Here is a 71106-nt window from a genome sequence, read left to right on the forward strand (position 1 = left end):
GGTCCTGCCACCAAGAAGATATGGTTGTCCTAAATGTGTATGCAGCAAACAAGAGACTTGCAAAATATGTAAAGCAGAAGCTGATAACTAGAAGGAGAAATAGATAAACCCACAACTATAGTAAGAGACTTTAACACCCTTCTAGGCCTAGGAGGGCAGATCACCTGAGGTCAGGAGTTCAAGACCAGCCTGACCAACATGGTGAAACCCTGTCTCTACTAAAAATACAAAAATTAGCTGGGCATGGTGGCGCATTCCTGTAATCCCAGTTATTTGGGAGGCTGAGGCAGGAGAATCACTTGAACCGGGGAGGTGGAGGTTGCAGTCAGCCGAGATTGTGCCATTGTACTCTAGCCTGGGCAACAAGAGGGAAACTCATCTGAAAAAAAAAAAAAAAAAAAAAAAAGGTTGATAGAAGAACACATCAGAAAATCAGCAAAGACATAAAACTCAAAAATACTATCAGTGAACAGGATCTAATTGGCATATATAGAATAATCCACCTAACAATAGCAGAACACACATTCTTTTCAAGTAACCATGGAATATATACCAAGATAGACCACATCCTAAACCTCAAAAAATTTGAAAGTGAATTCACATGCAGGATGTTCTCTGACCATGTGGATTTAAACTAGAAACCAATAATAATAATTTAAAAACCAAGAGGAATATCGGCAAACACTTTGAAACTAAACAACACTTTTGAATAACTCATGGGTTCAAAAGGAAGTCTCAAGAATATTCAAAAATATATGAATAAAAATGAAAATACATTAAAATTTGTGCCACACAGCTAAAGCAGTGGCAAAAGAGCAATTTATGTCATTAACTGCTTGCATTAGAAAGAAGTAAAAATTTCATATCAGTAATCTAATCTCCCACCTCAATATACTAGAAGCAAAAGACAAAAATAAACCTAAATTAAGAGGAAGGATAGAGTATTAAAGAGAATAAATCAATGAAATTGTAGACAAGAAAAAGAATAAATCTATAACACTAAAAGGTGTTTCTTTGAAAATATCAATAAAATTGACAAATCTGCAGCAAAGAAAAAAAGACACAAATTATTAATATAGGTTGTATCACTACAGATTCTGCAGATATCAAAATAATTAAAGGAATGCTACTGAATTAAGGGAGTACTACAAACAACTCTACATACATAACGTTAACTACTTACATGAAGTGGACCAATTACTTGAAAGGTACAAGTGACCATAGCTTACCAAAGGTGGAATAGATAATTTTAATAACAATATATTTTAAAAATTAAATTCATAATTTTAAACCTCCAAAACAGATATCCCCAGGCCCAAATGGTTTCTATGGAGAAATCTACCAAATTTCAAAGAGGAATAACACCAATTCTATACAATGTCTTCTAGAAAATAGTAGAGGAGAACACCTTCCAATTCATTCTATGAACACCTGATACCAAAGCCATACAACGAAAGTAGAAAAAAAGGAGACAATAAACCAGTATTCCTAATTAATATGGATGGGATGTAAACATTCTAAACAAAATGTTAGCAAATAGAACTCAGCAATATTCAAAAAGTTTTATATACGATAACCAAGTGGGGTTTATTACAAAGATAAGAGACTAGCTCAATATTTCAAAATCACTCAATGTAATTCATCATATTAGTAGGATAGATAAGAAAAAATCATATGTTCATATCAGTTTATGCATAAAAAGAATTTGAAAAAATTCAGTACACAATCATGATGTTTAAAAATGACAATAGAAAACCTCCCAGGGAAAAAAGAATCTCATTTCTTACCCCACATTATATAGAAAAAATAAACTCCACGTGGGTACTAAACCTAATTTAAGAGCCAAAACTATAAAATTCTTACAGGAAAGCACAGGCTAAAATTTCTGTTACCTTTGATTCAACAGGTATTTTCATTTTTAAAAAATCTTTTGAATCAGTTTGATTTACTTTATTTTTAAAATAATTTTAACTTTTATCTTAGATTCAGGAGGTACACGTGCAGGTTTGTCCCATGGGTGTATTACATGATGCTGAGGTTTAGGGTATGACTGATCCTATCACTCAGGTAGCAAGCATAATACCCAATAGCTAGTTTTTCAGCCCTCACCCTCGTCCTTCCCTCCCCCATCTAGTAGTCTCCGGTACCTATTGTTCCCATCTTTATGCCCACGTGTACCCAATATTTAGCTCCCACTTATAAGTGAGAGCATGCAGTATTTTGTTTTCTGTTCCTGTGTTAATTTGCTTAGGATAATGGCCTCCAGTTCCATCCATGTTGCTGCAAAGAACATGATTTTATTCTTTATGGCTGAATGGCATTCCATGGTGTATAGGTACCACATTTTCTTTATTCAACCCACTGTTGTTGGGCATCTAGGTTGACTCCATGTCTTTGCTATTGTAAACAGTGCTGTGACGAACATACAATTGTATTTGTCTTTTAAACAGAATGATTTATTTTCCTTTGTATATATATCAAGTAATGAGATTGCTGGATTAAATGGTAGTTCTGTTTTAAGTTATTCGAGAAATATTCAAACTGCTTTCCACAGTGGCTAAGTTAAGTTACATTCCCACTAACAGTGTATAAGCATTCCCTTTTCTCCACAGCCACTCCAGCAACTGTTGTTTTCTGATGTTTTAATAATAGTCATTCTGACTGGCATGAGATGGTGTCTCATTGCATTTTTTATTCGCATTTCTCTGATGATTTAATCAGAGTTTCACTCTTGTTGCCCAGGCTGGAGTCCAGTGGTGCGATCTTGGCTCACTGCAACTTCTGCCTCCTGGATTCAAGCACTTCTCTTGCCTCAGCTTCCCAAGTAGCTAGGGTTACAAGTATGCACTGCCACACCCAGCTAATTTTGTATTTTTAGTAGAGGCAGGCTTTCACCATGTTGGTCAGGCTGGCCTTGAATTCCTGACCTCAGACGATCCACCTGCCTAGGCCTCCCAAAGTGCTGGGATGTCTATGGCCATACTACACTGAATGTACCCAATCTCGTCTGATCTCCTGAAGCTAAGTAGGGTTAGGCCTGGTTAGTATTTGGAAGGGGAGACCAAAGTGTTGGGATTACAGGTGTGAGCCACTGTGCCCAGCCACTTGTTTTTAAATTAACAAATAAAACTGTATGTATTTATGGTATACAACATGATTTTTTGATATAGGTATACATTGTGTAATGGCTAAATCAAGTGAATTAACATATGCATAATCTCACATATTTATCTTCATTTGGTGGTTAGAACAGTTAGGATCTACTCTCTTAGCAATTCTTAAGTATATAATATATTGTTATTAATTATAGTCATCATGTTGTATAATACATCTCTTGAATATATTCCTCCTGTCTAACTGAAACTTTATGCCCATTGGTCAATATGTTCTCATTTCCCACAACCCCACCTCCTACCCCACATAACCACTCTTGTACTCTCTGCTTCTATAAGTTTGACTTTTTTACATTCCACATGTAAATGAGATTATGCAGTATTTGTTTTTCTGTGCCTGGTTTATTTCAGTTAACATGATATCCTCCAGGTTTATTCATGTAGTTATTAATAACAGGACTTTCTTCTTTTTAAGGCTGAATAGTTTTCCATCGTGTATATATACATCACTTTTTAAAACTAATTCATCTTACAATAGACATGGAGGTTGATTTTCTATCTTAGGTATTATGAGTAGTGCTGCAATGTACATGGGAGTGCCAATCAATTGAATAACCTAGAAGAAATGGACAAATTCCTAGAAACATATAATGTACTAAGTCTTAGTCATAAAGAAATAGAAAATATGAACCGGCCAATAGCAAGTGAGGAGATTAAGTCAGTAATAAGTCTACCATCAAAGACACAGAAAAGCCCAGAACCTGATGGCTTCACTGCCAGCTTCTACCAAATATTTAAAGAACTAATACCAATCCCTCTCAAGCCCTTCCAAAAAATTAAAGAGGAGAAACTACTTTCAAACTCATTTTATGAGGCCAACATTACTCTGATACCAAAGCCAGACAAAGACTCCACACACACACAAAGGAAACTACATGCCAATATCTCTGAAAAACATATATGCAAAAATCCTCAATGAAATACTAGCAAACCAGGCCAGGTGCAATGGTTCACACCTGTATTCTAAGCACTTTGGGAGGCCTAGGCAGGAGGATTGCTTGAGGCCAGGAGTTTGAGGCTAGCCTGGGCAACATAGTGAGATCCCGTCTCTACAAAAAAATTTAAAAATATAAGCCATATGTGGTGGCCTATGCTTGTAGTCCCAGCTAGTTGGGAGGCTGAGATGGGAAGATTGCTTGAGCCCAGGAGGTCAAGGCTGCCATGAGACATGTTTGTGCCACTGCACTTCAGCCTGAACAACAGAGCAAGATGCTGTCTCAAAAGAACAAAAAACCTGGCAAACCAAATTCAGAAACATATCAAAGATTACACACCACAACCAAGTTAGATCTATCCCTGGAATGCAAGATTAGTTTAACATGTGCAAGATAATCCATGTGATACACAACATTATAACCACATGATTATCTCAATTGATGCAGAAAAAGCACTGGACAAAATTCAACATCCATTAATGATTTTTTTTTTTTTTGAGGTGGAATTTCGCTCTTGTTGCCCAGGCTGGAGTGCAATGGCACCATCTCGGCTCAATCTCCACCTCCCAGGTTCAAGCGATTCTCCTGCCTCAGCCTCCCGAGTAGCTGGGATTATAGGCAGCCATCACCATGCCTGGCTAATTTTGTATTTTTGTAGAGATGGAGTTTCTCCATGTTGGTCAGGCTGGTCTCAAACTCCCAACCTCAGGTGATCCGCCCACCTTGGCCCCCCAAAGTGCTGGGATTACAGGCATGAGCCACTGCGCCTGGCCCATTCATGATTTTTTTTTTTTTAGGCTCTAAACAAAATAGATACAGAAGGGAATTTCCTAAACATGAAAAAGTCATTCATGAAAAGCCCATAGCAAATATAATAATCAATGAAGGAAAACTGAAATCTTTTCCTCTAAGATCTGGTACAAGGCAAGGATGCCCATTCTTGCCACTTCTATTTAACACAGTACTGAAAAGTACTAGTAGAAGCAATCAGAAAAGAAAAAGAAGTAAAAGTCATCCAAATTGGAAAAGAAGAATTAAATTATCCCTATTTGCCGAGGACATAATCCTATATGTAGAAAACCTTAAACATGCTACTAAAAAACTGTTAGAACAAATAAATGAATTCAGTAGAGTTGCAAGATACAAAATCAACATACAAAAATTGGTAGCATTTCTACACACTAACAACAATCTGAAAAATAAATCAAGAAAGAATCCCATTTGCAAAACCATCAAAAATAATAAAATACTTAGGAATACATTTAACCAAGGAAGTGAAAGAACTGTACACTGAAAATTCTCAAACCCTGATGAAATACACTGAAGAAGACACAAATAAATGGAAAGATATTCCATGCTCATGGATTGGAAGAATTAATTGTGTAAAAAATATTTTTTGTTTTGTTTTATACATGTTTTCTTTTTTTACCATCATCTACCCAACTAGATGAGGTAAAAATTTTTATACTACCAAAAGCAATCTACAGATTCAATGCAATTCCTATCAAAATTCCAATGGTGTTTTTCACACAAATAGAAAAAACAATTCTAAAATTTGTATGGGACCACAAAAGACCCTGAGTAGCCAAAACGATCTTGAGAAGGAAAAACAAAGTTGGAGGCATCATATTTCCTGATTTTCAATTACATCACAAAACAATAGTGATCAATACAGTATGGTACTAGCATTAAAAAAAATAAAAGACACATAAGCTAATGGAACAGGATAGAGATCCTGGAAATTAACCTAAGCATACGTGGTCAACTAATTTTTGACCAGGCCACCAAGAAGACACGGAGAAAAAAGGATAGTCTCTTCAATAAATGATGCTGGGAAAACTGAATATCCACATTCAAAACCATGAAATTGGACCCTTATCTTACACCATACACAAAGTCAACACAAAATGAATTAAATACGTAAACATAAGACTTGAAACCATCAAAATTCTGGAAGAAAATATAGGGGGAGAGCTCTTCTTATTGCCCTTGGCAAGAACTTTTTGATATCTCACCAAAAGCGTAGATGACAAAGACTAACATAAACAAGTTGGACTACACAAAATTACAAAGCTTCTGTACAGCAAAAGAAACCATCAACAAAATGAAAAGGCAGCCAGCAGATTGAGACGAAATGTTTAAAAGCCATACATTACATAAGGGGTTAATACATAAAATACATAAGAAGCTTAAACAACTCAATAGGAAGGAATCAAATAGCTTGATTAAAAATGGGCAGGGACCCATATAGACATTTCTCTAAAGAAGAAATAAAAATGGCTAAACAGTATATGAAAAGGTGGTCAACATTACAAATCATCAGAGAAATGCAAATGAAAACTACAATGCAACAACACCTTGCCCTTTTATGAAAAAGTCAAACAAGTGTTGGTAAGGGCATGGAGAAAAATGGACTGTTGTAGACTGTTGGTGAGGATGTAAATTGGTACAATCATTGTGAAAAACAGTTTGAAGGTTTTGTCTCTAAAAGATAAAAATAATAATAGGATGAGCATTAAAAATAATTTCTAACAAAGAAACATCAATATTGACATCTCATAGACATTTCTTTGACAGTTACTGCTTTTATTACACTGCTAAAATTAGAATGCCATTAGCCAATCAAAAAAATTAATTAGACTTACACATTAAAATAAAACAGAATGTCTCTATTTACACAAGGTAGTCTCCAAAATAAAAAGAAGGCATCAGTTCAGACTTCCTGGTAATTTATTTGTGAAAAGCTGACATTCTAAAAATACCTCTGCTGTCTTTAAAATCTTAAGGTATAAGCAACATAATTGTCCCTAATAGACTCTTCTTTTCCTACTGTGGGTCTCCAAAGTCCAAGTGGTGTTGATTTAGGCTGAGTCAAGGAGAAAAACGTTGAATAGAATGTGAAATCCAAGTTTTAATTTTCAATGATCTGGTCTTCAGAATACACAAATAAGCCTTGATCTTACCACTCAAAGTGACCAAAAAACTCTTAAATCTGCATGAGATACCATGAAAAGATGGAGAAAGAAGAATTAGGATATCATATTTAAAAACAGCGGTTGTATGGGTTGTTTCCTTGTTTGCACATGGTCAAGTTCATCCTGTAAAATACAATGATGTCAATAGAGGAGCTGTCACAAGGCCGTCATGTCTCCAAAGGTATAGATGATAGGTCTGCAGGGGTTCATGGGAGGCTGAGGTCACCATGGATTGAGTTTTGGAAGGAATTTTGAATGGAAAAGATGGGTTTAGTCATCTAAAAGACTTGAAACTTAAAAAATAAAAAAGATGGACTTGACTGGGTGCAGTGGCCCACGCCTGTAATCCCATCACTTTGGGAGGCCGAGGAGGACAGATCACCTAAGCCCAGGAGTTCAAGACCAGCCTGGGCAAAATCGCGAAACCCTGTCTCTACCAAAAATACAAAAATTAACCAGATGTGGTGGTGTGTGCCTGTGGTCTCAGCTACTTGGAAGGCTGCGGTGGGAGGATAGCTGGGGCCCAGAAGGTCAAGGTGACAGTGAAGTGTGATCGCGCCACTGCACTCCCGCCTGAGTGGCAGAGCGAGACCCTGTCTCAAATACAAAAACAAAAACAGGCCAGGCATGGTGGATCATGTAATCCCAGCACATTGGGAGGGGAGGCAGCCCAACTGCCAGAGCAGATGGCAGAGTTCCAGGGAACTTTCAATGCATTTGTGTATCCCTGTGCCTGATGGCGCTGTGGCCCCCTCCCTTCCTGTATTTCCTCACACTATTCCCAGTGGCCCTAGTACTAGTCCTGTTCCTGAGCTCTGTTTCTTTGAGGCTGAAGTCTGCGGTGTCCCCTGAGAGCTGAGGTCTGAAGTCAACTCCCCCTCCTCACACTGTGTCTGTGTTAAGTAGCCCTGTGGGCATTGGGAGGCAGTTGTGCCAGCACGAGCTCCTTCCCTGAGCCTGTTTCTCCCTCTGAGAGGAGGCTGTAGTCTGTGTGAGCCTCACTCTCCGAGCCTGAGGGGCCACCGGAGGTCGAGGGTGCCGTGGGCTCCACAGCCTGATGAGGAGTCGGTGGGGGCTGAGGAAGGAGGTTGGGGCTGGGGCTCCTCCTGTCCCTGGACCCAGTGGGAGCAAACACAGGAGGATGAGTGCATGGTTCTGATGCTAGGAACTCCTCCACAGGCGACTCTGCTGAGTTTGCTCCCCTGGAGGGGACCCACCCACAGGTGAGTGAGGGTCTTGTCCCGTCGCCCCCTCTCTCTTCCCTGCAGCTCCTGCTCCTGTTGCTGGTTCACGTCCCCATTTGTCTCGTTCATCAGCACTTGCTCTTCCTCCTACTGTCTGCCTCCATCAGGGTGTAACTGTTTTGTGTGGGTTTTTGGAGGGGCATCTGTCTTCTGGTGTGGTGTCTCTCCTCACTCTTTCTTCTCGTCCTCTTCCTTTGACCCACCTCTCTCTCTCCCTCTGTCTGGGTTGGAGACTGGGCTCTGGGTCTCTGGGGTGGAGGGTGGTCCACAACAGGAAGACAGGGACAGATGTGTGGGGAGTGCAAAGGTGAAGGAGCAGGAAGGAGGGGGCTGATGTGGGATGGGGTCCTCCTGTCCCAGGGAGAACATTGCAGACACGCTGGCTTCTTCTGTGTTGTGGTTTCTGGAAAGAAAAGTGAAGCCATTAACTAAACACCCAACGGAAAGGTCTGAAATTAGAGAGCAGAAAAATGAGCCAGTGAGATGCAAGAATAAATTCAGCTGTATTTCATAATACAATTTTTTTTTTCTGAGACAGGACCTTGCCGTCTGTGTCCTGAGAGGCACAAGTGGCTGGTGCCTCTGGACATGGTGGTAAGGCTGGGAGTCCGTTCTTCTGCTGGGGCATCTGGTGTATTTTGCTGGTTGGTGGAGCCTGTGGCTGATATGGCTGAGAGGGTGCTTGGTCGCTGTGGGAACAGATTTACTCCTGTAGAAATCCCCTCCAAATCACACAATGTCATAGCTCTGTCATTCAGGCTGGAGTGCAGTGGCGTGATCATAGCTCACTGCAGCCTCAAATTCCTAGGCTCAAGTGATCTTCCAAGTAACTGGAACTACAGGTGCACACCACCATGCCCAGCTAATGTTTTATTTTATTTTTATTTTGGAGAAAAAGTCTCACTCTGTCACCCAGGCTGGAGTACAGTGGCATGAACACAGATCGCTGCCAGCTTGAACTTTCAGGCTCAAATGATCCTTCCACCTCAGCCACCTGAGTAGCTGGCACTACAGATGTGTGCCACGATAGCCTGGCTAATTTTCTGTTTTTTGAATAGAGATGAGGTCTCGTTTATGTTGCCCAGGCTGGTCTCAAACTCCTACCTCAAGCTATCCTTCTGCCTCAGCCTTTCAAAGTTTTGGAATTACAGGTGTGAGCCAGGGTACCTGGCCAACAAAATTTTTATTCATTCAACAAATATTGACTGAGTGCATAACAGATGTGCCAGACACTCTTCCGGGAGCCAGGGATCCCACCACGAGCACCCGTGGCACTGGGGAACACGGGTTCTAGTTGGGAAAGCAGAGAACAGACACCCACGTGAGCAGCCTGGGGCCCGCCTTGCATATTTGCCTGCTGCGGGAACCAAGGCAGGGAAAGGAGGCAGAGGAAGAAGGATTTCAACTCTAAATGGGTGCTGAGGGAAGGCTTTGCTGAGAAGGCAAGGAGGAGGTGAGGGAGCAAGGCAGGGCCAGTCTGGGAAGAGCCTTCTGCACGGAGGTGAGAGAAAGTGTCCAGGCCCCCTGGAGCTGGCCTTGTCCTGCTGTGTGGGAGCAGCTCCAGGAGGCGGGGAGACCGGCATGGAGGGCATCCCGGGAGGGTGGAAGGAAAGGCGTGGGTGGTGGTGGAGGGCTGCTGATGAGTCTTGCATTTCCTCTGGAAGTACTTTGGCTTTATTCTTGCAGAGATGGGTCCGCCCCAGGGCTATGTGACAAATAGACCAGGTTGGGCTGGGGTGTGCCAGGGTAGACTGGGAGGCAAATGCAGTCAGGGCCGTTGCCATCCTCCAGGGACACTCTAGAGGTGGTGTGGCCAGGTGGGAGCTGGCAGGGATGCGTGCTGGCTGGAGGTATGTTTTGCAAGGGGAGCCAGCAGGGGTTTCTGATGTTTGGGACGTGTGTGTGGAGAGGACAGGGGTCCAGGATGACGCAAGTGTTGTGACCTGTGAATCTGGACAGATCTGCCAGTCACTGAGCTGAGAGGGGGAGAACAGGCGTTTCTCCAGGGAAGAGCAGGTGGTCTGTTTGGCCACTTCGGGTGGAACAAGCCCGTGAGACAGCTGAGGGAAGACGTTGAGTGCACAGTGGGTGTAAGAGTCTGAGTGCAAGGGAACCACGCAGGATGGAGGGAGAAATGGCATCAGTCAACCATGCTGTATCGTAGTTTAAGAGACTGGGCGGGGGGGAGTGGGGAGTGCATGTCCTGGGAGGTGCCTGTGGCTGGTGCCTCTGGACACGGTGGTAGGGCTGGCTGGGCATCCCTTCTTCTGCTGGGGGATCTGGGGGGACCTGCTTTGTTTCGCTGCTTGGTGGAACCTGCGGCTGGTATGGCTGAGATGGTGCTTGGTCGCTGTAGGAACAGATCTCTCCTGTAGAAATACCACCCACATCACTCCAGGGGTCATCAGTGGCAAGGACCCCTGGGCACGCCCTCCTGGGCACGAACCAGGACAAGTTCCCTGACCTAGGGACATAGATCAAGCAGCCAGCTCCAGGGTCCTGGACCTGGGCAGGCCCATCCAAGTTTAGGAAATTCCCCGGGGTCTTGGCACAGAGAGCGTGGTGTCCCGTGGAGCAGCCTCATTTAGCCTTGCAGTGAGGTAAGGTGGACATGAATGCACCAGCACGCAGAGGCCTCACAGATAAACGGCCGCCCGTGTGTGGAGCAGGTCCTCATCTTTGTAAGCATCTGAAGATGTTTCTTCCATTTTCACTCACTGTCCCTGGTAGAAACGAATCACACAGCAAACTCCTGTGACACTCAGACCAAGGCCAATGAAGCAGGAGCCTTTTTGCAGAAAACGGAAATTGCAGCCACATGTCACTCCATCACGTATTATTTTATTCAGTCACCACGTCTGGGTTGAGGTCCCGCTATGAGCCAGGCACCATTCTGGGGGCTGCCAACGTCACGGTGAACAGAAATATGCTTTCATTCTGGCGGATCTCACAGACAGGGACAGTCCAAATACGGGAGCCTGTGCGTGTCAGATGGCGCCAGTGCGTGGAGAAACAGCAGCAGGAAGGGGCCTGGGAGAGCGAGACATTCAGCTTTTTCATCCGGCTTCCACGGAACACCTCTCTGTGAAGACCGGCATTTGAGGAAAGACAGGAAGCAGGGAGGGAGGGAGACCTGGGGAAGAGCATTCCACCGAGGAAAACGAGCAAAGGACGGAGGTGCGGGCACCAGGCCCAGGAGACCCCCCAGAAGCTCTGTGAGCAAGGGAGGGGCCCGAGGGGACCTCAGAGGGACGTGTGGGGTGAGTGTGTATTTCCAGACGTGCGGGGTGTGTAAGTGTGTCTATGTGTGTCTGTGTATATGTCTGTATTTGTGTATGACTCTGTGTGTGTGTGTGTGTGTGTGTATGTCTCTGTGTTCCTGTATATGGATGTATGTGTGCTTATGTGTTTCTGTGTGTGTCTGTGCGTATATTTCCATGTCTGTATGTCTCTGGGTGTGCAAATGTGTGTGTGTCTTTGTTTATATGGCTGTGTGTGTGCCTCCGTGTATCTATGTGTTTCTGCATGTGTATTTTCATGTGTATGTGTGTGTGTCTGTGTGTGTATATTTCCATGTGTCTGTGTGTGTGTCTATATGTCTGTGTCTGTGTGTGTGTCTATGTGTGTGTATTAGTGTCTGTCTGTGTATGTCTCTGTGTCTATGTGTGTTAGTGTGTCTGTGTGTGTGAGTGTGTGTGTGTGATGTAGGGCTTTACTTTCCACTGTAAGCATTGGGCTTTATTTGGAGTAATTTGGGATGTCATTGACATACTTTCACTAGGAGGTTACACAAATGCCTTACATTTTAGCAGACTCTCTGCAAATGCTATGACAATAGACTCAAAGGTTCAAGGATAGAAGCTGGGAGACCAGGGAAGAGGCTACAAGAACCCATCAGAGAGAGGAGGGTGGCTGGGACCAGGGTAGTTTTGGTGGAGGTGGGAAGAGCGAATTAGATTCTGAGAAACACTGAGAGTACAGCCAAGGGGCTTTTCTGATGGTTTGGACCTAGGGAATTAAAGAAATAGAGAAGCTGAAAATGGTCCCAGGATTTTTGACCTGAACAAAGTAAAGACTGAAGAACATCTCACGTTGCCATGATCTTTCCTTTTTTTTCCTTTTTTTTTTTTTATTGAAATGGAGTTTCACTCTTGTTGCCCAAGCTGGAATGCAATGGCACAATCTCCACTCACCACAACCTCCACTTCTTGGGTTCAAGTGATTCTCCTGCCTCAGCCTCCCGAGTAGCTGGGATTACAGTCATGCGCCACCACGCCCGGCTAATTTTGTATTTTTAGTAGAGACAGGGTTTCTCCATGTTGGTCAGGCTGGTCTTGAACCCCCAACCTCAGGTGATCCACCCGCCTCAGCATCCCAAAGTGCTGGGATTACAGGCGTGAGCCACCGTGCCCAGCTTGATCTTTCCTTTTTGTAACACATGTAAATGATCTCTTGGGCATGAAATAGACCAAGGCCTGTTAGAGACAGTTGACCAAATCCATGTGACCCCAGCTAAGAGGCAGTGCCATGTGGAAAGCCTGGGCTTTGCTGGCCGAAGGAGAATTGTCCAACAGTCCTGGGGCACATGAAATGATCCTATTTCCACTCTCTGGGTATGGATATGTACGAATACAGATGTGTAGTCCAATTCCAGAGCTGGCAGAGGTCCTGTCATCTGTGTCATAGGAATACGAGAGTGTCCCCCTGCATGTCTCAGAGCATACGCTGTTGAACTGAAGAATCTGGAGCACAATAGAGACATGTCACTCAATCTTATAATTTCTCTTATGTTCTCAGGTGACAGTGAATGACTAAGCCATGGGAAGATGGATGAACCAGTCCTACACAGACGGCTTCTTCCTCTTGGGCATCTTTTCCCATAGCCAGACTGACCTTGTCCTCTTCTCCGTGGTTATGATGGTCTTCACAGTGGCCCTCTGTGGGAATGTCCTCCTCATCTTCCTCATCTACATGGACACTGGACTTCACACTCCCATGTACTTCTTCCTCAGCCAGCTCTCCCTCATGGACCTCATGTTAGTCTGTAACTTTGTGCCAAAGATGGCAGCCAACTTCCTGTCTGGCAGGAAGTCCATCTCCTTTGTGGGCTGTGGCATACAAATTGGCTTTTTTGTCTCTCTTGTGGGATCTGAGGGGCTCTTGCTGGGACTCATGGCTTATGACCGCTACGTGGCCATTAGCCACCCACTTCACTATCCCATCCTCATGAATCAGAAGGTCTGTCTCCAGATTACTGGGAGCTCCTGGGCCTTTGGGATAATAGATGGAGTGATTCAGATGGTGGCAGCCATGAGCTTACCTTACTGTGGCTCGAGGAGCGTGGATCACTTCTTCTGTGAGGTGCCAGCTTTATTGAAGCTGGCCTGTGCAGACACTTCTCTTTTTGACACCCTTCTCTTTACTTGCTGTGTCCTCATGCTTCTCCTTCCCTTCTCCATCATCGTGGCCTCCTATGCTTGCATCCTAGGGGCTGTGCTCCGAATACGCTCTGCTCAGGCCTGGAAAAAGGCTCTGGCCACCTGCTCCTCCCACCTGACAGCTGTCACCCTCTTCTATGGGGCAGCCATGTTCATCTACCTGAGGCCTAGGCGCTACCGGGCCCCCAGCCATGACAAGGTGGCCTCTATCTTCTACACGGTCCTTACTCCCATGCTGAACCCCCTCATTTACAGCTTGAGGAACCGGGAGGTGATGGGGGCACTGAGGAAGGGGCTGGACCGCTGCAGGATTGGCAGCCAGCACTGAACCCAGAGTGTGGTGCCTGCTGTGCCACTTCTTGTCTGTGTCACATTGGGAAGTCACTCAACCTTTGTGAGTGTCTGTTTCCATTCACCTGTTGATGGTCATTCGATGGTTTATAGGTTTTGGCCATTGTAAGAAAAGCCATTATGAACATTTCTGTACCAAAAAAAAAAAAAAGGAAAAAAGATAATCATGACACCTGTGCTCTGAGGGATTTTGTAAAGATCACAATGTGTCAATCCAAAGCTCCATGATGAAGCAATAGCTTGCTATTATTGTCCTTGTTGATTGTTTATAACATCCTTGGACTAAATTTACTCTATTTTTTATTTTCTTTATTTTATTTTTTGTGTTTTTCTGCTCTTTAATGCTATATTTCTTAATTCTTCTTGGTAATAGCTGTCTTTTATTGGATGCTTACTAAGTTCTAGGTTCCTGTTCCTTTTCTATTCTTTCTAAATTATTTAATTGACTTAGATTAACACGTGGATATCTTAAGTGGAAACTTTCTAAATGGCAGAAATTGAGTCCCTATAACTCTTCTTGGACAGTTCTTTGCCTTTTTCTATGTTCAGTTAGAGGCTTTATAAAACCTCCTTTAGGTAATAAAAATAAATCTCTGCAGTTTAGTAGTTATCCTTGCAGGGGGAATATCTTGTTTTTTTGTGTGTGTTATGAAAGGAAAATATCTTGGGCCCCAAATCACTAGGATAAAGGGAAAAGTCAAGCTGGGAACTGCTCAGGGCAAATCTACCTCCCATTCTATTCAAAGTCATCCCTCTGCTCACTGAGATAGATGCATCTTCTGATTGCCTCCTTTGGAAAGGCTCGTCAGAAACTCAAAAGACTGCAACCATTTGTCTCTCACCTACCTGTGACCTGGAAGCCCCCTCCCTGCTTCGAGTTGTCCCCGCCTTTCTGGACAGAAGCAGTGTATTTCTTACATATATTGATCGATGTCTCATGTATCCCTAAAATATATAAAACCAAGTGTGCCCTGACCACCTTGGGCACGTGTCATCAGGACCTCCGGAGGGCCGCGTCACGGGTGCGCGTCCTCAACCTTGAGAAAATAAACTTTCTAAATTAACTGATACCTGTCTCAAATGTTGGGGGTTCACAGTGTATTACCAGTACCAGACCCTGTGCCTTATAAATAGCAGTTGCTCAGTAAAACATTATTGAATGAATGCAAGAAGAGAGCATCAAGTGAGGTAATATAAATGGAAGCATTTTAAAAGCACTGTTCACATGTCAAATTTGCTGTGGCAGCTGTGATTCATTTTAGTACTTCAAGTTCTTTAACAGTTTAAAACTGTATCTCTCTTGGAGGATGAAGACTGGAAAAGAAATAAGGAGATAAACTGAGCCAATATTTTGAAACTTATATATCAGTCAGGGTCCATTTAGGAACAAAATCACATCAGTTATTTTAACAGAAATTTTAACGTAAAGAATTGCTGGCCAGGCACGGTGGCTCACACCTGTAATGCCAGCCCTTTGAGAGGCTGAGGCAGGGGGATCACTTGAGGCCAGGAGTGCAAGACCAGCCTGGTCCTAGCTACTGCAGTCTGAGCTACTTGGGAGGCTAAGGAGGGAGGACGGCTTGAGCCCAGGAGTTCAAGGCTACAGTAAAAGAACTGCACCACTGACTGCACTCTAGCCTGGGTGACAGAGGGAGACCCCATGTCTAAAAAAACACAAAAATTAAACAGAATTGCTAACCAGATATTAGAGAACTGAATGGCCAAAACAAGAACACTAGGGATCCTTGGAGCTCAAACATCTGGGGGCAGGCAGTGACCATGGCATTCCCAGCTCAGCCGAGGCCCTGGAGAGGCATCTCCCTGACTTTGGAGGGCTGCCTGGCCCTACCTTGTGGTACCTCCGGAGCATGGGGGCCGGCGGGGGAGAAGAAGCGGCGTCCAAAGCTGGGCCCAGGCTTCTGAGGAGCAGCTGCTGTGTGGTTGCTCCTGACACTCTAGGTGTTCAGAGGAGGGCCTCAGGTCCCGGCTGCTGATGTGTGGGGGCCAGTCAGCTGGTGCGTGTTTTTCTAAGGGCAGGATGAGACGAGTGCGGAAGTGTGAAAGTAAAATCTGCAGCGTGGAGCCAACTTCCAGGATGAAGAAACATTGCTGAGACGATTTTGACAGGAAAAAGCAGGAAGTCATGAGGATTGGTTTCTTTCTGCTCTTGCTGGCTGACAGCCTCCTTGTAGTGTCCTCCTGGCGGAGCCCGATGGGCCCTGACAGCAAATCAGCCCTAGCATCACAACTCAGAGGACAGGAGTGTGGGCTGCGGGCTGAGGCAACTGCTTAAAAGCGGGTGCAGGTCCCTCCTGTGGCCATTCAGTGCCCACACAGCATTTCACTCACATCTGAACTTCCACTAAACAGCAGGGACATTTTGCTTTTCCTAAGAATGTGTCCGCGTCCACACACGCTGCCCTTCAGCAGCCGTGGCACCGCCTGTGGGCACTGTCATCCCTCATGTACAGTCACGATCTTGACTGAATGGTAGCCTCCACTACCAGGGGTATGTAAAACAATAAGAGGAGGGGGGGAGGACAAATTAGCTTCCACACAGGGACACACGCACACACACCCCAACATGGTAATTGATCATGAAGACATCATTGGTATTTAGAACCTTCTTCTTCACTTTGGATTCCCTATGTCCTTTGCCCCCGTCTTTCCAGGGTCTTGTTTCTGAACTGACACTGTAAAAGAGTTGGTGTCATAATGAGAACACCTGCTTCTGGGCGATGGAATAATACAGGACCTGTCAGCTCCACAGACATAAGCCCATCACTGCCCTTCTTCTGCTAGAAAACAAGTTCCTTGATCAGAAGAGCTGCTGTGCAGAATACTCTGGGGTATCTGAGGCATTCTGCACATAGATGGCGGTGCTGTCAGATGTGCTTGGGCAGGGAAGGCAAATTCAAATCTAGAAAAGGCGTCTATTGCAGTGAAGTCAAATTGCTATGCCGTTCATGACAAAAGGGATCCAATCTAAAAACCTGCTTCTAGGAAGCTAGTAGCAAAAGGAAAGGTGCCATGTTAGGGCCCAGAATGAGTTTCTGCTGATGGAAGATTGGCCACTCAGTGGTGGTGGTAACCAGGTCAGCTTGGTAAGGACACATCCGTGCTGGTGCACCTATGCATAACCTCTGTTCCTACAACCGCAACCACTTTGTCCACAGTCCATTGAGCAAGCATCCGAGTTGTTCCACAAAACATGGTGTTCTATGGCATGTTAAGATGATTAAGACCTCTGTGGATTATATTATGCAGGAGGAGAAACGATGGAGTCCTGAGGCAAGATTGTTGAGATGCACTGTTGTGGCCTGGAATGTACACAGCTGCTTTTTGTGGGCCTTACAACTTGTTATAGAGGAAAAATACTTTTTCATGTCAATAAGTGCATATTAGGGCCAGATGCGGTGGCTCATGCCTATAATCCCAGCACTTTGGGAGACCAAAGCAGGTGAATCACTTAAGGTCAGGAGTTAAAGGCCAGCCTGGCCAATATGGTGAAACCCCATCTCTACCAAAAATACAAAAATTAGCCAGGCATGGTGGCGGGTGCCTGTAATCCCAGCTATTCCGGAGGCTGAGGCAGGAGAATTGCTTGAACCCGGGAGGCAGAGGTTGCAGTGAGCAGAGTGCACCATTGCACTCCAGCCTGGGCAACAGAGAGATTGTATCTCAAAAAAACCAAAAAATCTGAATATTAGGTATAAAAGGCTATGCTGATTTGTTCCACTAAGGATGACCACATCTGTAACAGCCACTGTGGTTAGAGTCACCGTCTGATTAACTGCACAATAATGAACAGTAATTTTCCATCTGGGTCATGGGTGATAATTGATTTTAGAATTATTTTTAAATGAATATATACAGTAAGTCTTCTCAACCTTCACCCAAATGCATCTGTGATCATCTACTAGAGCAACCATGCATAGGAGAAGAAAAAATATTCAAAGCTTTTAGGAATTAAAATTATTCTCTATTGACTTTTTCAAAAAAAAACCACCTGGAAAACCTGCTGATCAAACAAGACCAAGTTTATTCCTTACGCAGTAAAGGTAAACACCACCATGACCACATTCTGCAGTATTTCAGAAGTGGAAGACCAAGGGTAGATGTGTATGAGTGTTAGGATCTGGACTTGAGAACTTGGAAGTGGCTTGGTGGGCATGAGATGTGAAGAGTCTTAATGAGAAAACAGTTGTCTGATAAGCAGTATTCTGGTTTTGTGCCACTGCACTCCAGCCTGGGTAACAAAGCGGGACCCTGTCTCAAAAACAGACAAACAAACAAATTACAGGATTACAAGTGTGAGCCATCCTCCCCGGCTGAAATTTAAAATATTTTAATTTTTACAGATTGGGTCTTTCTCTGTTGCCCAGGCTGGAATGCAGTGGTGCAGTCATAGCTCTCAGCAGCATCAAACTCCTGGGCTCAAGTGATCCTCCCACCTCCACCTTCTAAGTAGCTGGGATTACAGGCATGAGCCACCATGCCCGGCTTAAAGCAATTTTTCATATTCACACAGGCAGGAAACACTGACCACCTGATTGGAATGAAGATTTGTCACATGTATGATGCAAAATCTCCCCATAAATTGAATGAACAATTTGATGGGAAAGGATTTGGTAAGGAAGTTGGAAAAAAAAAAAAAACTTGCCTGTGAATATTTTAAACCATTATTATAGAAAATTTCAAGCATACACAAAAGGGAAGCAAGTATTACAAAGTCCCATGTCGCCTCACACACAAAAGGTTCCTGTTTCAAAACCAGATAGAAACGGCTCCTTCCGCTTTTTCCTTCATTACTTCGCATTTATGACATTAGGGACTGGAACATCCCACTGCTCTCTCCACCTGGTTACAGAGGCGCAAGGAGAAAAAGGCATCTACACCGTTGCCTTCCCACATCAACCATCAGCACCTTTGAAGAGCTGAGCCCACCTCACTTGCTGTGGACACTGCACGGATGACCTCGGCACAGAGCCCGCCCACTCCACAGCTGCACGCTGCCAGATGGAATGCCAGACCTGCTCTGCGACTGCAGGTGAGCAGGGACCTTAGAGATCATCTCATTCACCCTCTCATTTTGTTGATGTGAAACAGGCTAGAGATGGGAGTGGCTGGCCTGTGGTCACAGAGCAGGTCCCTAAACTGTGCCCAGGACCCACGTTGGCACAGCCTCCAGGCCCATGCAACACTGGAACTGAATCCAAATGGATTGCCAAAGGGCAAAGGCAAAGCTAACCTGGTGGCTTCTCCTGGATTCATTGGAACAACCAGCCAAGCAGCCCCAGAAGATCACTTCCTTCCACCTTTCGCCTAAAGTGCCACAGGATGGTCCCACTTGTGAAAGCCTCCAGAGCCTCCCTTTGCAGTCTGGACTCTGCCTTGCTGCTCAGCTGGAGTCCTGAGGCCTGAAAGACCTTGCTAGCGCTGGATTGCATCCCCCTCAAAATTCACATCTTAGAGCTCCAACCCCTAGGACCTCAAAATGTGACTATATTTGGAGATAGGGTCTTTAAAGAGGTGATCATACCAAAATGAGGTCACTAGGGTGGGCCCAAATGCAATTTGACTGATGTCCTTATAAGAGGAAATTTGGACACAGCCATTCTACAGGAGGAGCCAGGACCTCCAGGACTTGTGAAACTCAAACCCTGAGAGCCAGCAGAGCAGCTGACCTGCCCAGGCGGCCCCTGCAGAAAGCCAGCACACTCAACACCACAACCCTCCTGCAGCCACATGTGCTCATCAACAGAAGCTTTCCTCTCCTTAGATTATAAAAGACAGCTGTAGAAAATAAAAATGAGCCCCCATCTCCTCAAACACCAGTACTTTGCACATCACACACAAAACACAGCAGCACACATTGGCGCCTCCTGCGGACACACACTATTGGGTGGACGTGCCCGTGTTGACCGTAAAGTGGATCCTATGACGGATCTTCATTTTTTTTCTGTAAAGTGCGCTTTTCGTTTTTTAAACCCATCTATTGACAAGGTCTCCATTGGATTGGATGACTTCCATCACGCCCCTCCCAGCTTCAGTCTCGCGGTGGCTGCTCACCTCCTTCATTTACGTAGCATCTCCTTAAATTTACTCATATCTTTATTATTTATACAACTACTTTAGCTTAATTACAAGCAACACTAGCAAGAACTTCAAGTTTTAAGATGCAAGTTACCTATCCTTTAAGGCTGCATTAAAGCATTATGTAAACATTAACGATGCTCTGGGCCACAGGGGTCACTTTGCACACTGCAACTGTCACTCAGCTGATCCCTGGGAAACACTACCTGCCTTGTTGCTGTGTTTGGGGGTTTGTTTTTATGTTTTAGCATTCCATAACAGCTTTATCGGGGCACAATTCAATACAATAAAATCCACTCATTGTAAGTTTACAGCTCAATGATTTTTAGTCACTGTATACAGTTCTGCAACCATCACCACCACCCACTTTTAAAACAGTTCCTTTGCCAGAAAAATTTCCTGCATCCCCATCTGCAGCCAACCCTGGCTCTCAGCCTCCAACCTAGACAACCAGTGATCTGGTTTCTGTCTGTATTGATCTGCCTTTCCTGTAAATTTCATATAAATTCCATTCATATAAACGATATGAGTGGAATTGCTATGTTGTAAGTTTCACTTTGCTACACCAAAAGGTTAAGCATAGGGTTACTACACAACCCATCAACTCCAGTCCTCGGTATATACACAAGAGAACTGAAAACATGTTTATGTAAAGAACTGTACTCAAATGTTTATGGTATCATTGTTCATGATAGCCAAAAAGTGGAAACAACATAAATGTCCATCAATTGATGAATGGATAAACCAAATGTGTATTGAAGCAGCCTCACTGTCTGGGATAATACTCAAGGTTCGTTGTCTCATGGTCATGGAGATCAAGGATGTGAACACACAAAGAGTGAGATTAAAAGCAGAAGTTTTGTTTTGTTTTGTTTTTGAGATGGAGTCTCACCCTGTCGTGCAGGCTGGAATGCAGTGGTGCCATCTCAGCTCACTGCAACCTCTGCCTCCCAGGTTCAAGCAATTCTCCTGCCTCAGCCTCCCAAGTAACTGGGATTACAGGCATGTGCCACCACCCCCGGCTAGTTTTTGTATTTCTAGTAGAGATGGAGTTTCACCATGTTGCTCAGGCTGGTCTCGAACTCCTGACCTCCTGCCCGCCTTGGCCTCCCAAAGTGCTGGGATTTCAAGTTTGAGCCACCACACCTGGCCAAGAGCAGAAGTTTAATAGGTGAAAGAAAGATAACCACTCTCTGCTACAGAGAGGGGTCTCAGAAAAATGGGCTGCTGGATCCACAGTGAAATGCAGGGGTGGTTACTGATGAGCTGGTGAGGAAGTGGTGTCTGATAAACATCGGGCAAGAAAAACTGGGTGGACCAGGCGTGCCATTTGCATAGGCCACGAATCTCTGGTAGTCCCCACCCTAATCTTTTATTACGCAGATGGGTTCTCTGCCTGAGCTGCGCCATATTGCCCATTTCTTTTTTTTTTCTTTTTGCTAGTTTGTGTAATAATTTTACTGCATAAGAAATTACAGAGATTGCATAAATCATTAGGTCAACAGCATACAGAGAAGAACAAACAAAACATTGTTTGGATCAAATAAAAAACAGCAGGAACAACTCAATTCTTAAAAATACCATAAATGTGGCTCCATTTGAGAGAAAATTTTGCATTTTCTGGATAGAGTAATTTCTATAGTTTCATTAAGCAAAACGGAAAACAGCTTTTCAGTTAAAAACACTCAAAAGCAACTTACACAGATGTGTTGCCCTCTTCACCTTGGATGTAACAAACATAAAGATGTGAGGCTGCCTGCCCTTGCCTAAAGCATGGCTTGAACTTTCTATTGATAGTAATCGATTATGTAAAATATTACATTACATAACCTCCTATGTATTGAAATTGCACAAGTCAGAGCATCCAAAACTACTGCAAGAGCCCATTTCTTCCTGTGGGGAAGAGCATGTAGATGTACTACACATTAAAATTTCCATTCCTCATTCGATTATTTGCCCTACTCCAAACATAAAAATACAAATAAATATTTTCTTACAAACGAAGCTCATAGTATATTGTTTTAAAAAAAGAGATTAAAAAAACAAGAATCTTAGTTTGCTTTGTCATTAAATAAGAATGCTAACATATAGACACGTTCAATATTGTAGGAGTCAGTCTATCCTTTCTTGGTCATAACTGAAGTTTAATAGTGCTAGTCCATACAGGACAAGGCTCAGATCCCAAATGTACATTCAATTCTACTAAAAGTTGCTCGAGATAATTTTTTCTCTTTTTCTGTTTAATTTAAAAAGACAGTTTTGGAATTTTAGAATTACCTTTGAGTTGTCTGAAAAAATACAGTTTCAATGAAAAATCATATCAAGCATTCAAGAGTATATTACTGGTGCTATCATCTTTTGCATGTCTTTGTTTTCATTGAAAAAATCAATAAAATAACATGTCTAAGACTTTTAAATGGTTAAATGTAACCACATACTATTAAAGATATGCCTTATGCACACACACACTCAAACTCAAAACATGAAGGAAAAAGGATCAGCGTCTTTCTTTTGCATTTGCGCTGGCTTTCTTCTTAGCAGGCCGTAATTCTCCTTAGTTCCTGATGCCGTGGGGTCAAGCTGCAAGGAGATTTCATAGCGTTTCTTGGCCGAGTCTAGATGTCCCCAGCGATGATAAAGCACAGCCAAATTACCACGGTAACCTGCAGCATTTGGATTTGCTTTAATTGCCTTGAGGAGTAAGGCTTCCGATTCCTTGTATTTCTGGGATTTCCCCAGCACGTTTGCCAACAAGAACATGAGAGAGTGATCATTAGGTATTAATTCCAGTGCCTCTCTTCCACCTGCTTCGGCTTGGGCTACATTACCTGTGTCGTCGAGCAGAACAATCACGTTGTTTCAGGCCAGGCTGAGCGCTGGTTGCAGCTCCGTGGCATTTTCCACGCATTCAAGGCATCCACGTGGCGATTGAGATCAGCATGCAGACGCCCGAGGTTGTAGTAACAATCTGGGTATTTCCTTCTGTTTAATCGCCGTCGGGTAACTTTGCTCGGCCGCTTCAAAGCGTTTCAGGCTCTTCTGCACTATGCCTAGATTCACCCACGCAGCAGCAAAGTCTGGCTGTATTTGAACAGCCAAAGACAGCAGCTCCTCAGCTTCCTGTAACTCATTCCTTTCTTTTAAGATATTTCCAAGATTATTCACGGCATGAACATACTTGGGATTTAAGCTTACAGCTTCCCGGTAGTATCTGATGGCGGCTGTCTGGTTGCCTTTACCAGCCAGGTTTTTGCCGATGTTGTAGTGAACCTCAGCATTGAGGCGACACACAGACACAGCGCCTCTGAAAAGCTGTCCCTCGCTCCGGCACTCGCCGCCGCGCACCACATCTCCGCATCTCAGCATCTCCGCATGTTGCTGAGTAGGATTCCCAGCACGATGGCAGCAGCGATGCGCTTCTTTTTCTCGGTGTGTTTGCTCAGGCTCCGAAACCAAAAAGCAGCAGCACACAGTACCCCACGCTGGGGACCACCAAGCCCACTCGGAAGAACAGGTTACTTGCGGGGAGAAACGGGATAACGAGCAATCCCAGGCCCAGAGTAAGGACCCTTCTCTGGTGGCCGTCTGCACAGCACAGGGCTTGGCGTATTAGGCCAGTTAGGCAGAACCAGAGCGCTGCAAATGCAATTACCCTCCAGTCGCTGACGGACTTCAGGAGCGGGCTGCAGGCACTGACCAATCAAAGCACAGCCACCAGGGACGCAGCAGCAGCCAGGCATTCAACGAATAGTAGTAATTGTCGTTTACGGCCCTCGCCAGCACGCGGTCAGCAAAGGAGGCCGGGTTGTCCACCTCGGTGAAGGCCGGCGGGCCCGGGCCTATGATCCTCCAGCGCACGGAGAGCATCCCAGCCCCTCCGGAGGTGAGCAGGGTCATTCTGAAGAGGAGGCCCCAGTTCCTGAGCATGCCAAGATTCTCTAATGACTTGTCCTTATGTGGTACCTTCTGGACAATTTCCAGAACATTGAATTTGCCTCTCACCAAGATGTCAAACACCGCATTCAAACCCAGCACGGTGATCCCTTGCTCTTTGCGCAGCATGGCCACTGCTCCCAGAAAGATACTCAGCAGCATCCAGAAGGTGGAAGAATGTGCTCCCTCCTTGTTACTGTCTCTAAATGCTTTACAGTAGCCACAGAAGGATAACAAGAAGAACAGCGTGTTGCCCAGGTAGAAGAACGTGCTCCCTCCTTGTCACTGTCTCTAAATGCTTTACAGTAGCCACGGAAGGATAACAAGAAGAACAGCGTGTTGCCCAGGTGGAAGAACGTGCTCCCTCCTTGTCACTGTCTCTAAATGCTTTACAGTAGCCACGGAAGGATAACAAGAAGAACAGCGTGTTGCCCAGGTGGAAGAACGTGCTCCCTCCTTGTCACTGTCTCTAAATGCTTTACAGTAGCCACGGAAGGATAACAAGAAGAACAGCGTGTTGCCCAGGTGGAAGAACGTGCTCCCTCCTTGTTACTGTCTCTAAATGCTTTACAGTAGCCACGGAAGGATAACAAGAAGAACAGCGTGTTGCCCAGGTGGAAGAACGTGCTCCCTCCTTGTCACTGTCTCTAAATGCTTTACAGTAGCCACGGAAGGATAACAAGAAGAACAGCGTGTTGCCCAGGTGGAAGAACGTGCTCCCTCCTTGTCACTGTCTCTAAATGCTTTACAGTAGCCACGGAAGGATAACAAGAAGAACAGCGTGTTGCCCATTTCTTTATTACTGTACATGTGGTAACCAAAAAAGGGAGGATGGAGCCTCCGTGTGGGACACGTCTGGCCCTTTTCTACTGGCGCGGCTGCCAGCGTTCCCCTGTGCAGGCTTCCAGCTGGCTTGTCTCTATGTTTCAAGCTCGATTTTTCAGGCTGCTCTTTGTTAGAAAAGAAATGATTTTGAAGGCTGCTTTTTGTTAGAAGGGAAATTCTGCCAAGGACTCTTTTGCCCTCACTATCTGCTTAAATAATTTCTTTCTACCTCCTATATCAGTATATTCACACGATGAAATTTTTTTTTTTTTCCTTTTTGAGAGAAGGCCTCACTCTGTTGCCCAGGCTGGAATTCAGTGGTGGACTCACAGCTCACCACAACCTTAAACTCCTGGGCTCAATGTTCCTCCCACCTCAGCCTCCCAAGTAGCTGGGACCACAGGTGGGAGCCACCACACATGGCTATTTTTTTAATTTTTTCATAAATGCAGTGTCCCCCTACCAGCAGGCTTAGTGAAATAAGCCTCTCCAGTTCCCACCCATGAAGGGGTCAAAATCAAGGGAAAAATCTCGTCTCATCGGCAGGTCTGAGTTTTTTTCTCAGCTCCAAATTAAATCAGCCCCCTTTGCGGGTGAGACTACTGGTTTTCAAGGCCGGCCCAGCCTGGGATATCAGGGCAGGGTGCCAGAATGGCAGCAGCTCCAGGCAAGAAGGCTGCAAAGTCCTGCTGTTCTAACTAGAAGTTCTGGCAGCTTTTTATTATGAGTATATGTTTCTCCTTTTGATGATTTGCCTTTGGTCAATTTTGAGAGCTCTGAAATGATTGCTCTCAACAATTTTGTCCCATTTTATACTTTTGGGTGTGGGAACAGATTTGCCAGCTTCTGCCCTCTGCCATGCCTAGAGGCCCACACTTCACTTATTTTTGAGTGTATAATGTGGATAGACCATGTGTTGTGTACCCACACCCTAGTGATCACATTCGAATTGTTTCCTTCCAGGTTTTCTATACTACGGTGATGTAAGGAACAACCATACATTTCTTGGAGCATATATATAGATGTTTCTGCCATGAAAGCATAATCTTTGAAACATTAACAACACATATACATACCGTGTATCTCATCAATATGTCATGTACTTATACAGCAAACATACGCAAAAGGGTATAGCTCATTGATGAGGGAATTGTCAGAATGGTGAGTCTGAGTCATGGGGAGTTAGAGAAGTGGGGTTATGCACTCAGGGAGGAAGAAGGATGGATATAACTGCTAAGTTTGATACAAAACAGGTTAATAAATTCCAAGGCAATAAACCTGTAGCTGCTGGGCTATCTTTTATACACAACAAGAATCATTTAGATCTCCACCACACAAGGCTACACCTTATCATCCAATGTCTCAGTGAATTTTAATAAGTAGTAAACAGCAAGTCACAGAAAGCTACCTTCCCCTGTGGCTGAGGTTCTGCATGCAGCAGCAGCTTTTCCTGGGAACTTGTTAGAAATGAAAATTCCTGGACCCCAGCCCAGACCTAGTGAACAGACTCTGAGGGTGGAGCCCAGAGATAGGCATTTTTATTTATATTTTATTTTTTTGAGACAGGTTCTTGTCTGTGGCTCAGGCTGGAGTGCAGTGTCACAATCATAGCTCACTGCAGCTGTGGCTAAGTTTTTTTTTTTTTTTTTTTTTTTTTTTTTTTGTAGAGAGTAAGGTTTTCTCTTGTTTCCCAGGTGAGTCTTGAAATTCTGGCCTCAAGGGATCCTCTGGCCTGGACCTCCCAAAACGCTGGGATTACAGGCGTGAGCCACCGCACCTGGCCTGAGATTTTAAGTATCTTAACACACTCTCAGCCAGGTATATGGCTCATGCCTGTAATCCCAGCACTTTGGGAGGCTGAGGCAAGTGGATCACTTGAGCCCAGGAGTTCAAGACCCACCTGGGCAACATGGAGAGACCCCAGTCTCTACAAAAAATACAAAAATTAGCCAGGTGTGGTGGCAAGCAGCTGTGGTCTCAGCTACTGGGGAGGCTGAGGCAGGAGAATTGCTTGAGCCCAGGAGGTCAAGGCTGTAGTGAGCTGAGATGGCAACACTGCACTCCAGCCTGAGGAGAGCCCACTGCAGTAGGGAGGCGGCTGTTGCAGTAGGAGGTCCATCCTTTGACAGCAATAACCCCTGTCCCAGGCTACAGAAAGGGCTTCACATTTGCAGGGAGGCGTCAGCAAGGCTAGAAAGACCGGGGCAGGTGGGGTGGGATGAGCAGTGACTGATGGGACATGCATCAGGGAGTGTTCTCCTGAAATTGAGATTCTGAGGAGGGGCTGTTAGAGGGGTTCCTATGCTGCTCAAGGTGGGCCGAGGTCACAGCCTGCGGGGAACCAGGAAGCCTGACTCAAGTATGGACAAGTCAACAGGCATTTTATCCAGATTGGTCAGTGCGAACAAACAGTTCAGCTAGTCACTCATGAGTTGAAGACTGGGAATTTGGAGGGTCTGGATCTGGCCTCATCGTTGGTCAACAGGGGTTCACCATCCTGCCTTATCCATGTGACAGGGGAAAGGCCTACAGAAGGGTGGGGCGTTTCTTCTATTTTCTTTTTAATAATTTCAACTTTCATTTCGGATTCAAGGGGTATATATGCAGGTTTGTTACCTGGGTATATCGTGTGGTGCTGAGGTTTGGGGTATGAATGATCCCCTCACCCAGGTACTGAGCATAGCACCCTATAGTTTTACAACCCTACCCTCTCCCTTCCTCCCTCCCCCCTAGTAGTCCCCAGCATCCCTTGTTGCCATCTTTATGTCCAGGACTACCCAGTGTTCAGCTCCCACTTATAAGTGAGAACATGCAGTATTTGATTTTCTGTTCCTTCATTAACTCACTTAGAATGATGGCCTCCACTGCATCCATGTTGCTGCAAAGGACATGATTTCGTTCTTTTTCACGGTTGTGTCGTATCCCGTGGTGTATATGTACCACATTTTATGCAATCCACCGTGGACGGGCACTGTGGCTTCGCTATTGTGAGTAGCACTGCGATGAAAATACAAGCGCCATGTGTCTTTTTGGTGAAACAATTATTTCTTTTGGATGTAAACCCAGTAATGAGATTACTGGGTCAAAGGGTAGTTCTAAGTTCCTTGAAAAATTTCCAAACTGCTTGAGAGGATGGAGGATTTCCTAATAGTCACTGTTTCCCAGGAGCTCAAGGCCCAGGTGGAAGTTTACTATTGTCAGCATCACATCTTGTTTATCCATTCTCCACAGATGAACATTGAGGAAGTTTCCAGTTTGGATTTCTATACAATAGAACAGTGCTGCTGGGAAGGTTCTTACACGGGTTCTTACACCCCACCATAGTGGGGTGGATGCTGTGACGCCCCATGCAGATCCCTCCACCCAGACCAGACGCGCCCCTCGATTGGGAGCACAGCCTGCACTGAACCCCTCTGTAGGCATTGCCCTGGGGGAAGGGAAATGCCTCACCCAGGGCCACGCCTCCTCCCTGGAAGCAGCCAGAACCCAAAGACTGATTGGAACCGGGCACAAAGGCCAGGCCCTTCCACCTCAGCGTCACCTCCACTGGACGTTCCTGCAGGCTCCTCCCAGTGGCCCTGGGGTGGGCTGAGGCCTCAGTGGTAACTGTCTTGCCGCTCATCTCCTCCCTCTGCCCAGTCACGCCTCCCTCCCTTGAAGATGCTGATCCCAACAGCACTCCCCCAAAACCTTCCTGCACATAAAGCTCTGCTTCAAGGCCGGGCACAATGGCCCTTGAATCCCACAACTTTGAGGGGCCAAGGCAGGTGAATCGCTTGAGCCCGGGAGTTCAAGACCAGCCTGCACAACATGACAAAACCCCTTATTTACAAAACAACAACAACAGGAAAAAAAAAAAAACACAGAAAAAAATATTAGCATGGCATGGTGGTGTGCGCCTATTGTCTCAGCTACTCGGAGGGCTGAGGTGGGAGGATCGCTTGAGTCTAGGAGGAGGAGGCTGCAGTGAGCTGTGATCGAGCCACTGCATTGCAGTCTGGACAACAGAGCAAAACCCTTCCAAAAAACACAAACAAACAAAACAAAAAAACCAAGTCTCTGCTTCAGAGTCATCTGCTGGGAGCCCAACCTAAGGGTCGGGCGTGAGTTTCCAGTGGGCATCATGCAAGTCATGGTGCTGGGGCATTGTTTGCGTGAGGTTCCCACTGTGGGTCGTTAGAGCCAGACCAGAACATGCGTCCAGGTCAGCCCCAGCACACCCGAGGAGCCTCGGTGTCTTCACCAGTAAACAAGACAACAGAACCTACCGTGCAATGACCACGAAGAGTCTAGGAGTTGGCACCTGCCGGCCCAGGGCACAGTAATTCAGGATTGCTGGGGTTAAGTAGCGACACTATCTGGCAGAGGCAGGTGGGTGTGGCCACGAGGGGTGCCTGCGGGTGAGGGGCACTAGTACCTGAGGGTCTGTCTGGTGGGACCCTCCCACTTCCTACCCTGCCTGGTTTCCTCATCTGCAAATGAGCTGATCATAGAATCTTCTTTCTAGGTCTGGACTGAGGGCCAAGTGCATGGAGATTGTGAAGGAGTGTGCAGAACCGGGTGGGCCTACCGAGCGCTTGGAAAGGGCGGCTTCCTCCAGGGCAAGCCTGTCTCCCAGGGTCTGAAGGGCCTCAGGGCTGCAAACCACCCCCTCAAATCAGCCTCCTCTGATGGGCTCGGGAGGCACCTAGTGCTCCACCCAGACCCGGTCTTCTGGGAGAGGGGTGAAGGGGGTTGTTGGGACCCCATCTGCCAGTTGAAAAACTTGAAAAATATCAGCCTACAATGAAGTCTTTGGGGCTCAAACTCAGAAGAGATCATGTGGCTGGTGGAAGGCAGTTGAGTTTTGGAGTCGAGACACCTGCACTTGAATCCCACATGTATTTGTGTCACCTCTTAGCTGTGTGACTACAGGCAAGTTAAATGCCTCTATCAAGGGTACAAGGATAATGAAGCCTACCACATGGGGTTTAGTTAAGATTAGAGTTTGGAAGTTCACGGTGAATGCCTGGCGTGTAGCAGGTGCTTAAATAAGGAGCAGCTAGCGCTAACAAGCATCAGGATTTTTTTTTTATAGGATGTAAATTTTCAGATCCAAATGCCAGCACATTCATTCTGGCCAATGGAACAAAAGCAAAATATTTTGCATTGAGGCTATACTACGAAAGCCAGGACACAAGGTCACAGGGATCTGCCAGGGGCCACAACAACTTCTGAAAAAAATAAGTTTTTAAAGAGCAGCCCTTACATTTGGAAGCTGGCGTGGCGCTCACAGCCGCACCGTGCTGTTCTCCTGCTGGACATAAGCAGCCCCACAGAACGCCAGCCCCAGACAGAGCTACCTGGAGACAAAGATGAAAGGAGACCAAGCCAGGCCACTTCATCACCGCATCTAAGCACAGATGGGAGCAAGTTCACTGCACCACCCACAAAGCAGCAAACACCCACTCCCAGCCAAAACCTGTGGCTGTTACGTCTTTGCCAATTATAGCTTTATCTTTCCCCTAGTCTTCCCTTCTCATAGGTTAGATATCATTTACCGAGACACCCAGTCATGGAACCGCCCTCACTTTCTAACAGCATCCAGTTTAAAGCAAACTCAGACCCTGCCCGCAAATGCCCAGCTAAAGCCCAAATCCTATTAATACCTTCTAAGACCATCTTCCCGGGAGACACCCACAATTCCCTGAAGTGTGTGTTCTCCTTCACTGCAATGAGCAATAATCTTTACTTGTTCAACTGCCTGTGCATCCCTGGTGGTCTTTGGCTGGAGGCTGCCTGTGCATCCCTGGTGGTCTTTGGCTGGAGGCTGCCTGTGCGTCCCTGGTGGTCTTTGGCTGGAGGCTGCCTGTGCGTCCCTGGTGGTCTTTGGCTGGAGGCTGCCTGTGCGTCCCTGGTGGTCTTTGGCTGGAGGCTGCCTGTGCGTCCCTGGTGGTCTTTGGCTGGAGGCTCCCTGTGCGTCCCTGGTGGTCTTTGGCTGGAGGCTGCCTGTGCGTCCCTGGTGGTCTTTGGCTGGAGGCTGCCTGTGCGTCCCTGGTGGTCTTTGGCTGGAGGCTGCCTGTGCGTCCCTGGTGGTCTTTGGCTGGAGGCTGCCTGTGCGTCCCTGGTGGTCTTTGGCTGGAGGCAGCCTGTGCGTCCCTGGTGGTCTTTGGCTGGAGGGCATCGATAGTTTCTAAGCTTTGGGAAGTATTATATGTTCGCTGCTTTTGATATCCCTTATCTGTTACTCATTAATGATCAGTTGTTCAAAATGAAGTTCAAACAAGCCAGTGGGGTGGGGTGGCACATGCCTGTATTCCCAGTTACTGCTTGAGCCCAGGAGTTAGGGTACAGCCTGGGCAATGTGGCAAGACCCCATCTCTAATAATAAACCACAACCCCTCCTTACTCAGTGAAGTCCCATAGACTTGTCCAAGCACTGAAGAGGCTGTGTCCTCTCAGAAGGGTGGGCTGCAGCTTTAGAAAGAGACAGAAAGGAGGCGGAGCTCCTACAGACACCCATGGAGGCGGGCACAGCAGGGATGCCCCGGAAGCAACACCCAAGGAATCCTAAGGAAGGAATGACGGATCTGCTGCCCCTGCCTGGTTCCTTGCATGGTCTTCTTCATCACTGGACATTCCTGTGAAATTGCACCAAGTGACCCATCTAAAACTCGGTCACAGCCTGCGGCTTTTGTGGCAGCCATGATGAACGACAGGCAGGCTCTAGGGGTGCAGTGGTGAGCAGACAGGCCAGGTCCCTGTGGTCATAAGCTTACAGTCTAAGGGCAGGAGACAGTAATGAACCAAGTGTTACAGTTTAACTTTATCACTGTTAAAAATTAAGGGACGGCCAGGCGCAGTGGCTCACACCTGTAATACCAGAACTTTGGGAGGCCAAGGTGGGCAGATCACTTGAGGTCAGGAGTTCAAGACCAGCCAGCCAATATGGCGGAACACTGTCTCTACTAAAAATACAAAACTTAGCGAGACGTGGTGGTGTGCACCTGTAATCCCAGCTACTCAGGAAGCTAAGGCAGGAGAATCTATTGAACCTGGGAGACAGAGGTTGTAATGAGCTGAGATCACAGCACTGCACTCCAGCCTGGGTGACAGAGCGAGACCCTATCTCAAAAGAAAAATTAAGGGACAACCTCAGTGAAAATATTTGCAACATACATAATGATTAGGACATAATATACACATTACATATAAAATATAACAAATGTCTGGAATAAGTAAATATTTATATTTATATATTAAACACATGTAAAGAACTTCTAAAAATTGGTTAAACCATTAAAACCTCCATGGGGGAAAGTAGCAAAGGATATGAACCGGCAATTCACAGAACAAAATAAGTGGATGTATAAAAAATACACTCAATTAAAACAATAGTAAGACATTTCTTGCTTAGCCAATTGCCAATGTTGCAATGATTTATAGAATCCACCAAGGGTAAGGAATTGGGGGCCTAGCACCCTGCTTGTGGGAGCACAAGGGGCTCACCTGCTAGAGGGCAGTTTGGGAGGAATTATAGACATGAAAGAAATCTTCCTTTTACACCAGCCTTCCAGGGCAAGGAAAATCTTCTGAAAATCCCGGTACAAAGAAATCTGCACAAAGATAAGCCTACATGTATTACTAACTGTAATGACTTTGGTCCTGGTGCAGGAAGAACCAAGAAGATTAATGGAGTGGAATCCACAGAAACCGCAAAGAGACCCAAATGTGTTTGGGAATTGAGCACATGGTAATGGTGGAGTTTCAGTGGAGAGAATAGAGTTACCTATGTAATACAAAACCAAGTCAAAAGGAAGAAAAATTAATGGTGAAGATAATTTTGTGGTTACAAAAAAAAAAAAAAAAAGGAAAGTGGAACTGACTGCATGGGACTGGAGGGAGAGGTGGGTTGGAGCACGTTTGTTTTTTTTCCCCCTTTCCCTTGGTCAGCAAACTACCCTCAGGCCAAATCCAGCCTGCAACCTATTTTTCTACTGCCCACTGAGCTAAGAACATTTTTACACTTTTTACTAGTTGAAAAAATTAAAAGAATAATATTTCATGACATGTGGAAATTAGATGAAATTTGAATGTTGGTGTCTGTGAGTCAAATCCCATTGGCACACACGTCCCACTGGCACACACGTCCCATTGGCACACAGCCCCTCCCTCTCGTTATGTGTCACTTTTACTGGCTTTGGCACCAAAAGGGCAGACGTGGGTACTTCCGACAAAACTGAAAAGATTCCATACGTGGCCCTTGCGGAGAAAGCTTGCAGACCCATGCTTTAGAGAGAGGAGGTATGAGATTTTAGGCTTTGGTGTGGGTGGCTGGGGAGGTCCCCTGGTTCAGGAAATGGTGATTCCAAGGGCGGTTGCTGTCTGGGTGCCGGTGCTGTCCTCCTCCTCTGTCCACCCCATACCTAATGCATTCTGAGCGCTCGCTGGGCAGTCAGTGCAGGGCGGGACAACAGTCACGTGTTGCTTCCCAAGACATACAGTCACGGGCCCCTTAACAACAAGGATGTGTTCTGAGAAATGGTCATTAGGTGGTTCTTGGATGGTGAGCCTCATTTACCCCTAGGCTGGGTGGCATAGCCCATCGCTCCCACGAGTGATGTCTGTGCTACGACAGCACCACGGCTATGACATCACTAGGCCATAGGAGTTTTTCAGCTCCACCATAGTCATGGGACCACTGCCATGCATGTGTCCCTCCTTGCCTGGAAGGTCACTGTGCAGCGCATGACAGCACTCCCATGTCAGGGCGTGCCTTGCTGGACCATCTCCTGCCACTGCCTACTCTGTCTGCCACCTTCCAGCAGCTCCCTTCCCTAAAGCCATCCTGATGCTGTTTTTCCACCATTTCTTCCTCTGTGCACTACCCAAACTCTGCGGGGACTACCGCTCGCCCAGCATGCATTCTGGAACCTTCTGGGATCCTGTCCCAGTGCTCCTGAGCAGAGGTGGCAAGCAAGGGCCAACTCAGCCCAGGCGCTGTCTCTGTCCAGGCCCTCTGTCTAGGTCGACAGGCATCTTCCCCTCCCCAGGGGGAGTGCAGGCTCCAGATCAGTTTCTGTCTCCCCAGCTGAGAGCCTTTGTCTGGGTTCGGGTTGCTATAACACAACACCATATGCTGGGCTGCTCTAACAATGAACATTGATTTCTCACAGTTTTGCAGGCTGGAAGTCTAGATCAGGGTGCAGCACAGTGGAGTTCTTGGTGAGGCTCCTCTTCCTGATTTCCGCCCAGCTGCCTTCTCACTGTATCCCCGCCAGAGAGGGAGAGGAACCAGCTCTCAGGCTCAGTTCTGTCTCCCCACGAATCTGAGAGTGCACTGAAGCTAGGAATCTTTGTCCCCAGGCGCAGCTACTCCAGAGGCTGAGGTGGGAGGACTGCTTAAGTGCAGGAGGTCGAGGCTGCAGTGAGCTGTGACTGCACTCCAGCCGGGGAGACAGAGCAAGACCCTGTCTCAAAAGAAAAGAAAGAAAGAGAAAAAAGAAAAGGAAGTTTTCATGCCCGATGCGGTAGCATAAGGGGGCATGGGAGACCGGACGAGAGGGTGTGGCAGCGACCGCAGGGAGAGGAGACGGCGGCAGCGGAGCTGTCCGGGGTTGACAGTGGGCTTGGGGGTGGAACAGCAGGGATGCGCTGGCACCGTTTTCTGAGAGGGGACATTCGGGAGAAGCTGCTTGGGGAATGGGAGGCCACGAGTTCGGGCGTGGAGATGGAGCTCCAGGGCCTGGAGAAATGGAAGTGGAAATGACAGAGGAAGTATCCGTATCGTATCCTCGGTTTGCCCAAGAGATGTCTGTGCCGCCACGTTTCCCGCAGCGCTGTTCACAATAGCCCAGATGTGCGAGCAAAGTCAGCGGCCGTCAGTGAAGGAGTGGGTGGAGCCAACGAGGTGGATGCGCACAACAGAGCACCACTCAGCCGCAAAAACAGGATAATCCTGTCATTAGTGACAACAGGGACGAGCCTGGGGGACATGTTAAGTGACATGCCGCACGACCTCACTCCTATGTGGACGCCAAAAAGTGTAACTCACAGAAGCAGAGAATAGAATGGTGGTTGCCAGAGGCTGGGTGGGGAGCGAGGGGTGGATCCGGGAGATGCTCAAAGGATACAATATTTCAGTTAGGAAGAAAAAGCTCAAGAGAGATCTATTGTGCAACATGGTGAGTATAATAAAAACATTGTATTCTTGAAAATTGCTAAGAGAGTAGATTTTAAGTGTTCTCACCACACATACAGACAAATAAATATGTGAGGGAAAGGAAGAAATAAAGAAGGAAAGGAGGGAGGAAGTCAAGTGACAGATGGGAGACGCATGGATAGTCTTTGCAGCCGTGGTGGTGGATGATGCCGCCCAGGGAGAGAGTGCGCGTGAGAACAGAGATCAGGTCCATGTCTGTGAAATTCCAACATTTAAGAAAGGTAGGCCGGGCGTGGTGGCTCACGCCTGTAATCCCAGCACTTTGGGAGGCCGAGGCGGGCGGATCACGAGGTCAGCAGATCGAGACCATCCTGGCCAACACGGTGAAACCCCGTCTCTACTAAAAATACAAAAAATTAGCTGGGCGTGGTGGTGGGTTCCTGTAGTCCCAGCTACTCGGGAGGCTGAGGCAGGAGAAGGGCGTGAACCCGGGAGGCAGAGCTTGCAGTGAGCTGAGATCACGCCACAGCACTCCAGCCTGGGTGACACAGCGAGACTCCGTCTCAAAAAAAAGAAAAGAAAAGAAAAGAAATACCTGAGGCTGTGTAATTGATAAGAAAAGAGGCTTAATTGGCTCCTGGCTCTGCAGGCTGTGCAGGAAGCATACCGCCAGCATCTGCTTCTGGCGAGGCTTCAGGAAGCTTCCAATCATGGCAGAAGGCAAAGAGGGAGCAGGCACATCACATGGCGAAGGTAGGAGCAAGAAGTGGGGGGGGTGCCACACACTTTTTAAAACCGTATCAGGTGAGAACTCACAATAGGGAGGACAGCACCGAGGCCGTGGTGCTAAACCATTCATGAGAAATCCATCCTCATGATCCAATAACCTCCCACCAGGCCCCACCTCCAATACTGGGAATTACATTTCAACGTAAATTTTGACGAGGACATAAATACAAACTATATTACTACCCTTAAACAATTGGAAATTGCTTTGTTTTTGAGAAACAAAAGAAACTGCTGAATTCTATTGCTTTGGTTGTACACTTTAGTGAAAATTGAAAGGTTATGTTAATTTCTGAAGAATTATAATGATAAAAAACGGTGCAGATACAGCCTTCACTTTGCAAGCATTGCAGAGTTAAGTTTTTTGGGGGAAACTATAAATAATTAAATCGTTTCCCAGTGAGCTCAGCCAGCCATTCAGGGCAGTCCCCAGACATATGCTTGTGGCAAACTCTAGCCAAGCAACTTACCTACAGGAGAAAAAAAGACTCACTGTTTCAAGATGAGCTGTGGTGCTTCTCTCCTTTCTCCTCTTTTTCTTTTATAAACCCTACATTCACCTGTATTCAAGAAAATCAGCCAACTAATTGGTTTCTATGTGTTTGCGTTCAAGTGAGCATCCACATTCACTCAGCTGTGCTGTGTCTCTGAGCTGCTCTCTGACTCTGCAACTCTCTCCTTTTAAATGGTTGCACTGGACTCTGTATTCTTTGGACTGGCTGCATATGGGTAAAGGCAAAAAGTGCAAGCTCAAAAATGAATTGGAGTGGATATTTTGTAATATATGATAATTTTAATGTGGCTGTGTAGGAAAAGGTATCTTATTATTATTACTATTATTTTTGAGACAGAGTCTCACTCTGTCCCCAGGCTGGAGTACAGTGGCATGATCTCAGCTCACTGCTACCTCCACCTCCCAGGTTTAAGTGATCCTCCTGCCTCAGCCTCCCAAGTAGCTTGGATTCAAGCGTGCACCACCACACCTGGCTAACTTTTGTATTTTTAGTAGAGACAGGGTTTCACCACATTGGTCAGGCTGGTCTCCAACTCCTAACCTCAAGTGATCCGCCCACTTCGGCCTTCCAAAATGCTGGGATTACAGGTGTAAGCCACGGCACCCTGCCTGTATCATTTTTAAAGATGCTATACTGAAATATTTAGGGACGAAATTATATAATAATTATATTTATTTTTAAACATTTCAGCAAAAAATATACATGTAAAGCTAAATTCACAAGATTTTACTGATTGTGAAATATTGGTCATTCATTATACTAACCTCCATGTCACTGATATATTAAAAATATTTTAAAACTTTTATTTATTTATTTATTTATTTATTCATATATTTATTTTGGAGACATGGCCTCACTCTGTCACCCAGGTTGCAGTGCAGTGGTGCGATTACAGCTCACTGCAGCTTTAGACTCCCGGGCTCAAGCAATTCTTCTGCCTCTGCCTCCCGACTAGCTGGGACTACAAGCATGCATCAGCATGCCCAGCTAACTTTTTTTCCTTTTTTTGTAGAGATGGGGTCTTGCTAGGTTGCCCAGGCTGGTCTCCAACTCCTGGCCTCAAGTGATTCTTCAGCCTCAGCCTACCAAAGCACTGAGATTGCACAGGGGGGCCACCATGCCTGGTCTATTTGAATTATTTTAAAGGATAAACAACTTTTATTTAATTTCTAATTTAAGCTATGGTGTTTGAGGTCTCTTTGTAACAGCGGAAAATTAGTTTGTGTGGGAGTGCAGTGGCACCATCTTCCTCCCAGTCTGAAGCAACCTCTTCAGAGACTGCAACCTCTGCCTCCCAGTCTGAAGCGATCCTCCCACCCCAGCCTCCCAAGTAACCCGAAGATCTGGGGCCACAGGTGCACACTACCATACCTGGCCAATTTTTTATATGTTTTGTCGAGGTGGGTTTTTCTATACTGCCCAGGCTGGTCTTCAACTTGTGTGAGCTCAAGTGATCTGCCTGCTTCGGCCACCCAAAGTGCTGGGATTACAAGAGTGAGCCACCATGTCTGGCCTATTTGAAATTTTTAATTGAAAAGCAAAAATGAACAAAAAAATAATTTGGGCCCACATATACACAGTTATTTGATTTTCACCGAAAGCACCAAAACAATTCAATGTGGAAAGGAAAATCTTTGCAACAAATGGTTCGGAAAAAACCGACTATCCATAGGGGAAAGAAATTAACATTAATCCCAAACTCACACCAAAACAAAAAATTAATATAAGATAGAATTTACACTAAAACATAGAAGCTAAAATTTAAAAGTTTCAGGGAAAAAAAAAACCAGAAGAGTGTCTTTTTTTTTTTTTTTTGAGACGGAATCCCACCCTGTCACCCAGGCTGGAGTATGATCTCAGCTCACTGTAACCTCTGCCTCCCAGGTTCGAGTGATTCTCCTGCCTCAGCCTCCCAAGTAGCGGGGACTACAGGCCCAGGCCATCATGCTCGGCTAATTTTTTATTTTTATTTTTCATACAGATGGGGTATCACAGAACTCCTGAGTTCCAGGGATCTTCCCTGCCTCAGCCTCCCAAAGTGTTGAAATTATACAGTCTAAACCATTCAGTTCTCTGTGTGTGTGTGTGTGTGTGTGTGTGTGAGAGAGAGAGAGAGACAGGGTCTCACTCTGTTGCCCAGGCTGGAGTGCAGTGGTGCGAATCTGGCCCACTGCAACCTCTGCCTCCCAGGCTCAAGCAATCCTCCCACCTCAGCCTCCCCAGTAGAGTAGCTAGGACTACAGGTGGACTACCAGGTTTTGCCATGTTGCCCAAGCTGGTCTTGAACTCCTGAACTCAGGAGATCCGCCCACCTCAGCCTCCCAAAGTGCTGGGATTACAAACTGAGCCACTATCCAGGCCAGTTCTTTTACTGGGGGTGGGGGGGGGTTGTTTGTTTAATGGACAAAAGATTTGAAGAGATACTTCACAAAGGAAGATAAACAAATGGTCCATAAACACATGAAAACGTGCTCATCATCATCCCTCATCAGCTAAATGCAAATTTAAACCATAGAGAAACGCTACATACCTACAAAAATATCTAGAAGTTAAAAAAAATAATAATAAGTGGACAATACCAAATGTTCCCAAGAAGGTAGCAACCAGAAGACTTGGACATCGCTGATGGAGAAAAATAGTACAACCACTTTGGGCAAAAGTTTTTTTTTATCCAACTAAACATACACATCTTCTGCGACCAGCAGTTCTACTCCTAGGCATTTACCAAGAGCACATATCCATGAAGACTTGTGCACAAATGTTCATAACAGTATTATTCATAATTGCAAAAAAAAAATTAAAACCTGGAGCAAGCCCAAATATCTACCAACAAGAAATGAATGCAGCCTGGGGCCTGGGCAGTATGGTGAAACTCCATCTCTTAAAAAAAAATAAAATAAGAGAGAGTGGTCACCTGTAGTTTCAGCTAATCAGGAAGCTGAGATAGATCCCTTGAGCCCGGGAGGTCAACGCTGCAGGGAGCCTTGATCCTGGGCGCTGCACTCCAGCCTGTGTGACAGGGTGAGAACTGATCTCAAAACAAAAGAAAGAGAGAGAGAGACAGAAAGAGAAAGAAAAGAAAAGAAAAAGAAAAGGAGGGGCCGGGCGCGGTGGCTCACGCCTGTAATCCCAGCACTTTGGGAGGCCGAGGCGGGCGGATCACGCGGTCAGGAGATCGAGCCCATCCTGGCTAACACGGTGAAACCCCATCTCCACTAAAAAACACAAAAAATTAGCCGGGCGCGGTGGCGGGCGCCTGTAGTCCCGGCTACTCGGGAGGCTGAGGCAGGAGAATGTCGTGAACCCGGGAGGCGGAGGTTGCAGTGAGCCGAGATCGCACCACTGCACTCCAGCCTGGGCGACAGAGCGAGACTCCGTCTCAAAAATAAATAAATAAATAAATAAATAAATAAATAAATAAATAAATAAATAAAAATAAAAGGAGGGAAGGAAGGAAGGAAGGAAGGAATTGTGGGATACTATTCCGCAACTAAAAGGAACAAACTTAATCCCAGCTACTCGGGGAGGCTGAAGCAGGAGAATCGATTGAACCCAGGAGACAGAGGTTGCAGTCGCTCCAGCCTGGGCGACAGAGTAAGACCCCCATCTCAGAAAAAAAAGAAAAAAAAAAAAGACGGTGGGGGCGGGGACAAACTGCTGGTAAACTCAACAACGTAGAGGAATCTCAAAAACATCACGTTGAGTGAATGAAGCCTTATGCCAGAATAAGTGGGAAGATAAATCACTATAAATTGGTAATACCTTTCTGGAGAGTAATTTGCTGATGTGTATCTTTAAAAGTTACAGAATTAAATTTTGACCCATTAATTCCAGCAGACATTTCTCCTAAGGAAATCATTATGATGTTATACAGAGATTGAGCCACAAGGATAATCTTGCAATATTATTTACAATTGGGGAAAAAAAGAAAGAAAAAAAACCTGGTAACAATCCAAATGTCCCACAAGTGGCTGCTTAGATAGGTTAGAGTTCTTCCAAACAATAGAACAATAAAAATGGTGTTGTAGAATATTTCGTTTTTCATTTCCACTCCAATTTCTCCAGGCCCGCAAGCTCCGGCTCCACACCCGAACTCACGGAATCCCATTCCCCAAGCAGCTTCTCCTGCACGTCCCCTCTCAGAAAATGGTGCCAGCGCATCCCTGCTGTTCCACTCCCACGCCCACTGTCACGTCTCTCTCAGGTCGCCCCTACACCCTCTCTCGGGACTCCCACGTCCACTTATACCACCACATCCGGCGTGAACACTGCCTTTCCTTGTTTCTTTCTTTTCTGTCTTTCGACACAGCGTCTTGCTCTGTCTCCCAGGCTGGAATCCAGTGCTGCAATCATAGCTCAGTGCAGTCTCCACCTACAGGGCTCCAGCCATTCTCATGCCTCACTCAGCCTTCCAAGTGCTGAAACTTCCTTTTCTTGTGCGCTCATACCCATTGCCAAGCTCAAAGGGACCCACGGAAGAAGCTCAGAATTCTCATGAGAAATAAAATACCGCCGTGTGTCGTGACTAATTACGATGGCAAACAAGAATCAAGCCGGTTTCCGTAGTGTAGTGGTTATCACGTTCGCCTCACACGCGAAAGGTCCCCGGTTCGAAACCGGGCGGAAACAGTTCTACTTTTCACTTCATTGCTTCAAATTTATTACACCGAAGACTAGCCTAGAACACCCCACCACTGTCTCCACCTGGTTAAGGAGAAAAGGCTATCAAGGGTATTTATACCGTTGCCTTTCCACCGCAATCATTGGCACCTGGCACTTGCTGTTGACACCAGCGCGACGAACTCCCCACAAAGCCCATCCAGTGGATGGATGCACAATGCCAAATGGAATTCCCGATGCCGAGAAAGCGTGGGGCCCAAGGCCCAAGGAGTTCCTCCTTTTGTAACCCATGAAGGGACAAAAATGGAAGAATCACAACAAGTTGGCAGCGGTGGGATTCGAACCCACGCCTCCGAAGAGACTGGAGCCTTAATCCAGCGCCTTAGACCGCTCGGCCACGCTACCTTCCTCCTAGGGTTCACCTACATCTTTTCCTTCCTTATAAAACATCCCCAGGGTCCCCGGGCCAACAAGGCGTTGGGGCGAATCCACAGGGCATCCCAGAACCACCGCGTTCCAGCAGGATCCGCTGGGCCACAGGCACCGGCTGGGAAACGGCTCCACCAGCGCCCTGGCAGAGAAGATTCGCAAGGCGCAGGCCTGGGGATGTGCTTTGGGGGCCACTCAGAAAGTCACCCACATTGGCCCTCTTGGGGGAGCCGGCGTGAGAGGAGGGGAAGCCTCCTACACTCTCACTTTAAAGAAAGATAAAAAGAAATAAACCAGGGCAGACCCCGTCAGTTCGGGGCCGCGTAGTCCTGCAGCCGCCGCGCCGCACTCCACAGGCAGCAGCGCAGAGGGCGCGACTCCGGGGACAGCCACGGCCCGTCCGTCCTTCCGTCCGCGGCCCCGTCCCCTGGAGCTTGGCGCCCGCTCTGCCCGGATCCGCCCCGGCCCGGGGCTCCGGCCCGCGGTCCAGTCCGCACCGCGGACCCCGAGCAGCCTCGCCGTGCACGGCCCCGCCGGGCTCAGTTCTGGGCTCGCGCTTCCCCTGCCCCCGCCTGGCTCCCAGTTTCTTTCTGTCTCCCGCGGAACCGACCTCGTCCCCCCGAATCTCCGCCAGCTCTTCTCCCCCTCCCGCTACGCCCCGTGCTTTGCTCTCCAGCTTCTCGCCTCGCCCACGGCTGGGGGAAGGGACTGGAAGGGAGGGGAGGAGGGGGGAGGGGAGGGGAGAGGGGAGGAGGGGGGAGGGGGGAGAGGAGGGGGGAGGGGAGGGGAGAGGAGAGGAAAGGAGGGGAAAGGAGGGGAAAGGAGGGGAAAGGAGGGGAAAGGAGGGGAAAGGAGGGGTCCCCAGGGCCGAAGCGCCCCGCGGGGCGGAGGTGGACCCGGATTTCCAGCCGCTGCCCGGGCGGGAGTTCCGCGGGTCCCACGCGGCCACCTCCAGCCCCGCCCGTCAGCGCCGACTTCATGAGCAACCCGAGCCTCCTGCAGGACAGCGAGGACTTCCGCGGACGCCGGGGGCTGTGCGGGGACTTCCAGGGCCCGAGGGGGGCGGCCTGCACTCGGCGCTAACGCAGCACCCGCCCGGGACCCCGCCTCCGCCGGGCCGCTCGCGGGGCAGCAGCGCAGGAGCAGCTCGTCCCATCGCAAAGCGTGGCGCAACCTGTCCCACGCCGACCTCAGCACCAGGGCCGACGAGAGCTCGGAGGAGCGGCTCGCGCTGTCGCAGATCTGCGAGTGGATGGTCAAGAGCGTGCCCTGCTGCAAGGATAAGGGCGACAGCAACAGCTCGGCGGGTTGCAGGAATTCACTTCACCATGATCTGTCCCTACACAGCAAGTTGACTCGCGCGCAGAATGAAGGGACTGGAAAAAGTGCTCGGTGGATGCTGGATCCAGAGGGCGGCAAGGGTGGGAGATCTCTTAGGACAAGAGCTGCATCCATGGACAGCAGCAACAAATGCACTCGGAGCAAAGCCGAGATGCCACGAAAAAAGCATCCTGCAATCTAGCCAGGGGGGTGCTGGGGACAGCCCCGGACCCCAGTTTTCCAGATGGCCTGCAAGCCCTGGCTCTCACAGCAATGATGACTTTGATAGCTGGAGTCCATTTCGCCCTGGAACTAGCTCGAATGCTAGTACTATTACTGGGAGACTTTCACCCATTATAACCAAAGGAGACGATCTTGGAGATGGTGACGTGCATTCCGTGGGGTACCCGCCATGTGCGGCAAAGATGGCCCGTACTCCACCCAGTCTGAGTCAAGCAATCCTGAAACATGGAAAAGGTTTGAATAATCTCAACCTTCTGTGAGCACTGACATCATTAACTGTGTCCACCCAGTCCTCTCAGTTTTATCTCGTCACCAACATCATTAATTGTGTCCACCCAGTCCTCACCTGGCACCATGATGCAGCAGACGCCATGCTACTCCTTTGTGCCACCAAACACCAGTCTGAATCCGCCCAAACTACAAAAAATAGACGTAGGGCCAGTCCAACATGAACCCTTTGCCCCAGATGCCTATGAAACACTCAAGGAGCACAAATCAAGTTACAGAGCTGCGAGTCTGTGTAACTGTGCAGCAGGACTCCTGGAGGAGCTGCTGACTTCTGGCTCTCCTCCCCATAATGACGTTATGACACCAGCTAATCCCAGGGTCAAATCCTCCATAATGGAGGAGACACCAGCTAATCCTGGGGTAGCCCCACCCAACAGCCAGGATCTGGGCCAGAACATCATGATAGGCCTTAATTCAGCCACATCAACCTGTGGCAACCAGGCATCTGGATACAAAATGAGGCCTCCCAGTTCCCATATCCACCCTGGGCATGCTCAGCAGAGGTATGCAGTTTACAGCCGTGCCCTGTTTCACACGGAAAACACCAAGCCCCACACCTCAGGTGTGAACCACCTGACCCCAGTGAAGACACCTTTACAAGTGTCTCTGCCCCACCCCATGCAGATGAGTGCCCTGGGGGGCTACTCCTGGGTGAGCTGCTGCAGTGGCTATGGCAGAATGGGCCTCCTCCACCAGGAGAGGCTCCCAAGTGACTCGGATGGCAAGATCGTTGAGCATTTGGACTGTGACATGGAATCCATCATTCTGAATGACCTCATGGATGGAGACATGCTGGATTTTTCCACCTTGACAATGTTTTGCCCAGCCAAAACTCCTCACACAGTGTCAAGACAAGGACACATAGCTGCATGTCAGGCTGAGAACTGGTGAGCCCGCTACACTTAAAAGTACTTCATCAGCCGGGCACAGTGGCTCCCGCCTGTAATCCCAGCACTTTGGGAGGCTGAGGTGGGTGGATCACAAGGTCAGGAGATCGGGACCAACCTGACCAACATGGTGAAACCGTGTCTCTACAAAAAATACAGAAATTGCCTGAGTGTGGTGGCACGTGCCTGTAATCCCAGGTACTCTGGAGGCTGAGGCAGAAGAATCGCTTGAACCTGGGAGGCGGAGATTGCAGTGAGCCCAGATTGCACCACTGCACTCCAGCCTGGCAACAAAGCAAGACTCCGTCTCAAAGAAAAAAAATAAAACTTCAGATTGTCTGACAACAGGAACTGAGAGTAGTCGTCCAAAGATGTCCTTCACCAACTCCCTTTTAGTTTTCTTGTTACAAAAAAAAAATCATAACCTCCCTTTTTCCTTTCATTAGACTTGGCACCAAAGACATTCTTCCTGTACAGGATGTTTGCCCGATGCATGCAGGTTATGTGCTGCTGTAGATAAGGACTGAACCATTGGAAATTTCATTACGATGAAGTGCCAAACTCCCTACACCATATAACTGCAGCAAAGACTTTCAGGTCATGGTGTGCTTTCAAGTTTTGTGTATAATATAAGCAGTAAATACAAATTATGTGTGTTTTTGGTTTTTTTAAATATCCATTTGGTTTAAGGAAAGTTTATGCCGTTGTTGTAATATGGTGCTGGTCTCATCTTAATAAGTTACTTTTTGGCTGGGCACGGTGGCTCACGCCTGTAATCCCATAATCCCAGCACTTTGGGAGGCCAAGGCAAGCGGATCACAAGGTCAGGAGATCGAGACCATCCTGGCTGACATGGTGAAACCCCGTCTCTACTAAAAATACAAAAAATTAGCCAGGAGCGGTGGCGGGCGCCTGTGGTCCCACCACTGCACTCCAGCCTGGGCGACAGAGCGAGACTCCGTCTCAAAAAAAAAAAGTTACTTTTTTTTTTCACTACCTGTTTTCTGCAGAACTAACAGATCACAAAGAACCAAATCTCCGTTCTGCACCTCCACTGAACAGCTTTGGACCCGTTCACATTGCCACGGAATTCACATGAGGACCAAGTAGCCTGTTATCAATCTCCTCAATTAATGGACTTGTCAGACCTTTATAGTTATATGCAGAAGATTGAAGCTGGACCCATTTCTTGCACCATACACAAAAATCAACTCAGGATGGATTAAAGACTTAAATGTAAAACCCAAAACTGTAAAAACCCTGGAAGACAACCTAGGCAACGTCATCCTGGACACAGGGATGAGCCAAGATGTCATGACAAGACACTAAAAGCAATCGCGACAAAAGCAAACGTTGCCGAGTGGGATCTCATTAAACTAAAGAGCTTCTGTGCAGTAAAAGAAACTATCAACAGAGTAAACAGACAACCTACAGAATGAGAGAAAATATTTGCAAATTATGCATCTGACAAAGGTTTAATATCCAGCATCTATAAGGAAGTTAAACAAATTTACAAGAGAAAAACATACAACCCTATTAAAAAGTGGCCAAAGGACATGAACAGACATTTCTCAACAGAAGACATACATGTGGCCAGCAAGCAAATGAGAAAAAGGCCATCACTGATCATTAGAGAAATGCAAATGAAAACCACAATGAGATGCTACCTGACACCAGTCAGAATGGTGATTATTAAAAAGTCAAAAATAATGGATGGTGGCGAGGTTGTAAAGAAAAGGGAACACTTATACCCTGTTGGTGGGAGTGTAAATTAGTTCAACCGCTGTGGAAGACAGTGTGATTCCTCAAAGAGCTAAAAGCAAAACTATCCTTCGACCCATTGCAGCACGACTCACAATGGCAAAGACATGGAGTCAACCTAAATGCCCATCAATGACAGATTGGATAAAGAAGATGTGGTACATATACACCATGGAATACTATGCAGCCATAAAAAAGAATCAGATCATGTCTTTGGCGGGAACATGGATGGAACTGGAGGCTATTATCCTTAGCAAACTAATGCGAGAATGGAAAACCAAATACCACATGTTCTCACTTATAATTGAGTGCTAAATGATAAGAAGGAAACAACACACACTGAGGTTTACTTGAAGGTGGAGAGTGGGAGGAGGGAGAGGAGCAGAAAAGATATCTATTGGGTACTAGGCTTAATACCTGGGTGATGAAATAATCTATATGACAAATCCCTGTGACATGAGTTTACCTATGTAAAAAAAAAAAAAAACAAAAACCTGACATGTACCCTCAACCTAAAATAAATGTGAAAAAATATTAATATAAGGATGCATTGCTTCTGTAATATAGATGTATGAATATATTTAGGTAATAGATGTATTACTTGGAAAGTTCTGATTTGACAAACTGACAAAGTCTAAATTAATAAGCAAATGTTGCATCCCGGTGAGCAGTAAATCAGTGGAACATCATAGGAGGATAAGGACACTTGCAATGGAAACCATTCTCCAAAGGTACAACTTGGACTTGTTCAGCTGCTCGATAGATGCTACCAAAACCCCAGCCTCTCACCTGAAAATTCTTACATTCAGCCCCTAAGAGTTCTAATTTATAACTAATTTTAAATGAGACATTCCATTTGGCTTTAGTTTGGGAATAATCATTCAGTAAAAACTGCAATATGGTCTATGGAAACAGACCAGCCTGGCATTATACTTGGCCTCTCATTGAGGTGGGCACAGCCTGGCAGTGTAACCAGGGATGGCCGTGCCCTCCTGCATTCTGCCACTACAGTTTAGTAACAGTGTGGTTCCACGTTCCTGTTCCCATACTCTCTGAGAAGCACCTGATGATGCTGATGCACTTACAGACACAAGACCAATCTTTGCCATAACTGTTTCAAGCCATAAATGTACATAAATTATGGAACAGACAACAGACAGTAGACTGTGAGCATGTATTGATTTTCCCACCTTTTTCTGTTTTGTTTTCTTTTGTTTTTGTTTTAGCTTAATTTGAGCATACACTAGGAATCTCCCAATTAAAAAATAATAATAACCACGTAGTTTGGCAGAGGCACCAATCCTTTCAGAAACGTCTCTCAGTAACCACACTGGCAGGGTCCCCAGAGCCTCCTTCCACAGCACAGCTGCTGGAGCTTCCCCCTTTAAACGAGATTTGCTCAAGGGACCCCATTTGGAGAGAACATTCATCAAAACATGCTTGCTTGCACACTGTACAGAAATTTTTTTCCTGATTAGAAAAATGCATGTTTAAAAAAATAACAAAATTCAGGGGATTCTATAGAAATAAAACCTGAAAAAGCCACAACTCAGGGATAACCATCCATATTTGGTGAGCAAATCTCCAGTTTGTTTCCTGTTGAGCTTTCCCTGAGCCAATATGTCTATATCCTTAGTTGTGATTTTACTATAGAGGAACACTTGAATTATACTTTTACAACTTTGATTCTGTGTCATGAAATTGGGTAGTTTTTTTGTTGTTGAATTGTAGGAGGATTTTTAAAAATATATTCTAGATATTAGTCAATTATCAGACATGTGATTTGCTAACAGTTTCTTGCATTATGTGGGTTGCCTTTTTACCCTGTTGATAGTATCCTTTGATGTATCAGTTTATTAAATTTTTTAATCATGAGAAGGTGTTGAATTTTGTCCAATACTTTTTCTGCATCAATTGAGTTAATCACACAGTTTCCCACCCTCCCTTTATTCTGTTAATAAGGAGGATTTTTTTCTCAATGCTGTTTTGATAATTCTTTATATATTCCAGCTACAAGTCCTTTCTCAAGTATGTACTTTGCAAATATTTTCTTCCCAAGTAGTTGGTGACAAAGGTGCAAAAGCAATCCAATGGAGAAAGGATCGCCTTTGCCACAAACAGTGCTGGAGCAGCCACAGGCAAAGGATGTGGGTCCCTCAACAAAGTAATGAATTTAAACTAAAACCTCACAGCTGAGACAAAAATGAACCCAAAGGAGATCATGGGCTTTCATGACAGATTTAAAACTATAAAACTTCAAAAAGACATAGGAAAAAATCTAGACTTAGAGCTGGGTGAAGAAAAAAAAATGATAAATTGGACCGCGCCACAAGTAAAATCTTCTCCTGTGTGAAAACTGTTAAGAGAATTAAAAGATGTTTTTCAAGTAAAAATAAAAGACCTGGATAATCATGAATAATTTTGCAAAAACAGTGCTCTTTAGCAATATACCTGAAGATCCTGGTGTCAGAGCTTAACATCTACTAAGGAACACATCTGGGCCCGCTTCCCCTGCATTTCCTCCCTCCACAGCAGAGTTTATATGCGAGGACAAGGCAGGTGTTTGGTGTCCAAATCCTGGGTACACTGAACTTATACCCTGCCCTGTGACAGAGCAATTTCCCAGAAACACATGCAGAAAAGATGAGAGTCATGAGCAGAAACATTCCTCACGCTTTATTCATAATAACTCACATCTGGAAACAGTCCAAATGTCCACCATCTTTATACAGGATGAATAAAATTGTATATAGTTTTATATAGAATAATTACAACAATGATAATGAGTTAACTGCTACAAACAGCATGGATGGATTTTACCAACATCAATATTGAGCAAATGCAGCCAGACACAAAGAATCTGCATTTTATTGATTACACGTATGACACTCACACATGAACAAAACTAATCATGGTAACAGAAGTTAAAAATTCTGTCTGTCACCTGGGAGAAGGAGGCACAGATATTGACTTGGAAGGGACATGAGAAAACTTTTGTGATGTTGGAAATGTTCTGTTTGATTTGGGTGAGGGTACACACACGTGTGTGTGTGTGTCTATGTTCACAAGTGTCAGTGTATTCACTTCAATGTGCACTTAAGATCTCTGCACATATAACATCTTTACACAATAATAATATCTTGGCATAAAAATTGTTTCTTAAAATATGACTTTCTTAGTTGGAAAGGCTATTGTATTAGATTTTTACTGTTGCATAGCAAATTACCACAAATTTAGTGTCTTAAGACAGCACAGATTTATTATCTCGCTTTCTGTGGGACAGAAGATGGGGTACAGATTAGCAAGGTCTTCTACTGGTACCACAGCAAGTGACATCACAGTGTTGGCCACTGCTGCAGCCTCATCTGAGGCAAGGGGTTCACTTCCAGCCTCCCTGATTGTTGGCAGAATGTGTTTCTTTGTGGCTGTGGGACTGAAATCCCCATTTGCTTTCTGGATGTCAGCTGAGGGCCACTCTCAGCAACAAGAAGCCCCTTGGTTTTTTTGTTTTGTTTTGTTTTTGTTTTGTTGTTGTGTTTGTTGTTTTTAGACAGAGTCTTGCTCTGTCACCCAGGCTGGAGTGCCATGGTGTGATCTCAGCTCACTGCAACCTCCACCTCCAAAGTTCAGCGATTCTTCTGCCTCAGCCTCCCAAGTAGCTGGGATTACAGGTGCACACCACCACACCTGGCTAATTTTTGTATTTGTAGTAGACGTGGGTTTTCACCATGTTGGCCAGGCTGGTCTTGAACTCCTGACCTCAAGCCATCTGCATGCCTCAGCCTCCCAAAGTGCTGGGATTACAGGTATGAGGCACCATGCTTGGCCAGAGGCCCCTTTCCTTGAGGCCAGCGGTGCACAGTGTTTCTGGAGCTCCACCTTCTTTTAAAGGGCTCACCTGATTAAGTCAGGCCCACCCAGGATAATCTCCCTCTTGATTTATCAAAATCAACTGACCAGGAACCTCACTCACAGCTGCGCAACCCTTTGTTCCGTAAAATGTGGCATGGTTGTGGGAGTGACATGCCATCACGTTCTCTCAGAGGCACGTGGTCTACAGGGCGTGTGCGCCGGGCGGGAATCTTGGGGGCCACCTTTGAGTTCTCCCTATGACAGTTTCAGGCCTGAGAGCCAAATATGAGAGAGTCTCCCAGCAGAACAGGCTTTCCAAGTTCCTTACGTGTCTGTTTTTGTAACTTGTTCAAAGAAGCTCCTGGGATGGGATGAGGGGGGTCCTGTCCTTCCTCCTTGCTGTGTGGCCACGCTGGCTTCCTGTGTCCACTTGGCATCCTCAGGCTAGGTGGGCACACCAGTTGTGTTGCACCAGGGTGAGTGGGAGACAGAGGCCGCCTCTACCAGCGCTCAGCCCTGGCAGTGCTCCTGGCGCAGGTGCCAAGCTCTGTTCTGTTCCTCCAGCCTGCTCTTTCAGTTCCTGAGGATTTCCTATTTGTATGTTTAGACACTAAAAGTTTCTGTTAACATGTGCTCACTATGGAAAAATTAGACACACTTGAGAAGAAAAATTAGCATAAACGAGCTGAAAGAAGAAGAAAAGCACCCTCAACCATGCCATGCGTGTTGCTAATATTTTGTTTCAGAGCTTTCGAGACTCTTTCCATGGATATGTTGTCTTATTTTTATTTTTTTGAGGCGGGGGTCTATGCTATTTTGCCCAAACTGGGCTCCAATACCTGGGCTTAAGCTATCCTCACACCTCGGTCTCCTGCATAGCTGGGATTACAGGCGTGCGCCGTCCCACTCAGCTATAGGAGCTATGTTTTAATAAGAATATTTGCATTATGTTTTGTAACATATCTTTTCAAAAACACTCAGCTTGGCTAGAAAGATTCTATAGTAAAAAGAAAAGAAAAAAAACTCAACAAATGTACTTTAATGCCAATGCATTCATTTCTACATCTTTTTCTTTTTCAATTTTATGAAATTGTAAACAAAGAGCCATAGGCCACGCTGGGGTAGGGGAGGGGTCGCCCTTCAGAATGCAACCAGTGGACCCTATGGCCGTGTTTTTTGTTAATCGTTCACAGCTCCCTCCAAGAACCTTCAGATGCTCTATGAGGAGTGCAGTTTTCCGCGACTCTTTCAAATTCTTGGGTCGCTGCCGCACACGTGACCACTTGGGGGCGCTCAGGACTCCACCGCGGCGCGGCTCTGGTCCTGGCGAGTGCGCGATGCAGGCTTGGCGCCGTGCGGATCGCGCTGCCCAGTGTCCCTCGCCCCGGGATCTCAGCGCTCAGGTCTTGCAGCGCCAGGCACAGCGGAGCCCGGGCCCAGGGCTGCAGGAGGAGCGGGGACCTGGGCCCGCCGGACACCTCAGGCTGGTCCCCGAGGAGCGAGGGTAGCTTTAGCACGCGCTTTGCCTCCCTGTGTCCCACTGAGAGGTGACAGCGTACTGGCAGCCCTCGCAGCCCTCGCTCGCTCTCGGCGCCTCCCCAGCCTTGGCGCCCACTCTGGCCCTTGAAGAGCCCTTCAGCCCACGGCTGCACTGTGGGAGCCCCTTTCTGAGCTGGCCAAGGCAGAGCCAGCTCCCTCAGCTTTCGGGGAGGTGTGGAGGGAGAGGCGCGGGTGGGAACCGGGGCTGCGCGCAGTGCTTGCGGGCCAGCGCGAGTTCCAGGTGGGGGCGGGCTCGGCAGGCCCCGCACTCGGAGCCGCCGGCCGACCCGCAAGCCCTGGGCAGTGAGGGGCTTAGCACCTGGGCCAGCAGCTGCTGTGCTCCCTTTCTCCCCGGGCCTTAGCTGCCTCCCCGTGGGGCAGGGCTGGGGACCTGCAGCCCGCCATGCCTGAGCCCCTGCCCCCTGCCCCCCGCCCCCCGCCGTGGGCTTCTGCGCGGCCCCAGCCTCCCCGACAAGCGCCGCTCCCTGCTCCACAGCGCCTAGTCCCATTGACAGCCCAAGGGCTGAGGAATGCGGGCGCACCGGCGGGACTGGCAGGCAGCTCCACCTGCGGCCTGGTGGGGGATCCACGGGGTGAAGCCGGCTGGGCTCCTGAGTCTGGTGGACTTGGAGAATCTTTATGTCTGGCTAAGGGATTGTAAATACACCAATCAGCACTCTGTATCTAGCTCAAGGTTTGTAAACACACCAATCAGCAAGCACCCTGTGTCTAGCTCAGGGTTTGTGAATACACCAATGGACACTCTGTATCTAGTTAATCTGGTGGGGACTTGGAGAACCTTTATGTCTAGCTAAGGGATTGTGAATGCACCAATCGGCACTCTGTATCTAGCTCAAGGTTTGTAAATGCACCAATCAGCACCCTGTGTCTAGCTCAGGGTTTATGAATGCACCAATGGACACTTTGTATCTAGTTAATCTGGTGGGGACTTGGAGAACCTTTATGTCTACCTAAGGGATTGTGAATGCACCAATCGGCACTCTGTATCTAGCTCAAGATTTGTAAATGCACCAATCAGCACTCTGTGTCTAGCTCAGGGTTTGTAAATACACCAAGGGACACTCTGTATCTAGCTAATCTAGTGGGGACGTGGAGAACGTTTGTGTCTAGCTCAGGGATTGTAAACGCACCAATCAGCACCCTGTCAAAACGGACCAATCAGCTCTCTGTAAAACAGACCACTCGGCTCTCTGTAAAATGGACCAATCAGCAGGATGTGGGTGGGGCCAGATAAGAGAATAAAAGCAGGCTGCCCCAGCCAGCAGTGGCAACCTTTGTGGAAGATTTGTTCTTTTGCTGTTTGCAATAAATCTTGCGGCTGCTCATTTTTTGGGTGCACGCTGCCTTTATGAGCTGTAACACTTATCTAGAATGTCTGCAGCTTCACTCCTGAAGCCAGCGAGACCACAAACCCATCAGAAGAAAGAAACTCTGAGCACATCGGAACATCAGAAGGAACAAACTCTGAACACGCCACCTTTAAGGACTAACACTCACCGCGAGGGTCTGGGGCTTCCTTATTGAAGTCAGTGAGACCAAGAACCCACCAAATCCAGACACACCAGGACCAGCCCCGGGGCAGGCCTGCTCTCAGTGGGGAGAAAAAAACAGCGCACACCACCTTTATTGTTTCATTGTTTGGACGAACTCTAGATTATAGTAGTCCCAGCGGGCAACTTGCTTGAGCCTAGGAGTTTGAGGCCAGCTTGAGAAACATGGGGAGACCCCCAACTGTTTATTATAATTTTTAATAAATAAGAGAGACACTTGCCACGGGTGACAGGCGACCAGGGGAAAAGCAGAAGAAGAATGTGAAGTCTCAGCATCCACTATCCTGAGAGCCTGAGGGCCTCCTCCAGGAACTGCACCTTTGCAGGGACCCGGCACTTCGGACTCTGCCCCCGACACCTGCGGGCGGATGCGTGCACAGACTTAAGGCCTCCAAACCCTCCTTTAGTGGAGGCTGTGGATGATTTCCCATTTTAGTGCACACTCTTTCATAAAACACCCGCTCACTTAGATGATGTTCTTAGTTATGCTTGTAGCACGGTCATGCCCACCTCATGCAAGTCACATCCGCAGACTTAGTCCCTGCTTGCACGTCTACCTATGCTGCCACTTGACCTAATTACAGGCCACAGTCAGAAGGAACCTTTTGCTGAAGGCCACTCCTGCCTGTAGGTGGAGGTGAAGGCCTAGCCCCGAGAAGGCCAGAAGATTCCCTTTCCTAGATGGCGGGGATAACAGGAGGTCTGTGAACCTGGGTGGGAATAATAGCAGAACTTATATTTTTCCTAATCACTAACTGAAATAGGGTTTTCCATTCTGAAAGGAGGCTACAATCCACAGTGGAATTAACAGGACCTTTATTGCTAATGGAAATCACAGATGCGGCTGAGGCGGGAGGATCTCAGGAGCCCCAGAGGTGGAGGCTGCAGTGAGCCAAGGTTGTGCCACTGCGCTCCAGCCTGGACAGCAGAGGCAGACTCTGTCTCAAAAACCAACAAAACACAAAGAAATCACAGATCCTTTCGCATCACATATCAAATCATAGTTCTTGTAAAACCAAACACTGCGTGTTCTCACTTGTAAGTGGGAGTTGAACAATGAGAACACGTGGACACAGGGAGGGGAATATCACACACCGGGGCCTGTCAGGGGTTAGGGGGCAAGGGGAGGGAGAGCATTAGGACAAACACCTAATGCATGCAGGGCTTAAAACCTAGATGATGGGTTGACAGGTGCAGCAAACCACCATGGCACATGTACACCTAGGTAAGAAACCTACACGTTTTGCACGTGTAGCCCAGAACTTAAAGTAAAATTTTTTTAAAAAATCACTTATGCTCATTAGTACTTAAAAATCTTGATAATTGGCCTGACGGTGGCTCACGATTGTAATTCCAGCACTTTGGAAGGACGAGGTAGGTGCATCACTTGAGGCCAGGAGTTTGACACAAGCCTGGGCAACAAAACAAGACCCTGTCTGTACAAAAATTAGAAACAATTAACCAGGCATGGGAGCATGCGCCTGTAGTCTCAGCTACTTGGGAGGCGGAGGTGGGGGGGATTGCTTGAGCCCAGGAGGTCTAGGCTGCAGTGAGCTGTAATCACACCACTGCACTCCGGGCTGGGCAACACAGCAAGACTCTGTCTCGAAAAAAACAAGTAATAAAAAAATATATATATATAAAAGCATTGTTCCAGGCCAGGTGCGTTGGCTTATGCCTGTATTCCCAGCACTTTGGGAGTCTGAGGCAGGCTTATCACGAGGTCAGGAGTTCAAGACCAGCATGGCCAATATGGTGAAACTCCATCTCTACTAAAAATACACAAAAATTAGCCAGGCATGGTGGCACACACCTGTAGTCCCAGCTACTCGGGAGGCTGAGGCAGAAGAATTGGTTGGACCCAGGAGGCAGAGGTTGCAGTGAGCCGAGATCGAGCTACTGCACTCCAGCGTGGGCAACAGAGCGAGATTCCATCTCAGGAAAAAAAAAAAAAGGCATTATTCTAAGAAAGAGTTCATAACTTTTACCAGACTGGTGGTCCACGGCCACCCGTATTCAAAAGTCTTCAGACACTTGCAAATAGTGCAAAAGAGTTTTGAACCAGCTCGTGGTTTTCTGAAAGTCACCCCTTTACCAACTACCCAATTAAAAAAATGGGCAAAAGACTTGAATAACTTGAATAGACGTTTCTGCAAAGAAGACATAGAAGTGGGATATGCATGTGAAAAGATGTTCAACATCACTAATCACTAGGGAAATGCAAATCAAATCCACAAGAAGATACCACTTCACATCCATTAACAAGAGGATTTTCAGAAAAACAGAAAACAACCAAGTGTTGGTGAGAATGTGGACAAATTGGAACCCTTGTGAACTGCTGATAGGAATGTAAAATAATACAGCCACTGTAGAAAATAGTATTGTGGGTCCTCGAAACATTAAACAGAATTACCATATGATCCGGAAATTCCACTTCTGGGTATAAACACAAAAAGATTAAAAGCAGAGAGTGGAAAAGACATTTGTACAGCAGTGTTCATAGCAGCATTATTCACAACAGCCAAAAGGTGAAAACAACCAAAATGTCCATTGAAGAAAGAGTAGATAAACAAAATGTGGTCTGTACACGTGATGGGCTATTATTCCACCTTAAAAGGAATGAAGTCCTGACACACGTTACAATATGCATGAACATTTAGTACCTTGTGCCAAGTGAAATAAGTCAGACACAAACCCCAAATATGGTATGATTCCACTTATGAGGAATAGTTTGGTCAGATTCATAGGGACAGAAGAATAGGAGTTACTGGGACTGGGTGGAGGAAGGAACAAGGAGTTATTGTTTAATGATTGTACTGTTTCTGTATGGGATGATTAAAACATTGAGGCTAGTGGTGATGATTGCACAAGAATGTGAATGTACTTAATGCCACTGACATGTACACTTTAAACTGTTGAAATGGCAAATTTTATGTTATGTATATTTTGTTACAATTTCTAAAAAAAGAAAGAAAAAGAAAAAACAATCCATTTAGAAAGTGGGCAAAAAATGTGAAGAGATATTTCATGGAGGAGGAAATAAAGGTAGCAAATAAGTAAATAAGATGTTCAATAGCACTAGCCATTCAGGAAATGCAAATTAAGATGAAGGGGAAATATCACTGTATACCTATTGTAACAGCTAAAATTAAAAAAACAGCCAGGCATAGTCATGCAAGTCTGTCGTCCCAGCCGTCCCAGCCATCCCAGAGGCTGAGGAGGGAGGATCGCTTGAGCCCAGGAGTTTGAGACCAGGCTGGAAAGCACAGGGAGACCCTCCCCTTACCCCCGCCCTGGCAGTCCCCCTACTCCTACTCCCCACCCCTGCAGCCCCCTGCCAGTGTCTCAAAAAAATGAGATAACATCTATGCTAGCAAGAGTGCAGAGAAGCCAAATCTCATGCCAGGCTGGTGGAAATGTGAAACGATACAGCCACTCTGGAAAACAGTTTGGTTATTTCTTCTGAAACTAAAAATTCACGTAGCCTATGACGTAGCAATTGCATTCAACCCTTTATCCCAGAGAAATGCAACAGAATGGCCAAACTGGAAAAAGCGCAAACTTTCAATGGGTGAGCGTTTAAAGGGACTGTGGTATATTTATAGCTTGAAATACTACTCATCAAAAGAAAGAAATGAACTACTGTATTGATACAACTGGGATGGACCCTAAGGGAATTGTGCTAAATGAGAAAAAGCCAGGCGCTAGGGGCCACATGCTGTAATCATTCCATTTATGTAACATTCTTAACATAACAAATTTGTAGAGACACAGAACAGGTTAGTGGTTGTCAGGGGCTAGGGACTGGAAGACAAGGGAAGTTGGAGAGGTTGTGTGTGGCTCTAAGAGTGTAGCACTGTGATGATGGAGCAGTTCTGATTCTTGATTGTGGTGATAGTCACAAGAAAATACACATGTGATAAAATTGCTGCAGAGAACCACGCACACACACAGAAATTAATGCATGTGTAACTGGAGAAGTCCCAGTAAGCTCTGTGGATTGTACCAATATCAATTCCCTGGTTTTGTTACTGTGCTATAATTAAGCAAGATGTCATCATTGAGGAAGGCAGGTACATGGGATGTCCCTTTAATTTTCTTTTGGTTTTTGCTTTTTGAGACAGAGTCTTGCTCTGTCACACAGGCTAGAGTGCAGTTTCATGATCTCAGCTTACTGCAATCTCTGCCTCCTGGGTTCAGCGATTCTCATGCCTCATCCTCCAGAGTAGCTGGGATTATGGGCACGCACCACCACGCCAGGTAATTTTTTGTATTTTTTAGGAGATACGGCATTTTGCCATGTTGGCCAGGCTGCTCTCCAAGCCCTGACCTCAAGTAATTCACCCACCTCGGCCTCCCAAAGCGCTGGGATTACTGGGATTACATTTTTTACTTTATGAAACCAATACATGAGCCATCATGCCCAGCCCCTTTAATTTTCTTTGCTACTTTCTATGAATCTAAAATTGTTTCAAAACAAAAAGATGGTTTGCTTTTTTAAGTTTTAAAGATCCCAGATTCCAAATTGGTGTACTCTTGTAAGAAGTTAATAATCCTCTTTCGTGAGATGGGAAGATGCTAGGAGCCCTCCTAATGATGGGGATTGTGGTCCACTCATAAATCTGTGTGATTTTACAGACTCATTTCCTAGACCACACTGGAGGGCTCACTGTGGGGTGGAGAGGGTAGTGACTGAGTGGAAGGTCATATTATAAAAACACTTGGCTGAGACCACCTCTGCATGCTCACGAGGCCTGTAAAACACACACGGGCTTAGGAGCAAAGAGACAGCTGTATACACTCGTGAGATGCGCACTGTACTCTTTACCATAATGAATGAAATATCTGCACTGGGATGCAGCAACAATCCCAGTTTATTTCACTCCAGCACTGCTTATCCTCCCCTATGGAATCTCCCAACATTAGGGCCCCCAACATGAGGTCTGGGAAGATTTCATGACACAGAATCAAAGTTGTAAAAGTATAAGTGTTTATCTATAGTAAAATCACAACTAAGGATATAGACATATTGACTCAGGGAAAACTCAACAGAAAACAAAGGAGATTTGTGCACTAAATATGGATGTTTACCTCTGAGTGGTGGGGTTTAAGGTGTTTTTTATTTTGATAGGTTTTTCTAGATTTTGCTATTTTTTAAAAATGCATTTTTCTAATCAGGAAAAAAAAAAAAAGTTTCTTGTACAGTGTGTGAGCAAGAGTGTTTTGATGAAAGTTCTCTCCAAAGAGGGTCCCTTGAGCAAATGTGGTTTAAAGGCGGAAAGCTCCAGCAGCAGCACTGAGGGAAGGATACCTTGGAGATCTGGGCCAGCGTGGTTACTGGGAGACATTTCTGAAAGTACAGGTGCCACTGCCAAACTAGGTTATGATTTTTTTTTAATTAGGAAATTCTCAGGGTATGCTCAAATTAAGCAAAAATAAAGAATAAAAAGGGGTTGCTCAGAGAATGGATGTGCAGATTTTCCCTCTCCTTTTTTACTTTATGAAACCAACACATGCTAACAGTTTGTTGCCCTTTTTCATGATTTATGTACACTTATGGCTTGAAGCAATTATAGCAAAGATTGTTCTCTTGTCTGTAAGTACATCAGCATCATCAGGTGCTTCTCAGAGAGTATGGGAACGGGAACGTGGAATCGCACTGTTACTAAACTGTGGTGGCAGAATGCAGGAGGGCAGGACCATCCCTGGCCACACAGTCAGGCTGTGCCCACCTCGAGGAGAGGCCAAGTATAATGCCACGATTGTTCATTTCCATAAACCACATCGCAGCTTTTACTGAATGACTACTCCCAGTCTAAACCCACAAGATAAACTTCTCGTTTAAAATTATTTATAAATTGGCTGGGTGTGCTGTCTCCCATCTGTAATCCCAGCACTTTGGGAAGCCGAGGTGGGTGGATCACTTGAGGCTACGAGTTCGAGACCAGCCTAGCCAACATAGTGAAACCCCGTGTCTACTAAAAATACAAAAAATTAGGTGGGTGTAATCCCAACTATTCTGGAGGCTGAGGCAGGAGAATCACTTGAACCCTGGAGGCAGAGGTTGCAGTGAGCCATGATAGATACAATTGGTATCTACTGCTTATATACAAAACTAGACAGCACACCAGGATCTGCGTCTTTTCTGCAGTTAACTCTGTTGTGAGTTTGGCACTTTATCGTAAAGCAATTTCCAGTGGCTTAGTCCTTATCTACAGCAGCACATAACCTGCACATCTGGCAAACATCTTGTACCGGAAAAACGTCTTTGCTGCCAAGTCTGACAAAAGGAAAAAATGGAGGTTATTATAAAAAAAGAAAGAAAAGAAGGAAAAGAAGAAGGAGGAGGAGGAAAAAGGAGAGAGAGAGAGGAAGGAAGGAAGGAAGGAAGGAAGGAAGGAAGGAAGGAAGGAAGGAAGGAAGGAAAAGAAAAAGAAAGAAAGAAAAGAAAGAAAGAAAGAGAAAGGAAGGAAGGAAGGAAAAGAAAGAGGCTGGGCATGGTGGCTCACGCCTGTAATCCCAGCACTTTGGGAGGCAGAGGCAGGCTGGTCACCAGGTCAGGAGTTCAAAACCAGCCTGACCAATATGGTGAAACGCCATCTCTACTGAAAATAGAAAAATTCGCCAGGCATGGTGGCGTACGCCTGTAATCCCAGCTACTAGAGAGGCTGAAGCAGGAGAATCGCTTGAAGTCAGGAGGCGGAGGTTGGAGTGAGCCAAGATGGCGCCACTGCACTCCAGCCTGGGTGACAGAGTGAGACTCCATCAAGAAAGGAAGGAAGGAAGGGAAAGAAAGAAAGAAAAAAAGAAAGAAAGAGAGAGAGAGAAAGGAAGGAAGGAAAAGAAAGAAAGAAAAAGAAAGGAAGGAAGGAAGAAAAAGAAAGAAAGAAAGAAAGAAAGAAAGAGAAAGCAAGCAAGCAAGCAAACAAGCAAGCATCGTGGTGCCAGGTGAGGACTGGGTGGACACAGTTAATGATGTTGGTGACGAGACAAGACTGAGATCACTCAAAAAGCTTTCCATGTTTCAGGATTATTTGTCTCAGACTGGGTGGAGTAGGGGCATCTTTGCCGCAGATGGCGGGTACCTCACGGAATGCACGTCCCCATCTCTAAGATCGTCTCCTTTGGTTATAATGGGTGAAAGTCTCCCAGTAATAGTACTAGCATTCGAGCTAGTTCCAGGGCGAAATGGACTCCAGCTATCAAAGTCATCATTGCTGTGAGAGCCAGGGCTTGCGGGCCGTCTGGAAAATTGGGGTCCGGGGCTGTCCCCAGGACCCCATGGCTAGGCTGCAGGGATGCTTTTGTCGTGGCGTCTCGGCTTTGCTCCGAGTGCATTTGTTGCTGCTGTCCATGGATGCAGCTCTTGTCCTAAGAGATCTCCCACCCTTGCCGCCCTCTGGATCCAGCATCCACCGAGCACTTTTTCCAGTTCCTTCATTCTGCGCGCGAGTCAACTTGCTGTGTAGGGACAGATCACGGTGAAGTGAATTCCTACAACCCGCCGAGCTGTTGCTGTCGCCCTTATCCTTGCAGCAGGACACGCTCTTGACCATTCACTCGTAGATCTTGGACAGTGCGAGCCGCCTCTCCGCCGAGCTCTGGACAACGCTGGTGCTGAGGTCGGCGTGGGACAGGTTGCTCCACGCGTTGCGATGGGACGAGCTGCTCCTGCGCTGCTGCCCCGCGAGCGGCCCGGCGGAGGCGGGGTCCCGGGCAGGTGCTGCGTTAGCGCCGAGTGCAGGCCGCCCCCCTCGGGCCCTGGAAGTCCCCGCACAGCCCCCGGCGTCCGCGGAAGTCCTCGCTGTCCTGCAGGAGGCTCGGGTTGCTCATGAAGTCGGCGCTGACGGGCGGGGCTGGAGGTGGCCGCGTGGGACCCGCGGAACTCCCGCCCGGGCAGCGGCTGGAAATCCGGGTCCACCTCCGCCCCGCGGGGCGCTTCGGCCCTGGGGACCCCTCCTTTCCCCTCCTTTCCCCTCCTTTCCCCTCCATTCCCCTCCCCTCCCCTCCCCTCCCCTCCCCTCCCCTCCCGTGCTCCAGCCGCGGGCGAGCCAAGAAGCGGGAGAGCAAAGCACCGGGCGGAGGGGAGGGGGCGCGAGGAAGAGGCGGAGATTCGGGGGGACGAGGTCGGTTCCGCGGGAGACAGAAAGAAACTGGGAGCCAGGCGGGAGCGGTGGAAGCGCGAGCCCAGAACTGAGCCCGGCGGGGCCGTGCACGGCGAGGCTGCTCGGGGTCCGCGGTGCGGACTGGACCGCGGGCCGGAGCCCCGGGCCGGGGCGGATCCGGGCAGAGCTGGCGCCAAGCTCCAGGGGACGGGGCCGCGGACGGAAGGACGGACGGGCCGTGGCTGTCCCCGGAGTCGCGCCCTCTGCGCTGCCGCCTGTGGAGTGCGGCGCGGCGGCTGCAGGACTACGCGGCCCCGAACTGACGGGGTCTGCCCTGGTTTATTTCTTTTTATCTTTCTTTAAAGTAAGAGTGTAGGAGGCTTCCCCTCCTCTCACGCCGGCTCCCCCAAGGGGGCCAATGTGGGTGACTTTCTGAGTGGCCCCCAAAGCACATCCGGAGGCCTGCGCTTCGCTAATCTTCTCTGCCAGGGCGCTGGTGGAGCCGTTTCCCAGCCAGTGCCTCTGGCCCAGCGGATCCTGCTGGAACGCGGTGGTTCTGGGATGCCCTGTGGATTCGCCCCAACGCCTTGTTGGCTGAGGGACACCGGGGATGTTGTATAACGAAGGAAAACGTGTAAATACCTTCCAGGAGAAAGGTAGCGTGGCCGAGCGGTCTAAGGCGCTGGATTAAGGCTCCAGTCTCTTCGGGGGCGTGGGTTCGAATCCCACCGCTGCCAGCTTGTTGTGATTTCTTCATTTTGTCCCCTCATGAGTTACAAAAGGAGGATTCGTTAGAACTCGCCTTGGGCCACACCCTGGATTGGGGATTCCATTTGGCAGCGCGCAGGCGTCCAATGGACGAGCTTTGTGCGGACTTTGTGGGAGCCGGCTCCCTTGTCCACAGCAAGTGAGGTGGGTTCAGTTCTCCCTAGGTGCCAATGGTTGAGGCGGAAAGGCAACGGAATAGATACCCTCTTTCTCCTTAACAAGTTGGAGATAGCGGTGGAGTGTTTTAGGCTAGTCTTCAGTGTAATAAATTTGAAGCAATTAGGTGAAAAGTAGAAGTTGCTTCCGCCCGGTTTCGAACCGGGGACCTTTCGCGTGTGAGGCGAACGTGATAACCACTACACTACGGAAGCTTGCTTGGGTCCTTTGTGCCATCACGATGAGCCACCACACAGGGCCGCATTTTATTTCTCATGGTAACTGAGCTTCCTCCATGCGTCCCTTCGAGCTTGGCTAATGGGCATGAGCACACAAGAAAAGGACCTGTCAGCACTTGGAAGGCTGAGACGGATGGACGGCTGGAGCCCAGGAGGTCGAGGCTGCACTAAGCTATGTTTGCGCCGCTGCACTCCAGCCTGGAAGACAGAGCAAGACCCTGTCTGGAAAGAAAGGAAAGACAGAAAAGAAGAGAGAGAGAAACAAGAAAAGCAAGTTTTCATGCCCGATGTGGTGGCAGAAGTGGGCATGGGAGTCCTGAGAGAGGATGTGGCGGCGACCTCAGAGAGAGGTGATGGTGGCAGTCGCGCTGTCTGGGTTCACAGTGGGCTTGGGGGTTGGACAGCAGGGGCGCGCTGGCAGCGTTTTCTGAGAGAGGGGACATTCGGGAGAAGGTGGAGGCCATGAGTTTGGGTGTGGAGCTGGAGCTTGTGGGCCTGGAGAAATTGGAATGGAAATGACAGAGTAAGTCATCTCTTTCATTAGATAAAACACCATTTTTATTGTTCCATTATTTGCAAGAACTCTAGATTATCTAAACAGCCACTGCTATTGGACATTTAGATTATTTGCCTCCCATCAACATTGTGCAAGCCGTATGGGAGCTACGTTTCTGGCAATGTTTGGTACTGTCCACTTATTAATTTTTTTAACTTCTAGCCATTCTTGTGGCTCTTATGGTTTAAATTTGCGTTTAGCTGATGAGGAGTGATCTTGAGCATGTGTTTAGGGACCATTTGTTTATCTTCTTTTGTGAAGTATATCTTTAAATATATTGTCTATTAAAAACAAGCACAAACAAACAAAAAACAAACAAACAAAAAAATGCAAAAGAACTGGCCTGGAGCAGTGACTCACACCTGTAATCCCAGCACTTTGAGGGCCGAGGCCAGCAGATCACTTGAGCCCATGAGTTTGAGACCAGCCTGGGCAACATGATGAAACCCCATCTCTACAAAAAAAATACAAAAATCAGTCTGGTGTTGTGGTTCACAGCTATAGTCCCAGTTACTCGGAAGGCTGAGGTGGGAGGATTGCTTGAGCCCAGGAGATTGACTCTGCAGTAAGCAGAGACCTCGCTACTGCGCTCCAGCCCGGGCAACAGAGCAAGACCCTGTTTTTAAAAAAAAATGAAAAAAGCCCAAGTGCGGTGGCTCACGCTGCAATCCCAGCAGTTTGGGAGGCTGAGGCGGGTGTGCGGTGGCTCACGCCTGCAATCCCAGCAGTTTGGCAAAAACTAGTTGGGCTTGGTGGCACGGGCCTGTGGTCTCAGCTACTTGGGAGGCTGAGGCAGGAGAATTGCTTGAACCAGAGAGATAGAGGTTGCAGTGAGAGCCGAGATCGCGCCACTGCACTCCAGCCTGGGCCACAGAGCAAGACTCCGTCTCAAAAAAAAAAAAAAAAAAAAAAAAAAAATTCTAAGGCGAGAAAAGCTTCTGTTGACGAGCGCTCGGGGCTGCAGGAGGGTCGTGGCGTTGAATGGGCTGGTCTTCTGCAGGGTGCGCCTGGTCGGGTCAGCTCCTGCGCTGGCTGTCAAGGTGCGAGTTACACAAGCCTTGGAGGTGGCAGTTCCTCGTCTGTAAAATGGGGTGAGAGCAGCGCCTTTCTTACAGGTGTGTGAGCAGGGTTAGAGCAATTAACACACGCACTAGCACTAGGTAAGACTGAAGAAACACTCACTGAATCTACAGCTGCGCCAAGGCAGCTCAGGTCCAGGCCCAGGGGACACGGCACGAAGGAAACAGAACCGACGGATCCTGCTCCCCAGAGGGGAAGGGTGGGAGTGAGGAACAAGGGAAGACCGAGGCCACACAGGCGGACAACGGTGGACGGCACTGCGCGATGGAGAGGGGCCTCCGCCCAGGGAGATGCGAAAGAGGCGGCGCGAGGGCGCACGGAGCTGCAAGGGAAGGGCAGGTGCGGGGCCTGCAGGGGCCGAACAGGGGGCTGGGGCGACGCCCTTACGTACCCCCAGCAGCGTCAGGAAGGAGACAACCCTGGATAATGGGCCCGTTTTCCGCAGCCTCGGCTTCTGGTTTGTGTTCAGGAAGAGCCCGCGCTCAGCCCCATCTCAGCGACTCCCAGGAGCGAGCGCAGGTCGCGCTGGACCCTCTCCTAGTCCTTGGCTCCCGCCTTTGGAGCAGCGGCCTCGGCCCGCCTTCCCAGGGCCCGCTCCTCCCTCCAGGGCTCGTTAACGGGAAAGTTTCCAACAGACGTTCAAGGAACCGCCTCTGGGCTGCAGCGGAGCGGGGAACATCCCTTGGGAACAGCAGTGCGTCCCCTGGTCGCTCCCAGGAACTTCCCGAGCCTGTGAATCCGCTCGTGGGGGTCCCCCAGGCCGACGCCGCCCCAGCTCACTCGCAGCTCGCCCGGGTAGAGGACTTGGAGCCTCGGCTGCTGGCCGGAAGCCAGGAGTCCCCTGCACCTTCTTGCAATGGCTCCATGGATACCCGCTAGGCGCCCCTGAGCGCAGAGCGGCGCCGCTGTCACCTCGCAGGAGCGGGAACTGTCTCTTTCTGCTGGACCTCTCCTTTGCCAGGGGTGGCGGTGGTACCGTCGCCCTAGTAGCCCCCACACAACCCTAAGCCCCACCTCCCTGGATGGGCCAGCTATTGGGGAGCATCATCTCAGGACTGGTCTGAGCACAGAGACAGCCTGCGTGCTCCTTGGTTTCCCAAAACCCACGTGAATGTAACTCTGTGTCCCGGATAGGGTGAGACTGGAGCTTAGAGAGGGACAGAGGTGCTGAAGAGTTGCTGTGGCGGCATCTTCCCTCAGGCAGGCTTTCTGGAGAAGGCGGCCTCTGAGCAGATGGGGCTTCAGACCCAGCTCCCTGTGAGCTGTAAGCCTGAGTGGGCAGCAGCCAGCCAGGCACCCCTTCACCTGTGTCTGGGAGGTCGCTCTGGGCTTGGGTTTCCTTGAGGTTTCACCCTGGGCATGGGCCTGGGAGTGCCAGGGCCGTCTGTGAAAACGTCTGTAGGAGTTTCCTAGGGCCGCCAGAACAAAATAGCACAGCCTGGGGCTTCAACTACAGATGGTCATTTTCTCCCAGGTCTGAGGCTGCGAGTCCGAGATCAAGTCACGCGGAGGCTTGTTTCTGCGGGGGCTTCTCTTTTTGGCTTTCAGGTGGCCGCCTTCTCTCTGTGTCCACACACGGTCTTTCGTCTGTGCACATGCACCCGTGATGGCCCTGTGTGTCCACACTCCTCCTCTTACAAGGACACCTGTCAGATTGGATTGGGGTCCACCCTAGTGATCTCATTTTAGTGTAATCGCCTCTTTCAAGGCTCTGTCTCCATATACAGTGGCATTTTGACGTCCTGAGGGTTGGAGTTCTGAGATATGAATTTTTGGGGGACACAATTCAGCCCTAGCAAGGTCTTAAGGCAGAGTCAAAACTGCAAAGGGAGGCTCTGGAGGCTTTTACAAGTGGGGCTATCCTGTGTCACCTTAGGCTAGAGGAAGGAAGTGATCTGGGGCTACTCGGCTGGTTGTTCTGATGCATCCAGGAGGAGTAATCAGGTTAGCTCCGCCTTTGCCAACTTGGAAATCCATTCGGACTCAGTTGCACTGCTGCACAGACCTGGAGGTTGTCCCAACCTGGACCCTGGACAGTTTGGGGACCTGCTGTGTGACCACAGGCCAGCCACCCCCATCTCTGAACCTCTTTTCACATCAACAAGATGAGAGGGTGAATGAAATGATCTCAAAGGTCCCTGCTGGATCTAAACTCCCAGCTTTCCTGTCACTGAGATTTGGCATGTTTCTTTTTCTTTTTCTTTTCTTTTTTTTTTTTTTTTTTTAAGATAGATTCTCACTCTGTCACCCAGGGTGGGGTGCAGTGGCACAATCTCAGGTCACTGCAACCTCCGCCTCTATGGGTCAATCAATTCCCATGCCACAACCACCAGAGTAGCTGGGATTACAGCCATGCACCTCCATGCATGGCTAATTTTTATTAGGTTGGTGCAAAAGTAATTGCAGTTTTGACCATTACTTTAAATTATTTAGTAGAGATGGGGTTTCACCATGTTGGTCCTGAATTCCTGGCCTCATGTAATCTACCCGACTTGGCCTCCCAAAGTCCTGGGATTATAGGAGTGAGCCATCGCACCTGGCTTCAGATACATCCTGTTTCTAAGATCTCTGCTGAATATCCCGCCCTTCAGCAGGGCGAGTTAAGTACACCCTTCAGTACAGGTGGAGAAGGTGGCCCATGTGACTGAGATGGGGCACTCACCCCCAAATGCCTCCCCAGCATCCTGCCTGGCATGGCTCTTCTTCCTACCTCTTTACCCCCTGGAGCCCTGGGCCTGGGCTGCACCAGAGGGTGGCACCCCACCCTCCACACATGCAGAGTGAAATGATAGCACCCTGGCCATGACAGCACATGCTCACAGCCCCACCAGGACAGAATTGCTGGGAGCAGGGAGTGGTTGGCATGGACCAAGTCTTTGGCCTGTGCCAGGCCCTGAGCTCAGAAAGGTGAAGGAGTACATAGCTGTCTGTCATTAGAGTCATTCCGCCACTGGCTCATCTGCTCTGGGCTGGGCAAAGGCGGCCACTGTCTCAGAAGGACCCATATGTTGTCCCAGAAGACAGGGAGAGCCCTGGGTAGACTGGGCCCTGCTCACTCCCCTCAGGACAGAGTCTGGGTAAGTTGCCAGAAAAGCCATTGTCATCATTTGAGCTGCCCTCAAAGGCAAGAGCTCAAGGAGCAAAAGTGCAGATTGGTATAAATTGTCACAGTGTCCTGGAGGGGGCCTTTGAGGTCACTTGGACAAATGCCCACAGTGTCTTCTGGGGAAACCAGGAGTTGAAGGCTGTGCTGTCTGTGGGCCTCCCCCTCTGCTCTGGTCTCTGGGGGGAGGAGGGGGTGAGGAGGTTCCTAATCTGGGTCCTATCTGGAACCTGTTTCCTCCTGATCACCTGACTCTAGGTGCTGAGTTTTCCCATCCAGGAAGAGGCCAACAAGACTCCTGCATTCACTTCTGCTCAGGATTGGTCTGCACAAGGCCCTTCTTTAGTCTTTAAACTTATCCATGCCATTAAGCTCATTTATCTGTTCCCTGCTGTGCATATACTCAGTCATGCCACCACCCCCGCCATGTCTGCCATGTTAGCAGGGCTGTGCTTGCCAGGGCACCTGGGTCTGTGAGGGTGTGGGTGCCTCTAGATCATCAATCTCAGCCAGGTCTCCCTTTTCCCCACTGGGCTCATCCACATGGCCGCCCACCCCCAATGAGGTTGCACGCCCTGTCCCCACCCCCAATGACGATGCTCGTCCTGGCCCCACCCCCAATGAGGTTGCACACCCTGTCCCCACCCCCAATGACGATGCTTGTACTGGCCCCACCCCCAATGACGATGCTCGTCCTGGCCCCACCCCCAATGACGATGCTTGTACTGGCCCCACCCCCAATGACGATGCTCGCCCTGTCCCCACCCCCAATGAGGTTGCACGCCCTGTCCCCACCCCCAATGAGGTTGCACGCCCTGTCCCCACCCCCAATGACGATGCTTGCACTGGCCCCACCCCCAATGACGATGCTCGTCCTGGCCCCACCCCCAATGAGGTTGCACGCCCTGTCCCCACCCCCAATGACGATGCTTGTACTGGCCCCACCCCCAATGACGATGCTCGCCCTGTCCCCACCCCCAATGAGGTTGCACGCCCTGTCCCCACCCCCAATGAGGTTGCACGCCCTGTCCCCACCCCCAGTGACGATGCTTGTACTGGCCCCACCCCCAATGACGATGCTCGTCCTGGCCCCACCCCCAGTGACAATGCACGACCTGGCCCCACCCGTGGGGTTTTCTTGGGGACATCCTAGATGTGATCTCACTGGGTCTGGGCTGCCCCCTCCTCACCGCCTCCTAGGAAGCCCCAGCCCCTGCTCACTTTTCAGTCAGCAGGCTCTGGCTGCGTCTCCCACACATTCGGAACCGGTCTCTCCCCTCACCGCCCTGGGCCCTTCCTCCTCCTTCTGAAACAGCCTCCCGAGCGCTGCACCTAGTTAGCGTTTGGGCAAAGTCCCTGCATCCTTCTGAGCTCAGGGCCTGCCACAGGCCAAAGCCTTGGCCACCCCGACGCTGCCCCCTGCTCCCTGCAGTTCTGTGCTGGTGGTGCTGTGAGCCTGCGCTACCATGGCCAGGGTGCCATCATTTCACTCTGCCATGTGTGGAGGGTGGGGTGTCATCCTCAGGTGTCAGCTCAGGACCACACAGGCCCTGAGACAGGGATGATGGGAGCATGGTTGCCTGCTCCAGAGAGGTCCAGACCTGCCTGCCTGGGTCACCCTCATGCAGGTCCCAGTCTGTCAGTGACCACAGTGGGTCTTCGGGAGACAGGCAGACCTCCCACACCCCTGAAAGTTGGGCCTGGGGGTGGCTGTGGGTTAGAGAGGAGGGCCTCACCCACAGAGACCTCAGGCTGTGGACACTTCTCCGCTGCAGCGCTCCCTGGAGGGCGCCTGGGTGTGGCTTTTGAGGTCCCTAGAATCGCAGCCATCCTCTGTGTGCAGGTGTTTTCCACCACCCTCCCACGAGCCCTTTCCCCGCACCTCCCCCAACGCCGTCCTCAGCGAGGCCTCTGCTAATCTTCTCCGCAGTCAGTAGGAGCTCCCACGGGGTCCTCCTGGGCCGACCTGTGCTGCCGCCACGCACCTCACTCTCTTTACTGTCGCCAGCCCCCTGCAGTCCATGCTGTTATTATCCCCACGTGACAGATGAGGACACCGACGCACGGAGAGGCTGGCAGCCTTGCCAAGGGCAGCAGGAGGGAGGCTGGAGTAGCCTGGACCCCACTCTGCTCTTTCCTCCGCCTGCACTTGATCCGTCTCTATGGCCACATCCCTGGCTATTTCAGACCAGTAAGACGGCACAGGTCACTTAAATAAAAAAGAAAACAAACAAATGTAAACACCTGCGCTCGTCCCATGGGCCCGTGCTTTCGCCTCTGGTTGGGATCGTGGCTCTCTGCTGCCCTCCAGTGGCCGCTGGTTTTGCTGGGTGGGGACGGGTGCTGGCCTCATTCACGGCGGCAGATACTCTCCAGGGTGTTGGAGGGTCAGACTACGGGGCACAATGGGATCAGGACAGATCTGAGCCCTGTGATTATGGAGATGCCAGCTCAGCTTTCATACGTGACACAAACACATGCACAGTCTTTCCAGATAGAGGAGTAGAGCAATTTTTAAATTTAAAATTCATATTTTATTTGTATTTGTTCCAGAGACAGGATTTTGCCATGTTGCCCAGGCTGGTCTCAAACTCCTGGGCTCAAGTGATCTTCCTGCCTTGCTTGACCTTCCAAAGTGCTGGGATTACAGACATGAGAAGCCCTGTCCAGCCGAAATGGAACATTTCTAATCTGTAGAGATAGGATCTCTCTGAGTTGCCCTCGCTGGGGTGCAGTGACACTGCAGCGTCAGACTCCCAGGCTCAACTGATCCTCACACCTTGGCCTCCCCATTATCAGCTGGGATTATAGGAATGAGCCACCACGCCTGGCTTCAAACAATTTTTCATATTCACACACACACAAAACATTGACCTAACTGATTGCAATGAAGATTTTTCACATCCGTGCCCCCAAAATCACCCAATAAGCTGAATGGAATATTTGATGGGAAAGGATTTGGTAAGGTAGTTGGCAAAAAAAAAAAAATTGGCCTTGAGCATTTTAAACTATCAGTTATAAAAAATGTCAGGCATACACAAAGGTGAAGCAAGAAACAAAACTCCCACGTCCCCTGGCAAGATTCTTGTTTCTTCTATTCTCCTGTGCTCTCATGTGTATTTTCTTTTTATTTTTTGTTTATTTTTTTTGAGACAGGCTCCTGCTCTGTCACCCAGGCTGGAGTGCAGTGGCGCAATCACGGGTGTGTGCCACCACACCAGGCTGATTTTTGTATTTTTTGTAGAAATGGGGTTTTGCCATGTCGCTCAGGCTGGTCTCCAACTGCCAGGCTCAAGCAATCCACCCACCTTGGCCTCCCAAAGTGGTGGGATTACAGGTGTGAGCTACCGCACCTGCCCTCCCCACACATATTTTCTCTATATATATTATTTCCTTACAAATCTCTAACAATTGCACATCTCTAAGTTTGCAGTTTCTCACACTGAGACTAGTTATGCAACTCTTGTTTCATAAGGAGCATTGATTAGTGAACTGAATTGTGTGCCTGGACATGAGAGGACCCTGTGGAACCTTTTTGTGACATAGAACTTACCACGTTTCTGGGTGCTGGTAGGCGTTCAGTAGACATTTTTCAACTGAATACCTGGTCCTTGTGCAGGAAGTGAATTAAGGACACCAAATCAATGCCAATGAAATGCAAGTAAAATGAAGTAGGAATTATCCCATCATGGGGCTGGTTAAGGCAAAGGCTGGTAAAACTTTTGCTTTGGTGATTGTAGCTCAAGTTTGCTATAAATTTTCTTCCAGTCTAGAGGTTCAGTGGTTATAGATAAACAGTTCTGGTTGAAACGCTCAAGGTACTCATGGGTTGCAGGGTGCAAAATCCTAGAGAAATCTGAGTGGGCCTGAGGTTAATCAGGGATACTTCCTGGAAGAGGAGAATTTGGGGCGAATAGAAACGTGTACAAGGCAAAAAGATATGATGAGAATGAGGAGAATACACAGAAAGATATTTAATATTATAGAGCTTATGGCCAGGCATGGTGGCTCATGCCTTTAATCTCAGCACTTTGGGAGGCCAAGGCCGGCAGATCACCTAAGGTCAGGAATTCAAGACCAGCCTGGCCAACATGTGAAAACCCGTCTCTACTAAAAATACGAAAATTAGCCGGGTGTGGTGGTGGGCGCCTGTAATCCCAGCTACTTGGGAGGCTGA

The 71106-nt window shown here is 47.7% G+C and overlaps 2 protein-coding genes, 4 non-coding genes and 1 pseudogene across 6 annotated transcripts; 4 read left to right on the forward strand and 3 right to left on the reverse strand.

The window, feature by feature from the left end:
• The first annotated feature begins 8260 nt into the window (after window positions 1-8260).
• Window positions 8261-15326, forward strand: LOC129036730 (olfactory receptor 2V1). The gene is made up of 3 exons (XM_054488265.1): window positions 8261-8306; window positions 8866-8921; window positions 13125-15326. Exon 3 carries the CDS (start codon window positions 13146-13148, stop codon window positions 14091-14093), a length of 948 nt encoding a protein of 315 aa, XP_054344240.1. The 5' UTR covers window positions 8261-8306; window positions 8866-8921; window positions 13125-13145; the 3' UTR covers window positions 14094-15326.
• Window positions 15327-22687: 7361 nt separating this feature from the next.
• On the reverse strand, window positions 22688-24374 carry LOC129036283 (protein O-mannosyl-transferase TMTC4-like; annotated as a pseudogene).
• A 16572-nt stretch (window positions 24375-40946) lies between these two features.
• Window positions 40947-44193, forward strand: LOC129036284 (forkhead box protein O1-like). The gene is given in 10 exon segments (XM_063664588.1): window positions 40947-41314; window positions 41489-41640; window positions 41818-42121; window positions 42327-42556; window positions 42559-42967; window positions 42969-43280; window positions 43324-43431; window positions 43433-43494; window positions 43497-44110; window positions 44113-44193. Coding segments are annotated over 10 exon segments (2640 nt in total).
• Window positions 40969-41041, forward strand: TRNAV-CAC (transfer RNA valine (anticodon CAC)). Its single transcript has one exon. It is a non-coding gene; the product is annotated as a tRNA-Val (tRNA).
• TRNAL-AAG (transfer RNA leucine (anticodon AAG)) lies at window positions 41356-41437 on the reverse strand. Its single transcript has one exon. It is a non-coding gene; the product is annotated as a tRNA-Leu (tRNA).
• Window positions 44194-61682: 17489 nt separating the features above from the next.
• On the forward strand, window positions 61683-61764 carry TRNAL-AAG (transfer RNA leucine (anticodon AAG)). Its single transcript has one exon. It is a non-coding gene; the product is annotated as a tRNA-Leu (tRNA).
• A 329-nt stretch (window positions 61765-62093) lies between these two features.
• Window positions 62094-62166, reverse strand: TRNAV-CAC (transfer RNA valine (anticodon CAC)). The gene has a single exon. It is a non-coding gene; the product is annotated as a tRNA-Val (tRNA).
• Between the last annotated feature and the right edge of the window lie 8940 nt (window positions 62167-71106).

This window comes from Pongo pygmaeus, chromosome 4, assembly GCF_028885625.2.
Source record: "Pongo pygmaeus isolate AG05252 chromosome 4, NHGRI_mPonPyg2-v2.0_pri, whole genome shotgun sequence".
Classification (NCBI taxonomy): domain Eukaryota; kingdom Metazoa; phylum Chordata; class Mammalia; order Primates; family Hominidae; genus Pongo; species Pongo pygmaeus.

Bases quoted from the DNA above. Each gene is read 5' to 3' on its own strand.
- LOC129036730 (XM_054488265.1), top strand. From the start codon at position 13,146: ATGGGAAGATGGATGAACCAGTCCTACACAGACGGCTTCTTCCTCTTG.